This window comes from Conger conger, chromosome 3, assembly GCF_963514075.1.
Source record: "Conger conger chromosome 3, fConCon1.1, whole genome shotgun sequence".
Taxonomy (NCBI): domain Eukaryota; kingdom Metazoa; phylum Chordata; class Actinopteri; order Anguilliformes; family Congridae; genus Conger; species Conger conger.
The window spans coordinates 13,671,581-13,743,669 of record NC_083762.1 but is presented as its reverse complement, the minus strand read 5'-3'; the positions used below and the strand labels follow the sequence as shown (position 1 = coordinate 13,743,669).

The 72,089-nt window shown below is 42.6% G+C and overlaps 2 protein-coding genes across 2 annotated transcripts in view; one reads left to right on the top strand and one right to left on the bottom strand.

The window, feature by feature from the left end:
* Nucleotides 1–21,179: 21,179 nt before the first annotated feature.
* LOC133124982 (transmembrane protein 47-like) lies at nt 21,180–34,694 on the bottom strand. The gene is made up of 3 exons (XM_061236622.1): nt 34,287–34,694; nt 30,434–30,574; nt 21,180–22,169 (listed from the first exon to the last, which is right to left on the bottom strand). Exons 1-3 carry the CDS (start codon nt 34,480–34,482, stop codon nt 21,988–21,990), a joined length of 519 nt encoding a protein of 172 aa, XP_061092606.1. The 5' UTR covers nt 34,483–34,694; the 3' UTR covers nt 21,180–21,987.
* Nucleotides 34,695–65,185: 30,491 nt separating this feature from the next.
* Nucleotides 65,186–72,089, top strand: part of LOC133125211 (neuronal migration protein doublecortin-like) — a 44,146-nt gene continuing 37,242 nt past the window's right edge. The window contains exons 1-2 of the mRNA XM_061236969.1: nt 65,186–65,622; nt 70,258–70,601. Of these exons, the coding sequence (XP_061092953.1) occupies nt 65,259–65,622; nt 70,258–70,601 (708 nt within the window). The 5' untranslated portion in view covers nt 65,186–65,258. The remainder of the gene's footprint in view (nt 65,623–70,257; nt 70,602–72,089) is intronic.

The following is a 72,089-nucleotide window of genomic DNA, read 5'->3' as shown; positions in this document are numbered from 1 at the left end:
ATGGTGATTCAAGAATGTTAAATGTTAAATGCATGCCATATGACTGACATTTGAATATTTTCAGTGAAAGGAACTGTCATCCTGCAAAAGTATCATAATGAAACAAAACAAGTGAACCGGATCTGTGTGATCATTTCTTGGCTGTTACTGGGCCAGGAAATGTATGTGTTTTTTTAATGTCACTCGGCAGTTATTATAACCATAAAGGAGTGTATAAACCTAGCTTTCTCTCTTCCTTTCTGGAATATTTTTCCTCCAAACCGGAATGTTCCTTCCTTCCTCCGTGATTTATCATCACTTCTGTATTTATTCTTTCTGTAAATAGAATTTATTAAGGGGTGTGCGAGAACCCATGGATACTGCCGCAACCTAGCGATCCGCGCGGGTCGTAAATAGAAGCGGGTTGCCATTCTCACGACGAACGTGGGAGATGAGGAATGTCCTCCGCTGTGAAGTACACAGCTCAGCAGCTGCAGCCTACACGTGAAGAGGCCAGCTTCGATCGCAGTATCGCAAAAACAAATCTGTGATTCCACGGCTAAAAGCCCATCAGCAACACCCCGGATCGAGCACCTTAGGCATTTTGGCATTACTATGTCCATGTGCAGAAAGTGTGTAAAAAAAAACATGAAACAAGAAACACATATGGAGTATACAGAATATATAAAACGCATATGCGTTATAGAACGGTCATATGCTGTATAATTCCTTCATGAATTCATTAGTTTCTTAACCTATGTATACGGCAGTTCACAATCCTTTCTGATATGTCACAATATACAGTAAAGGGGCTAGACTCGTGTAAAAATAAATACGTTTTGCTATACATTTCATTTAGCAAAACGTCCTAATCAACATTTATGACTTTTACAAACCTTTAGCATATGAGTGAGGCTGAAGGGAACTCCCACTGAAGGCTGCTGCAAATCAGGCTGTCTGTTTCACTTGGCCATAAACCTTTGAGATGTAGCAGTTACGAAGTGCACTTAACAACCTGCATTCCATACAACTTTCTCATACATATAGAATTTTCCCCTAGATATGACGTCAGCGGATATTCAGCAATGTTTTAATGTTTCATGATTCTAAATTATGGCGTTCATATATTTTTGGAGGTGGGGGGGGGGGGGGGGTTTGGCACATATTGTAGTAGTGCCTACAATCCCTACAGTGAGCAATCCCATAAACTCCTGAAACCTGGCAGAAAAGAAATATATTTTTGAATATATTATGCCAAGTCATTTGGATTACACAAACACGTTGCAGTGAAAATATTTTCAAGACTTTTCAGCAGTAGTAGAGTCTATGGTTTTTGAGATGAATACCAGAGATTCACATCCCCTACAGGGGACAAGAATGGAATAGGTCTTATCAAGTAGGATAGCCTTAGACCGTAATGGCACTTATGTATAGATATCGTTACTTGTATAGGTATTTTTGTTTTTATTGGCTGTTGTATTCTAGCTGCCAACAGTGGTATGCTAGTTTGAATGTTGATTGTACTCTTCAAGGGTTCTGAATTTCTGTATGTTTACACTAGGACTCGGAACTGTATCGTCCTCTCAGGTCTACTTTTGCACTTGTTCTTGTGATTGATTTGCACTTTGTTGTACGTCGCTCTGGATAAGAGCGTCTGCTAAATGCCACGTAATGTAATGTAATATCGGGCAATGCCACTGGACACCAGCACTTTGTTTGGGTAAAAACATGGCCAAGTAGAACCATCCCTTCCAGGTGTGTGGCTGTGAAATGGGAATGGAATGTTTGAGCACTCCATCCTATCTATACTTTCAGGGATTTCCAGGGAGTTTCCTCTGTTACTAAAGCCATATTTATCAGCTTTTTCTGTTTGCTATTCTGCCTAATTGCTCTCAATCTACTGACACAGAGACATATAGTGATTACATTTAGTAAGGGGATGGATTAGTTAAAATAAGATAATCATTGCAAGGACATTGTTCATGTTACTTTTGATGCGTGTATAATTGTATGGTATTACTTTTTTATGTTGTCTCTCTGATGCTGAAATGAGCTGTAACTCCATAATCCACATTGTGTCTGCCACCCATGCTTTTTACAAAAACTAGTGCTATGAATAGCCTACATGGTAATGTGCTGATACTTGCAGAAGTACCATATATATTCTGGAAGTTAAGCTGAAATTTGACTATGTGAAGTAATTACAGCTGTTTTGGCTTTAAATCCACACCAGGGTGTTCAGTATAGGATAATATCATCATTCTTCCATCATTCACAATGTGTCAAAAGTCTCCTCCAACCTTGCTAAATGTTTCAACAAACATTTCACATGTAGCCTCATTAATATTGAATTCTGCAAAGGTATTTTCTATGTTAGCGGTTGCGCTGTGGTTTTGGAGTGTTGGCCTTGTTTTTGCTCCCTACTCTCTTAAAAGGACACACATATTGATTAAACATCCTTTCCTATCTCCTAACCTGGGCATATACGTAGGCTATGCCTCTACCAAGGACACTGAATTGAAAGAAAACGAACAGGCAGGAGCTCATCTTTTGATAGAGCTGGATATATATCGGCTCTTCGTCATCGGGGAAGCATACATAGTTCTGATTTGTTAAATTCAATGCGTTATGGTATCTTGCTGGATGCAAGTTCTGACCTCAATTCTGCTCCCTAGTTCCAGCCAGTCCCCTGCCTGCATTATATCTGAAGGCTATAATTCTTCCTGTCCATTCTGTCCTCTGATAGGACGTTTTTTTTCCCTGGACCGCTAGAACGAGATTGATAGGATGAGTTTTGTCTGGATGAGGTATAGTGTAAATCGGTATTTGCATCATAAATTCAGATTAATAGTGATATTTTTCTATTCAGAGATGTAATGGGGTTTAGTCAAGCCTCCAGAAAGCTGACATAAATGTGTGTGAGACTTAAAAAGTGAGCAATTGAAATTCTACATCCCTGTAGGGTCTTTCAGCGCACTTGTCCCTGGTGGTGGGTATGCATTTTGCATTTTGTTGTACATCGCTCTGGATAAGAGAGTCTGCCAAATACCAATAATATAATGTATACGACAGTGCTAAATGTGCTTTTGAGTCTTTTGGGATGATACACTGTTTGGGTCAGTCTGCATTTTGCCTGTGCCAGGATGTACAGTCAATTCAATTCAATTCAATTTTATTTGTGTAGCGCTTTTCACAGCAGACTGTTCCAAAGACGCTTTACAGAGTAACAGAGGGGAAGAAAAAAGGGGAAATACCGGCCCTAAGTCCACAAATAGTGTACGAGGTAAACAACTCCCGAGTGGGAGAGAAACCCTCACACAGTGGCGAGGAAAAACTCTCCAATGGGATGAAATCTGGAGAGGAACCCGGGTATCGGGGGATGTCCGTTCTCCGTTGGCCTATAGATTGAGACGATAGCAGTCAATGTCGATGACTGACCGCATACATAAGAAGACACAGACATGCTTACATGTTCAGATTCCACTTATAGTGCCAGCCACTAGATATTGACCAGGACTTACTGTACAGACGGTCAGAAAGAAATTACTTGACTGCCAGTCAATTACGGTAAGCTGGGATATAAAAACTGTTGCCTGAACAGAAGGACAATCCGCAGCAATGATCCATGCCCTGACCATGAATGTAGCCCTGGTTTTAATCACTGCAGATGTCGGCTGAAAGCATTGCTCGGCTCAATATTTGTGACCAAATGAAGCATAACCTCACACATACAGCCCTGGGTCTCATGACGTGTGAGGGAATGCAACTAGTTAATGAAATATAAGCATACAGTCGTAGTATACTATAATACTATAATACAATATATATATAATATACTGTCCATAATAATAATAATAATAATGAAGAAGAAGAAGAAGAAGGAGAAGAAGAAGAAGAAGAAGAAGAAGAAGAAGAAGAAGAAGAAGAAGAAGAAGATGTTAATTTTCTATGTAAGGCTTCCAAATGCCATTTGTCATCTTTAGGAATTGAAAATATGCCAGAAATCATGTGTTTATTCGATGTTTCATCCACTGGTGCTACTAGTGCTTCTTCTATTTCTGACCTGCCGAGATGATTGGTCATGCTTTAACAAAAGAATAATGGGTTCTCTCGAGTCCTTATGGCATTGCACTTATCTGAAGGGCATTTACTCAAGAGCTGAGGAACAATGGCCACATCCTATTGCTGACAAGGTATAGACAAACAACAGCTGCTATTCAGCAACGAACAGACAGGAAACCTGCTCCCAGGGTTGTCTGGTTCGCCGTGAACATGACGTGCATATGAAAATCTTGTCTACAGCCTGCACAGCAAACAACAGTTTAATTATTATTTTGTTCTTTCTTTTAAATCAGAACGAATGTGGAAAAGATTATAGTATAATGCACATTTTGCATAAAGATGTTGTCACTTTGATTGCGGTTGTTTCATAAGTATCTCATTTTTTATTTATAGCAACCCAGACTATTTACTGCTTTTTTCCTTTGCCTTTTGCGTGGTAAGAATAAGGATAGCCAATATGGCTATGTTTATGCTGTATCGAAAAGTGGTCTTTCCTTGATTTCCCCTTATTCTTCTCCTATTCAGAACATTTGTAATCACACAAATGCAATAGTTAAATGTACTGTGTGTCCTAATCTCTGGCAGAAATTCAGCCAACATTTGTCCTAAATTATAAGTTACAAGTACATTTTAATGTACCTAATTTTCAGTGTAAAACTTTTTTTGGCAACTGGTGAATGCAACAAAGAATTAAGTGATTACAAAGTGACGGGTACTAATCCTACAGAAGCGCAGGGGTTCAAACAGTCTCTCTTTATTGAAACCCACAAGTGGAAAATGCCCTTAGTGCAGAAGCAATGTAATGTAAGATTGAACAGGAATTAGGCTTACGATGCCAACTAAACCGCAGACACAGAGCTTAACTGTCTGCTCAGCCAAATAGTAGACCACATTTGACTTAAAAGCCGTCTAGTTGGAAAACGCGTGGGACAGTTAAAGGGTTAAGCAGATATTAAGCACTTTGGGAAGGGAAATTGTAATCTCATTGTGATGTGAAAATCTTGTGCCTTACAGTACCTGACCATATGGAAAAGCTCTGTTTTTGGAAGTGAGTATGTGATTTGTTTTAATCAATGAGAACAAGACATCCTCACTCCCCTTTCCTGATGTAGAAAATTACTTTGTGCTAAAACAAATACAACCCCCGGAATCACCCTTCCTCTTTTTAAATTGTCGCAAATCAGTTCTGCATATTGTGTTTTTAATCTTTGAAAGCAGTTCTTAATCGCATAAACATATATATATATGTTTATATATATACATACAGTCTTTAGCGAAGTTGTATATATAGCTACTGTCCAGGCCTAATGTGAGGAAGTTTAATTGATGTTTCTTTGTTGTTATGGAAATGTGTTTGCCACATGCTATCAGGAAGAAATGGGCCAAACAAGCATTACAGACTGGAGGTAGTCAGAAAACCACAGATCTGAAATAAAACAACCTTTTATCTTCTTGGGGTAGTTTCAAGGGGGAACAAACAATCGTCGTGGGGTAGTTTCAAGGGGGGAAACCATGTTACTATACTATGGGGAATACATGACAAAGAATAAAATAACATCCAAGTCTGTCAGGTTTGTGTCACCTACTTTCATGCTGTTGCAGAGATAGTTAGATGGTGGTAGTTAGGTCAATATACAACATTTACTATATTTATGCGCTAAATAATTCAATCCTTACTGTAGACATCAGAGCATCACTTTCATTACTCAAAAATATAAACATAACCAAATAACAATACATGCCTAGAATAATAATGTATTTTCAATTGCAAATGTATTAATCCATATTGGTACTTTGGTTTGCGCATTAAACATATAAGTATTGTCACAGTCATTAAGATCTGTTTTTCTCTGACTAGAACTGAAGACAAATAGCTGCCATTTCGATGGCAGTCACAGTCACAGGCCTGACTATGAATAAAATAAGCTCTTTTGGGATCATCTGCCGTACTCTACTCCCTCGAGACGACACGCAAACCCCTTTAAAAGCTGTGGGGCTGCCCGTTTAGTCTTCTCAACAGAACAATCCAAACTGCCATCGTTGGGAAATTTTAAAGAGGAAATGTTCGGTTCAGCGTCATTTACTGTTTTAAGTCTTTTCACATTTTTATATTTATGCACAAAATTGCTTTTGCTCATTTTTTCGAAATAAAGTTACAGCATCTGCACGTATGATAAGAAAATGTACGCGCAATAACAAAGAATATAACAGTAAATCAAGCAAAATAATCTTGCAAGGTAATATAACTAATCGCTTAACTTCAAAGTGTTATTGTCTCATGTTTATTAAGGATTTGTATATTTTATTTGCAGTGTGGGTGTGGAGTGGCGGTATTGGAAGCTGTGCCTGGTATCAGACAGGATGTAAATGCACAAGCCTTTCAGCATGGGAAGGAGAACACCACCACGCAGTTCCCATGACACAGTGCTCCTCTCATGTGGTGAGTACTTCTGACGACCTGCGGAACACAGCGATCCATGCCAGCTTGGTCCTGGCTGCAGGACTGGCAGACATGGAACAGATTAACAGAAAAACCGTACTGCCTGGATGTCATTCATATTCAGTGATGATCAAACGGCCGGGGTGGGGGTTTACGTAATCAAACTCTGCTTGGCAGGAACAATGGCTGCTTGTGTTCAGCGCTGTTTCTAATGCCGGCTTGAGTTGCGGAGCCCTCGTTGACACAGAATAAATTTTTTTCATGACATAATCAGCTTAGAGCTGGAGCCACTGAATTAAGCGCAAGCCTGAAAGTAAAACGCATGTAATATTCCCCCTGAAGGGACAGATGAGCGGGTGTCTGCTCCAGATATATTCAGCTCCTTCAGAGAGTCATTGCTCAGACTTTACAGTAAGGTTCATGAATCTGCATTAACTAACATGAATTAATGATGGACAAAGGTAGATACTTATAGGAATATGGCCTGTTTGTGTCATTATGTTTTCATGAGACTGCACCTCAACATGAAAGAAGTTATAAACATAATCCTGATGTAACACTGTTAGGTATTTTTATTTTCATTTGATCACTGAGTATTCCTGATACTTAATAAATAACACGGAGAACATAATTTTGCCACTCAGCACTATGTGTGGATTTTTAATGTTCAGTGTTGTTCATTGGGAACAGATGGCTGCCAGCCCTTAATGGGTTTCCTTCAGAACCCAAGATTGGGTTCTCCCACATGGCAGTCCTCTGAAACGTTTTTTTCCTCTGGGGGTGAGCGCTTTCATCGCACTCCAGACGGGCAGAAGCATTAACAGGCCTGCAACACTGCTTCATAACGTGCTGGGGGACACGGTGGTATTAGGGTTGCCAGATTTTCAATTTGTCAAAACTGGACACTTGAGGCTTGATCACAGAAATAAAAAGGCGGGGGGGGGGGGGAGAGTGTTGGGTAAGGAGGAAAAAAAGATGGAATGCAGTGCAGATGGAATTTAATTACAGAGCAGTCAGATTTCAGTGAGTTATTCATATTGCTCAGTTGGGACCACAAACCAGACCAGTACAAATAATTTCAAAACCTTCCAAAACCATTTCAAAACATTCCAAAACCAGGCATCCGGTAACCCTAAGTAAGACCACAAACCAGGCCTTTACAAATAATTTCAAAACCATTTCAAGACATTCCAGTACAAGACCAGGGATCTGGTATAAGTGGCATAAAGTGGTATAGTGGTATACAAGTGGTATATAAGTGGTATAGACCTGGCTGTGAACATAGAGTCTGGGCAGAGGTGCTCATGCATGCTGGGTTCTGGCACGAGTGTCCCTGGCTGGGTCACGATGTGTGAGAGCGACATAGTTAAATTCTCAGAGCTGGGACCTCCATGTACTTTGCGTCATATTGATTCCTTTGGGTTGAAACAGTCCAGACCAAGACATCGAAGAGACGTGCAGTTCCTCCCCTCAAACTGTGGCCATTTACCCACTTCTCAGGACATACTTCACTTTAATATATTAATTTCCATGTTTTCAAAATGGTCGGAATGTGATGCGCCTCGTGGAATTCCATGGAATTGCAGTCAGTTTGGTTATCTTGGTTAGAAAGGTTATCTTAATGTGTCTGGCAATATGAAGATAAAGCTCTCACAGGGAAAATGAGTATAGCAATTAATGGTTTTCTGAGAACTTGTGCACAATTCATTGTGACATTTTCAGTTAAGGCACAGTGCATTCTTAAATGTACCTACTTATAAGCACATGTATTAACAGCAATCATGTCGATGCTTTATGGAACAAATTAAACAGCAATTATCATTTGAAATCACTCTGCTACTGTGCCCATAAGCATAGTATTGATCCTTCATGGGCATGCAATGCAATCTATTTGAGTTGTGTATAATGCACACAGTCACTCTTGATTTAACACAAACATACAGCGCTTTGCATGCTTTATGAGCAGAAATTAAATTAAAAGAAATATTCAAGATATTTGAAAAGACATGAAAATGAAAGTGTAAGGATTTCAAACAATCCTGCGCATACCAGCAGCACTCTTTAATCTTACATATTTTTGTGCTGAAGCTAGTCAGGATCTACAGCTCCTGTAGATCACACACAGTGGCTTTACATGGCAAGATGAAGAAAAACAAGTTCAAGGCAGCAGAAAAAAAAGTCTGCCATCTTCAGGCAGAAGCGAGACCAGTGAAGTTTTGAACATGATTTGCGCATCAAAATGCCTGACTTCACAGAACAGTTTCTTGAGTGTCTTCTCATATGTGGGTGCTAAGGAGACTGTGTCGATGAAATAAACACCTGCCTCTTTTCTGAGAGCATAACTGAAAGGCTTTGCTCAGTGCTTATTGCCGACCCCACAGCTTCAAAAAGAATATCAATTATTGGAAACTACAGAAATTCCTTTTCATCCTGCTCAAATTCCCCATTCACTTCATCAAATTTCAAAGGAGGAATTCTCTCTCTCCCTCCCTCCAGTTCCCTACAGCCTCTGACGGGCTTTCGCTAAAGGTATTGATGTTTAGGAATGACCCTAGTCCAGTTGGGAGACTGTCCAGACAGTATAATAACCTTCTGCTTTAAATTTATTAAAGTGGGAGTCACAGCTGTTGATAAGATTTGCTGTTCTCGTAAAGCAGGAATTGACAGCGCAGTCCACATTTCAGTTTTATGAACTGGAATATGACAGTTGAGCTGTGGGTACAGTTTGTTCTCACGAAACTCCAGTGGTGTCGGGATGTCGTTTTCCCAACGACTGGAAGGGCCGCTTCCATCTCCCCTGACTCCACTCATTCTGACTCATCATTATTTTTGTATTGAGCATATCGTGGTACAGTATGCAAATATTAAACACTCACTATTTCTCACACGCTGCATTTGAATGGCCGCGTGCCGTGTTGTAGTTAAAAATACAATTCATGATGTTCAACTCCCCACTCCAGCTTGATGCCTGGACTGTGGTGGGATATTGTGCCAGCAAACAACACCACCCGCACATGCACACACACACACACACACACACACACAAACGCTCTTACATATGCACTCTGTCAATCATCGATCTCTCACTTTGCTAACATACTTCACCTGATTGTTACCTCAGCCTATTGCAGTAATTGGATTGTTTTTGCAGTTCTAAGACAATGCCTTCCCATCTCCCCGATCTCATTCTTCTCCAGTGCCCACGAAAGGGGCCTTTGTGCAGAAGTTGATTCCGTGTCCTTCAGGTCTTGAACACAAAGGAGACAGGAGTATGAGAGATGCAGCCGGCTGGCAAAGACGTCTCACCGAACAACAAGTCTTCAACTGTCTCCAAATGACTAAATGTAAATGTAACTTGTCCTTCAACACAAAGGACAAGGCATATTTGCCTAGCACCCTGACATGCCTGTGTGTTACAGTATTGACTGTGGCCATTCTGACCAAGCAGAGTAATAGAATGTAAATATCAGTTTACGGATTCATGTACAAACACTCCCTGAGACGAGCAGGATTGTAAACCTCTGTGTGCTTACTGCCTGCTCGCCAGCTCGCAATAAAACCTGCCCAAGGACTGCATTCCTGATCTGCTGGGGGTTTTCCCCTGAAAGTCTCTCCCCTGGTTCCTCCCAGCACTCAGCTCCCACCATGCACCTGCTCATAGTTCAGGCCAGTGGTCTTAAACTCAGTGACCCATGGAGGGCCATTGACATTTTGCATTTAGCAGACACTTTTAATCCAAAGCCACTTACACGTGCATAAATTCCTCAACAAGTGAAAAGCATCAAATCCATACAGGAAATAGCAAAACAGTCAAATAAATAAAAACAATATTGCAGATTTTGTTTTCTTGGGTATAGAAGAGAGATACTGGGTACAGCATACACACCACGGTCTAAGGACTTTATTTCAGCCTCAGACCTTCATTATATAATTAGGTAAATTATTTGCTGAATGATGGTACATAATGCATGCAAAGTGAAATGTGTTATTTGTGTTGTTTTAATAATAACTGTTATTTATAATCTCTGCTTTAATGCAGTTGAGTGCATATGGCTGAATGAGTAATTGGAATGAATTAAGGCAGAATGAGTTGGTTGGAATGAAAATCTACAAGCACACAGCCCTCCATGACAACAAGTTTGAGACCACTAGCAATGCTCAGCAGTTAAAGGTACATGGGGGAGACAAAAGCAACCATTACATTTATTTTTCTGACACTTTTATCTAAAGTGACTTACAGTTGATTAGACTAAGCAGGGGAGAATCCCCCTGGAGCAATGTTGCATTAAGGGCCCAACAGCTGATCTTATCGTAGTTACACTGGGGCTTGAACCACCAACCTACCAGTTCCCAGTCATGTACCTTAGCCACTAGGCTACACGCTGCCCCAGTCATGTATTTTAGCCACTAGGCTACATGCTGCCCCAGTCATGTACTTTAGCCACTAGGCTACACACTGCCCCAGTCATGTACTTTAGCCACTAGGCTACATGCTGCCCCAGTCATGTACTTTAGCCACTAGGCTACAGGCTGCCCTAGTCATGTACCTTAGCCACTAGGCTACATGCTGCCCCAGTCATGTACTTTAGCCACTAGGCTACAGGCTGGCCCAGTCATGTACCTTAGCCACTAAACTACAGGCCGCCCCAGTCATGTGCTTCAGCCACTAGGCTACAGGCTGGCCCAGTTATGTACCTTAGCCACTTGGCTACATGCTGCACCAAACATTAGCCTCCCTCTCTCTGCAGATCCACTGGCTCCTGCTGCTGGTGATGTTGTAGCTCACTCACCGTCAGTCTGCCCAGGAACAGCCAGCATAGCTGAGCTGGCCCTCTGTCAGCACGCCATGCTGCTGCACATTCCACCCATGCCTGGAGACACGGATCCAGTGCGAAGTGTGCAGATAAGTGCAGTCTCTACAAGCCATTGTATAAGAGAAGAGTGCAGATCTGTGCAGCTTGTACAGGGGATTGTATAAGGGAAGTGTGCATATCTGTGCAGTAGACGAAATCAGCAGAAAAATGTGCATTCTCCATGCATATGTACATTTTCCTAAACAAAGCAGCTCTTCAGATTTCTGAATTCAGTCATGGGCTGGTAATTTTAAGTGGTAAATTGAGTGGAAATTCCAGATGTCACGTAGAAGGGCGTATATTTTGAAACAGGTTTCTTCATGGGACTGAAACCTCTACCACTCCATGCACTAATGAATGGAAAGGCCTCAAACCCCCTGAAATCTAAATCTAGTCATAAATTGTTTAAATTGCTAAAATTGCTTTGACATTTTTTTGATAAACACAAAATTTGAGATACAACTCTGTATAACACATCCACACACAGTTACTTTAAGTTGACTCTGACTCTATGACTATCGAAGAGCAAGGTTTATGTAAAGACTGTATAGAATAGATCTGGGCAGACATGGGCAGATTACTTTAAACTGCAATAAGGGAACAGGATGGCTCTGAGTGTCAAAAAAACTTAATACACAAATTAAAAGGAAAATTAATAGGTCTTCTTATTTTATTGGGATTATTAGAGTGGATAATCATTCCTTAAAAGTACAGAAGCATTACACACTATGGAAGCATTTTCAAATTGCAGTGAAATTATTTGGCGGTAAATGCACTGTAGTATTAGGACACATTGATGTACAGCAGGGGTCGGCAGCCCTGGTCTGGAGAGCCGCAGGGTGTGCTGGCTTTCGTCTCCACCTTAAAATAAGCAACCGATTCAGACCCAAGAAACCAGGTGAGGTGAGTTAACTGTGCAATCAACGGCTTTCATTGATCAATTAATGCCAAGTAACAACGAAAGCCAGCACACCCTGCGGCTCTCCAGGACCAGGGTTGCCGACCCCTGATGTACAGTATGCAGTAGCCTACTAAGACTCACAGTGTAAGGACAGACCTCCTGGTACCTCCAGTCCGGCCTGCTCAAACCCGGCCATTGGGATGTGCTGTGTGCGTCTGTCAATCTATCCAAAAATACAATGACCTACTCTTCGGGAACACTGCCAAGGCCCAACGATGCACATGTGTGCGGCTTGTTTGTTCAAGCACTTGATAATCAAGTTAAACGTCAACAGGTAATTTAATGCGGCTTGCACTGCGCCTGCTCTTTTATAACAAATATTTGGCTGATTGCTTGGCAGCGGAAAAAAAGTTGAAACTTAAGTTGAAGGTATTTTCATGACCTTTTATTTATGACCACTTAGATTTATTATTTGTATAAATGATGGGGACTAATGCAAGTCCCAGATGCCATAACACACATGTAGGGAGGTATTTAGAAATGGCTAGTTTGAGTTGTTTGACTTGCAGAACAGCTCTGAGTACTGCATGAATTAACCTTAACTTTTTGGAGGAGAATGGTGTCTAAGTTTAGAACATTCTTGTAAAATTCTACTTTTATTTTCTAAAGTGGCATGGAGTAGCAGAAATAGATGCCGATTTTTTAATTATTTAATTATTTTAATATAAAGAGAACAGTTGTTCCTGGGAAAACTTGAGAATGTGGGCACAGCATCTTTCATAAAATATAAACAATGTTCATGTAATAAATTATTTGTATCATTAACATTAACATTAACATTGTAATCAATTATCAAGCACAGTAAAACTGTATATAGTTCAATCATTAGGACCAGATCAAGTTCAAAATGCTGTAACATATCCGTAACAACACTGGCAATTTGCAAGGGTCCAGCCATTCCTGTCAGGGAGAAATAAAAAGGCAAATCTATAAATTGAGTTATGGTAAATAGAAACATATTTTCAATATTTACAGAATTGTGAATGAAGCCTGGAATATCTTGGCATGAAGCTATAACTTAATGTTCTTTTTGTTACTCTTGCAATGTTAAAGAAGGTCAGATGCACGTCAAAGTTATTCTTATAGCCGATGGGAAGGAGATTAAAGAACGGGGCGAAGGCTGTCTGTCTGCACACTGTGAGTTAATATCACATCTACAGGGAAAAGAAAAGAAAAATGTGCACATACTACTGCACATACGATGGCTGATTGGTTAATTTCTCTGTAACCTTTTATGCCGTGTACATGCACGGCCCAGAATTCATAGAGAAGAACAGAGATACAAACAGCCTTGAACTCGCTGCTCTGCCCAGTGAGCAAACATGAAGTCCAATCAAATGGCTTTAATGTTTTCCTTTGCTTAATTCCGGGTCTTTTTTTTCGATTCTCCATTGCTTTCCATTCTGTTGGGTACATAACACACACCACAGAACAGAGGACAGAACGTCAGTATAGTTTATCATTATAATTTGATATACAATAATTTGTAATTCACCTGAAGCTTTTATCCAAAATGACTTGATTACACTATGCATGGGGATAATCCCCCCTGGAGCAATGCAGGGTTAAGGCTGGAATCACAAACCTGGCCCCAGTCATGTACCTTAGCCACTCGGCTACAGGCTACAGCACTTTCAAACCTATGTTTGAATCAGTATTATTCAAATCACTAACACTGAGAACTGGATGAAAATTAATGACATGGGCTCAACCAAGATTAGTGAAAAATGTGATCAAAAAATATGAGAAAAAAATCAGTCTGCACTTTAATCCTCCACCAGGGATAGGTAGATATAATTTAATCTACTGTTAATCCATTACTGATGTGACAAAATGTGGGATACCTTGTCCATATAGGGCTTGTTTGTAAGGGCATTGTTTTTAAATGGTTTCCTTGCCTCTCAGTTAAAATGGTCTATTATTCACGATAATTAGGGCCACCAGTGTGTTCCTGCTTGTTTTCTCTGCTGTGTGGCAACAAGGGGTCAAAAACCTCTGTGTCCAGCAATTATCCTAGCAGGAAGGTGCTAATGGTCTCTGCTAATAAAGTAATTACAGCTAATAATGCACAGATAGGCGGCACGGATGGTGCAGAGGGCAGCACTGCCGCCTCACAGCAAGGAGGTCCTGGGTTTGAATCCCCAACGGCCGGGGCCTCTCTGTGCAGAGTTTGCATGTTCTCCCCGTGTCTGCGTGGGTTTCCTCCGGGTACTCCGGTTTCCTCCCGCAGTCCAAAGACATGCAGGTTAGGCAGATTGGAGAGTCTAAATTGCCCGTAGGTATGAGTGTGTGAGTGAATGGTGTGTGTGCCCTGCGATGGACTGGCAACCTGACCAGGGTGTATTCCTGCCTTTCGCCCAATGTATGCTGGGATAGGCTCCAGCCCCCCTGCGACCCTGATCAGGATAAGCGGGTTAAGATAATGGATGGATGGAATACACAGATATACAACATTTAACTTAACAATTAAATAAATTGTATTCTTGTGTGCCTATGAAAATGTTTACAACTTGGTCCGTGGATTTTCTGCCATTGATTGTCATCTTTCTGCATAAGCACAGCTTAAAATGGACATGTATTGTTTTTCCTTTCAAGGAAAATGAGAAAATATTTATTTGTCTCTGTCCCAGAATTCCCCCAGTGACATTGCGGTGCTGTTTTCAGCTTTCATTTGTTAATTACCCAGCTAGTATCTATGACTTTCATCAAAAATCCTGACAACCTAATCAAGGAAATGTTTAAGCTGCCTGAATGTGGCATTTCTCAGTTGTTATGTTTGTGCTACTTCTGCGACTGAACCATTCAAAGCAGTAAGGTTCTAAATCAGTGATGATTTTTCTTTGAAGAGTAAATAAAATAAAAATGTGAAATGAAAAAAAGAAGTCTGTCCCATCTGTTGATCTGTCCATGACTAGAAACAATTTTATGCAAAGCAGCGACGTGCTACACATTTTTCTGTCAGAGCTGTCGAGCTGCCATTTATTACACGCTTCAATTACGGGCACTGCTGAAACATGCACACGGCTATTCCCTTTTCCTGCGGAATATGCGCCCCTAAGAATTCATCTGTTAAATCTTGAATGACATCCAGCCCCTGCTCTAGGCTGTTCTTTCTCTGTTGACAGATGATCCGCCTCCATGTTTATCTCAGTCTCTAACTGTTAGAAATCCAATATGTCTGCATGCGGCCGACTGGGAGGTTACTGTGCCACCTGTCCGCTGAAGAACAAACTTATCGCAATGTGTGGACTTCATCTGTTATCCATAGCCACTCGCCGGTCACATAATTATATTTCTAAATGTTACATCACCCACTCAAGTGTATAATCACCCTGGTAACCATGCCATTTGAGTGACTACGGGGACCCCTGGAGGATTACAAGCAAAATACAAGTTCAAATCCCTGTGGGTCACATGACCAAGGCAAAAACGCTGGATCTAATTTTAATGTGTTTATATCAATGAACGACACTTAATGCAATTTTACATATTGACCTTATCGTTGATGGGGCTGAAGCGATTTTGAGTTACCGCAGTTGTTCAGGCTGAATTCCCAGCAAACCTCTGGGATTGAAATGAATTGGCCATGAACAGTAAGAAGACATCTTCAGACGTACCCTTCAGCTCTTCTCCTCTAATTACAGTGGTTCTTGCAGACCCTGGGGAGGTCATCAGAGCAGTTCTGACAGACTGGCTGTCTGGCTCCGGCTTGTGAAGAACTGTTTCAACAACGCTTTGTTCAACAGGCATCGCAAATCCATGTGTAAAGGGTTAGGAAAAATACATACAAGAAACAGATGGCGTATACAGAAAATATTAAATACATCTTAAGTCTTAGGCTTGGTCTTTGTTTTAGCATATACATTTGAAGTTTTATGCATTAGTGTGTTTGTAGAGAAGAGCAAATTTGAGATTTTCCAACGCTCATTTTCCAAATAATTTTTTTTTTGTATTTCATAAAATAGAGTAACATATTAAGTAATAGTCCACGTCTCAAAAAAAAATCAAGGCTGACTGTGATTACCTGGAGAGCCAGAAGCACTGAGACAGCCAAAGTCTGCAGAAGAACTGTGGTAAGTTCGCCAATATGTTCACCCATCAGCTAAAAACTGCAGAACACTTTTCCACAGTGCTATATGTGTTATACAACTGGAGTATATTACATTACATTTTTGGCATTTGGCAGATGCTCTCATCCAGAGTGACATACAGTTGAGTAGACTAAGCATGAGACAACCCCCCCCTGGAGCAATGCAGGGTTAAGGGCCTTGCTCAAGGGCCCAATGGCTGTGCGGATCTTATGGTGGCTACACTGCGATTAGAACCACCGACCTTGCGTGTCCCAGTCATTTACCTTAACCACTACGCTACAGGCCGCCCCTATACAATTCTTACATAGCATTCACTCCAGTGTAAGGCACTTCAGAAAAATGTATAATATGTCACTACGTATATTAAAGGGGCCACAATCATGTAAACATAAATATGTTTTCTGTACATTTCATTTGGTAAAACATACATTGACATACAGTATACCATTTTTAGAAACCTTTTGCATATGGGAACTGTTGGATGGGAAATAAGTACAGCTCTACTGATTACAGTTAATAAGCACCACACTTCTACACAAAGGAGCAATTTTGTCCAGGGTTATTAGCTTATTGCTCAAAGCAGCCCAAGACTCATACAATATGGATAAGATGCCCTTGTTGAGCTCAGGCTCAATGGCTAATGCCCAGGGGCTCATCTAAGTCATTCTCTGGTGGGGTAGCTCAGTCACGCTGACTACCCTAAATATGCATTAGCATTACTGCCTCTTCTGTTCTGGTGCCTGTAGTTACCCATGTTATTTGCTTTTTGGGCTGTTTGCCATTAATGCGCCTGTTTACTCTTTTGTTTGAAAAGCTGGCCCGGCTCCTCGGAGGGTGAGGGGGGATTATTTAACTTGTGAGGGCTTAACAATGTTTCATTTCAGCTAGGGACTTCAACAATTTGGAAGAAAAATACAACGCCTCGTTAAAATGCATTGTTGAAACAACATTTTATGCACTGAAAGGGACTACAATTTGCCCAGAGTTGCATAACATAAGGGTAAGGTTTTGTACACCATGTTGTAATTTAGCTGTTAGATTTTCCTCCGTGAGGAAAATCTAATAGCTAAATTACATCCAAGGGAGACACAATTTATCTGTAATTCTCTGTAAACTCGGGAGACTGTTGTATGTGAAAATCCCAGGAGATCAGCAGTTTCTTAGATACTGAAACCACCCTGTCTGGCACCAACCATCATTCCAGGGTCATAGTCACTTAGAGTCACATTTCTTTCCCATTCAATTGTTTGGTCTGAACAGCAACTGAACCTATTAGCCACGTCTGCTGGCGTTTATGCACTGCCTTGCTGCCATATGATTGGCTGATTAGATATTTGCTTGAACACGCTGGTGTACAGGTCTACCTAATAAAGTGATCGCTGAGTGTTTTGGGCCTCCACTCACTCAAAAGGTTTAGTTTTTCATGTAAGAGGAAGAATGCCTTTTGGGCAGATTTTGAACAGATGGCAGAGAGGAAAAGAGTGTAAAAATCTCCCAGTAGAGTAAATTCAGACTAAGAGGTGCTATTGCTGCTAAAGACGCATTCAGATGCATCTAGGATAACAGCAAGTCTAACACAAGCACGTTTGGTGACGAAATCCCTGAATAACATAATATTTAAAATATTACAATATGATTTAAATGAAGTTTTAAAAATGCGTTTTTTGACGCATTTTTATTGTATGCTCGTTAAAAAAAAAAAGGGAAAAAAAGATTCTTACCATGTTTGTCCACTAGAGGGAGGAAGAAATTCATTTTTTATCCAGCTTGGTGAGCTTTCTCTAAACCACAGTTCAATGGGAGACAGTTGTATTAGCACACACATTGTGCAATGCGAGCGCGCGCACACACACACACACACACACACACACACACACACACACACACACACACAAAACACAATCCGAAATGGATTCTTACAGGAACAGTCAGATGGACCAACCTACCTGTCTTCCAAGACAACAATACTGTATGTACAGGAAAGAAAACTTCATTCAAACAGCAGCTACTGGGTCACATATGGATAATGGAGACCTACACTCCACTTTTCAGTTTCACCCTAAAATAATGGCCTTCCTTGCTAATGGCCTAGCTGTTAGAGCTACCATTAAGATGATGAGGAATCCCAGGGTGCACTCTGTCTGCCACCTGGAAGTGATCCTTTTCCAGTCTTGATTAAGCAGGCAATCCCGACACATTAATCTAACAAACACTAGTTATCCTGAAGGTAAAACACTACATAGCCCCTGTGTGAGTAGACCTAATTGTGTTCTAGGGATGGCATGTCAGTGTTATATTGTCAGTGTCATTTCGTGATCAGTACCGTTACAGCATACTGTTAGTATATCACAGCTGTCATGTCACTGGCCGTTCAGCAATACTAATTCACATTTTGTCACATGCAGTCACATCGTGTGAATACAACTTCCTGACTGGGACGTTAATGCACTTCTATTACCCCGAGGGCCTACAAGGCTTGTGTTGAGGAGAATATTGATTTTCCGTGTGGACAGGGTATATTGTGTAACTCCCTACGTGTGTGGTCTTTGGTTTGTTGCCTTTTTGTATTCCAGGGTAATTCTTCATAGACTTCATTAACTGTCGAGCTGTCTGGTTGCATATAGGCTTAGTTTTCATTTCACATGATTGAAACAGAAGCCGAGGTTATACTTGAACACGTTTCTCTGTAAACAACACACAGTCATCGCCCCCAAAGGCCAGAGAAAGTAGTGGGTATTTCAATAGGAATCAGGATGTAAGTACTGCTTTTCTATCATTGAAAAATACAGGAAAAATACATAGCATGCATGTTAAAAAAAAATTGTATACATATACAGAAGCCATTTGTTGACTAAATATGCATATACACTCACCGAGCACTATTAGGTATTTATTAGACTTATTTTTTAGACTTCTACTGCTGTAGCCTATCCACTTATAGTTCTGATGTGTTGTGTATTCAGAGATGCTCTTCTGTATACCACTATTGTAATGTGTGGTTATTCGCATTACTGTTACCTTCTTGTCAACTTTGACCGGTCTGTGTTTTGCACCATTCTTTTCAAACTCTAGGTACTAGTGTGTGTGAAAATCCCAGGAGATCAGCAGTTCCTCAGATACTCAAACCACCCTGTCTGCCACCAACAATCATTCCACGGTCAAAGTCACTTAAATCTCATTTTTTCCCCATTCTGATGGTTGATGTGAACATTAACTGAAGCTCCTGACCCATATCTACATGATTGTATGCATTGCACTGCTGTCACAAAATGTTCCTAGTAAAGTGCTTGAGTGTACATAGATAGCTCTGTTCCCAAGTTTATAGTTTGGGGGCTTCGGGCTGATATTTCTCAGTTCCCTTCTGTTTACTATGTAAAGCGTCTTTGTGAGTCTAGTGTGAAAAGTGCTATACAAATAAAATTGTATATTGTGTTGCATGAACCAGGGGTCTGTTCCACAGAGCAGGATTACTGAGTTAGCCAGGTAACAGCCTTGAGTAAAACCCAGACCATGCAAAAATCTGGAATATGGACTGAAGTAAAAAGAGCTGTTCCAGGTTTGAGTTTGTGCACCTATCCAGCTAACTCAATAATCCAGCTTTGTGGAACAGGGCCCAGGTCGTCTTGCTTAGCTAAATGGCCTGGGTGGTTAATCCGGATCTTTTTTTTGCCAAGTTGAACCATGTCACCTTGGCCTGCTAGCATTATTTGAGCTGGCCAACATACAAGTGGAAGGAGTTGGGGAACAGTGTATGTCTTCCTACTGCCTCAAAACCCGATAAACTGAAAATAGACACAGACAGATCAAAGGGTTGCGCTGCTAGCATTGACCATGCCAAACAAGAACCTGAACCCTGCACTTCAGGCAGACACCAGGGGGTATTTCTCAAAGCAGGGTTACAGAGTTAGCTGGATAACTGCACTGAGCAAAACCCAGAACCCTGGAACATGGACTGAATTAAAAAGAGCTGGTCCGGGTTTTACTCAGTAAAGTTATCCATCTAAGTCAGTAATCCTGCTTTGTGAAATACCTCCCTGTGAGTTTCAGCCCTGAAAATACAACAGAAAAACCAGTCAATCTGTACCAGACCAGTCAAACTGAGCTTTGGCTTATACTAGCCCCACTGAGGAATGGGGCTGACCAGGGGATGTGATGAATATGAGGAATAAACAGCAGTTTCTGTCTGTGCTACTGTCCCTGTGCAGTCCAAATACCCCCATCCCCCACCCCCCGAAAATACAGAACATCACATTCCAGCTCAGAATGCCATTCTCCCTCTCCCTCCTGAAACACAAGCCGGGAGCGGTCCCAGTGTTTTTGTTGCAGTATTTCCTGGTGGTTTTCAGAGGCCCCTGGGGTTGGGGGTCCTGACAGATGGCCAGCAGGGGGGTACTGCATGTTGGGCTCCCAGCAGTGGCACGTCCTCGGTCAGGAGCCCACACTTACACTCCTGTTGCTATTCAGCAATGCTTTATGACTGTAGTCATTTATGAGGCTTAATGCGGCTATATCCCCTTTCGTCACCGCAGGCAAAAAGCCAGGCTGAAAAGATTCAAAACACGTTGGTACTTTCAGCGCCTCTCAGACACCACCAGGCTTAGAGAGAAAGAATGGCTTTTCACTTTCCAGCCACTCTCGTGATCAATCTCCTGTACCACATCTGTTGTACCAGACTGAGTAAAAAGGTCACAGATACCATTATAATGTTAACCATTTTTCAGGCAGATTAACAACATTCGCCAAGACACCAACTATAGAGCGTAGCAAAATTGAGAGGAATGAATTTGTACAGATCAAGGCAGAAAGAACACTGTTTAATTCACAATAGAATGTTACTGTAAATATATGATACACATGTATTTTTATGGGAAATTATTAATAATACTCCAGCATCGTTGCTCACAGTTTTCATAACTTCAGAAGCACAAAGGTGGCAGTCATACATTTTACAGATTAGAATCATTCCTTTTATTTTTCACTTCCAAAGTATGGTAAGCCAAAGAGACCAGTGTTATTCATTTATATGCATTGTGAGGACTGAGGAGGTTCTCCTACTCCTGAAATTTTACCAACTGTCTCCATCGTGTCGAGGAAGCAGCAATGGTGCAAGCATTAATGAAAAACATGAATGCTATCAAATCTGAGTGGGTGAGGGAGGTGATTCAAAACACATTTTAAATAAAATAAAATTAAAAAATGCAGTTTCAAAACAAATAAGAATATATACAAAATTTGCCAAAGCCTTTGCTCAAAAGGAATTCTGAAGCACAGACACAGAACCTGTAAGCTAAGCATTGGCTATCTCTATTTTTCTTCTTGCACTGAATGGGTGGAAATCAGTAGGAGGCTGTATAGAAGCAGGATAAGAGCCTACATTTCTGTGCATGAACATAACCTCCAGTTTTGTGGAGGTGTGGGGTGGGGGGGGGGGGGGGGGGCACAGGGGTGGGGTGTCAGGGGTACATGCAGGTAATAAAAGGTCTCTCCATACAGCCGATCCTCATGCTTCACATCTCCTGCTGGCCAGCGGACGGACTTGGCCGAAAACAGAGCCGTCCGCCGCTGCCCAATGTCTATTAGCGGTTAGCGGTTAGCGTGGCCTCAGTACAAGCCGTCCTCGTGCATGTCTGTCCGGAGACAGAAGAGGATTCCTCCCCCCAGCATGAAGATGGTGGCCCCCCAGCCCAGACCGTAGCCCCAGTTGAACTCGTGGTAGGTCTGCAGGACCGTGCCGTCAATGAACTTGATGGGGTACAGGACCAGCGCGCAAGCCTGAAGGACCACTGTGGACAAGAAGCAAAGGCCACCTTCAGTCATTCTGCCTGGCTCATCACGGCCGAGCAGAGGGCTGAAGAATATTTCTCAAAGAATAATAATCATTTGTGTTTTTTTATACCAATGACTCACAGTTGATTTAACTATGCAGGGGAAATTGCTCCCACTGGAACAATGCAAGGTTAAGAGCCCAACAGCTGTGCAGATCTTATTGTGGCTACACCAGAGCTTGAACCACCAACCTTCCAGGTCCCAGTCTTAACCACTAGAATACAGGCTTCCCAGACTGGTGGAAAACTGAGAGTTAATGGAAATAGGAGGCTTCTAACAGCCTTCATATATGAAACATTTCTCAGAAAAATACAACTTATTGGAGGAAAGATTGTGCACCTGACAGACGGCAGCTAAAATAAGTGAATAAGACTAATTTGTGAATAATTTCCATTCATTAGTTTCTAATAGTGGCCATTGTAAATGACTGACTGATTTTTAACACCCCATGTGTACACACGCTCTGCGTCCGGGACACTATGAGAGGGCTTGACCAGGCATACAGCTACTTCATGCGTAAAACACCCTGTGAAATGTATGCAGCCACCACACACAGGACCACGGCCTGTGGCCATGTGACTGTAGCGGGAGCCTGGCAGCAGAATTGAGATGTATGATTTGAATTACAGGGTAAGAGAGGCAGCGTGAAAGAAAGGTGTCGCCACTATATTGCTTTTCCAGGGTGGTATCTGAACCGAAAATGTGCACCTTGCTTTATTGTTTTTCTAGACTATGCTTATACTGTATACATTTTGCCAAAATCGCTTTTTCCAGTTGAATAGATGAGCTCAGCTTACCCACAGCTTTAAAAAGGTTTTCAGAAAATAGGAGAATCATAAAATATAAATGTCTTCATATGTCATTCATGAACTGTTTTATTTAATTAAAATGGTCTACACTAAAAAGTTCTACACAGGAAACAGAAGCGAGTTCAGAAATTGTAATTTTTGAAATTTGATTTCAGTTGTTAGTTCATAGTGATCATGAACACCTGTACCTGTACTTTTCCTACCCCTAAGTGTACCGACTGCCAAAATTGCCGAAAAGCTAAATAGAATCTAATACCATATCAAGCCTGGTCTTGAAAATCCCCAGTCATCAACCAGAATAATCCCCTATACTTCACTTTGTTAATCACTTTAATGAATTTAAAAGCCTCAATCAAATCCCTAAACTTAAAGAGATTAAGTCTATCCTTGTAACTCTTATCTTTTATACATGGAATCAATCTGGTTGCCCTTCTCTGAACCTTTTCTAGTGCCTCCATGTCCTTCTTATAGTGCGGTCCCCAGAACTACCCACAGTACTCCAAGTGTGGTCTAACAAGAGTATTGTATAAGGTGAGTATAACTTCCTTGGACTTATAATCAATACTCCTGGCTATGTATCCTAATATTCTATTGTCCTTCTTCACTGCTACCGCACATTGACTAGAACCCGAAAGGCTTTGGTCAACCATGACCCCCAGTTTGTACCCCCCATGAAGTAATCCTGCCTTATATTTTTATTTCCCACATGTAGAACTTTACATTTAGTTGTATTGAATTTCATTTGCCAGGTTCCTGCCCATTTCTGGATTCTGTTTAAGTCTTCCTGGATTACTTTAGTAGAGTCTATACCAGAGGTCGGCAACCCTGGTCCTGGAGAGCCGCAGGGTGTGCTGGTTTTGTTGTTACTCAGCACTTAATTGATCAATTAAAGCAGTCGATTACTCAGTTAACTGGCATCACCTGGTTTTTTGGGTATGAATCAGTTGCTGGTGTTAAGGCGAAAACAAAAACCAGCACACCCTGCGGCTCTCCAGGACCAGGGTAGCCAACCCCTGGTCTATACTGTTAGCTAAACCTCCCAGTTCGGTATCATCTGCTAATTTAATTAAATTACTTTCAATGCCCATGTCTAGGTCATTTATATAAATGAGGAAGAGCAGTGGCCCCAGCACCGATCCCTGTGGGAAATGGCTCCTACAATTCCTACCGTCTTCATTTTGATAATGAGTTTGTCATACCCTTCCGAAAACCATGCTGGCTATCCCTTAGAATGTTATTATTTTCAAGAAATAATTCCAGTTTGTCCCTAATTATAGATTCCAGTATTTTACATGTGATACAAGTTTTATCACATTTTTTACCTAGATCGGTACAGCTCCCTTTCTTACATATCGGTATCATATCACCTTGTTCCCAGTCATCCGGCATTTATCCAGTTTCTAAAGACTGTCTAAAAATACTTGCCAGTGGTTTAAATATGATCTCACTTAACTCTTTGAGTACCCTTGGGAATATGCCATCTGGGCCTGCTGCCTTATTTGTCTTAAGTTTATGTAATTTATATTGGCTAAGACATTGTTAGTATTGAGTATGTCTTCCGGCCTACTAGTAACCTCCTCCCTGGTAAGTAGCCATTTAAGGCCTCAGCAATATCGTTATTCTCATACAGCAGTTCTCCTTTCTTATTCTTAATGCACTTGACCTCCTCTTTAATTCTCCTTTTCCTACTGCAGTATTGAAAGAAGCATTTGGGATTGCATTTAGCATCATCTGCGATTTCATCCACTGTGGAGATTATTTTCCCAATTTACATTTCTGTACCTTAGAAATTAATTTACACTGTGAATCAAGTATAACCCTTTTGAACCTGCTCCACTTTTCATTCACAGTCCTGCAATCAAAAACTTGCTCCAAGTCTACATTACTTCAATTTGATCGCATCTTTTTAAAGTTGGCCCGCCTAAAATAAAAAATTCTGGACTTGGAGGAGCCCCTCTTAATTTGCCAAAATACATCAAAACTTATTGTCGAATGATCACTTGTCCCAAGTGGTTCCATTACCTCTATCCAGAAAATTCTGACTGAATCATTACATATCACCAGATCTAAAATCGAATGCCCTCAATTATAACATGCAAAAATTCCTCCTCACTTTTTCCCTGCCCAGTCACCAAATTCCAGTTAATATTTGGGTATTAATGATAATAGTCTTGCCTCCCTGGCAAGCTTGTTTTATTTTTTTAAAGAACATTGTATTTACACTACTATCTGAAGCTGGCGGTCGATAATACACTCCAAATTAAGCTCTTCATCTTCCTCCCCAATAAGGTTAATCCGAATATCCTCACTAGGCCTGTGTTGGTCAATTTCTGGATACTCTTGCACACTAAGATTTTCTGTTACATAAACAGCAACACCCTCACCTCTCACTAGATCTGTCCTTCCTAATATGTTTATACCCCTCTATATTATATTCATCCCCAAGCCATGTCTCTGTAATCCCTACAATGCCATAGCCCCCACTAATAATAACTGCCTCAACTGCCTTATTTTTTATGCTTGGAGCATTTAAACAAAGACATTTCAGTTTGTTGCTTCTACACATTCTTTCCTGTTCCCCCACTCCCTGCTGTCCCAAACCACCATTACATTTTGTTATTGCTCTCACCATTACATGTAGCATTTGCCGTTTCCGTCTGGGCAGTCTGCACCTCCCTGCCCATTACCCTCTCTATCCTCCCTGCCCCCCAAATTTGTCCTGCAGAACCTAAAACCTGCCCTATGTCATTGGTCCCAACGTAGACCATGACAACTGGATCCCTACCTGGGCACCAGGCAGGCAACACACTGTACGAGACTCCTTTTCGCGAGCACAGACTATGCCGTCTATACCTCTAATAATTGAGTGCCCCACCATCACTAACTCCCTTCTCCTGGAGGATGTGGCCATTAGGGTGCCCTCAGGCTCATCAATCCTCCCACCCTCAGAGACAGGGGCCGGGTCCAACTTGTCTATAAATATTAAGTATTTATAGACACGTTTATACACTTTAAAGCATTTTTTATCATGAACAAACTGGTTTAAGCAGGTGGTTTTAATGTTGCGGCTGATCGGTGTATAGCTCATATATACATAAGCAAAACATGCAGACACAACACAGACACAACACAGACACAGAGACACAGACACACACACCTCTGAAAATGAATGAGAGTAGAACAGGTCACAGGAGATTACAACTATTTGCAAATAACCTGGCACGTTAAGCAGGGCCAAACATCCATACTTGGCTAAGAAGATTAAAAAACGTATTCCTCTGCCGCGGGTGGCACATCGATAGCTGAGCTCCGAGCGCAGTAATCAATAGCTGGTCTACAGCAGGCCAGTGCAATAGCATGACTTGCATTTTGGATCTCGCACATGGATCACTGTTGTTCTTCAGTAACACAAAGACAGGTGCTTAGGTCAAGGTTGGGACATGGCGCATTCCAGGTCAGAGATGAAAAAATCCATAAATATCTTTCAGTGATGCCCTCCTGTCAGAACTGTCAATTTGGTGTTGCTGTATGGTTGGTGGAAAGCCCAGAGACACGTACAAACGTATGTGTCGCTGAGGAGCAGATATGTTTCTATTGATAATTTATGCATTTGGACTACATGGAGGGGGACAACATTGGCTCAGGCGGTAAGAGCAGTCGTTTGGCAGTCGGAGGGTTGCCGGTTCGATCCCACCCTGGATGTGTCGAAGTGTCCCTGGATGTGTCGAACTCCCAATTGCTCCTGACGAGCTGGTTGGTGCCTTTCATGGCAGCCAATCACCATTGTGTGAGTGTGTGTGAATGGGTGAATGAGAACCATCAATTGTACAGCGCTTTTTAGCATTTACATGCTCAATTAGCCAGAAATTCATCAGCTAGATGAAGTAGACTGATGTACTTGGACATCAGTTGGACGTGTGTTTGTGGGTTCCCACATGAGTATGGAAAACAGATGGAGCAACCCCTATTAAAATCTGAGGTGAAAAGCTTAGCAAACTTGGTGGGAAAAGTCTCTGAAGAGTTCAGTAGTTAAAGGCCTCCTATAATGGAAACGGAGCTTTGGCAGGATGAGACAAGCCGCAGAGCGGGGTCCGCTGCTAGCTGTGTTAGTCTGGGACTTTCAGCCTGCATTGCTGTCTGTAATAGTTATCACCTAACTATTAATTTACCTTGCTATCTCACTAGCTAATGTTCATTTGAAAAGGGAAGGAACAGCCAACAGAGCATGGAAGTACCATTCGACGAATATTTAAATAAAATACAAAAATATATTCTTTGGAAATGTACATTAACAAAGGAACATACAAATATGTACTGCACACTGCACTCTATCTGTCATTAGTCTCTGTCCATACAGTTGAAACTCCAACAAAGTTAGTGCTGTCAGTGAAGACAGCTAAACAGAATGTGCCACGTACAGGTACACATTTTATTTTTTCTATTTTTATTTTTTTTTATTCATGAACATTTTTCACGGCAAGCAAAATGTAAGAGACAAGAAACAAAAAAGCAAACCAATATGAGGTCATGGGATGATCAGTAAATCAAGTCAAATTTGCATCAAATGTTAAAAATAATTTAGAATGCCAAGGAGTAATGTAATGTAATGTATCATATTACAAGATAAGGTAGATATTGCAATGTAATTAGGGCTGCTTTGGTAATGGAAAATGATAAACCTTGCCCTCTCTGAGAAAAATAATTACATTTCACAGTTTATCATCTTTAAAATATCCAGTATTAGTCTAGAATTGGATACGGTAAATGTGTTTACACTGACAATGTGTTTGTGATTTCACAATTAGCATTTGACAGTGTGTGTGCGTGTGTGTGTATTTGTTCATATTTTTTTAAGACATACTTAAATAGTTTAAGCATAAAAAGCACATTAAACAGTCAACACTGTTATTGGAGACCTTTGATCTGAGCTACTGTGGCATAATTCTCTTGACAAAGACTAACCTGAAAAGGATTGTTCAAATCCAGTCCAGTCCATGCACTCATGAATCATCTGAATATACAGTACTGGCTAGAGAACAATCCCTTAAATGGTTACTTCATTCCATCTTCACAAGAAAAGAGGGGACATTCATCAAACAGTGAATGAAGGGTGCCAAGATAAAGCTAAGACACTTCTCTCTGGTGACATTCAGCAAAAAAAACTAGTAGCCTTTTACATCTGTGAATTGCAGAGGGTGAAAGCCCCGTGAAATTAACAAACTTTCCGTTTAACACGCTCTCACCGTTCTTAAGCCACAGCCTCAGCTGGAGAACTGTTTACAATCTGGCGCAAAGCACGAGAAAGCCACGGAGACGGAGATTTTTCTTTGGGGCACAAGTCGGAGTGGGTCCGGCTGCCTACGCTTGAAAGACTGCATTGTAAAAACACACGAGCGCAGAGTGGGCCTCCTAAAAAAAACAAAAAACCTGTTTTGGGAGGTGATGCAATGCAAACATAGAGGGAGTCCAGAGGGGAACATTCTGGAGTGAAGCAAACACCACCCATTTCCTTCCTGTTGGATTTGGGAACGCGAAATGGAGGCGCCGTGGATAATTGCATCACTGTTAGCACGGTGTATGTGGACAGACAGTCACACCTTAGTCTCAGTACAGCACCATTCCCCCTGAAGCTATTTTAAAATGGCTCCATTTAAAGCTATAATTGCCAATGTCAGGGGGTTGGCTGAACAATCTGAACTATTATAAGCCGTCCTTGTATTTTCGCAGAATTGGCCAAAGTAAAGCAAAGTTTTTGCAAAGGAATGAAAGTTTTGCAAAGCACATGTGTTTAGCTAATACACTCTATTTGTTCAAAACATTTTTGAACAAATAGAGCATATTACAAACAAATATAGTGTATTAGAATTCAATTATTATATTATATACCATTGAAAACATTTTTTGACATTTCAAATCGAATGAAGCTAATGTGATTTGTAGCCACATCATTTTCATAACCTACTCATCAGAACAGACACTAGGTACCAGAAGTTGACATTTAGTCTGTATCCGTTCAATTAGCATATTTTTAATTTTGCCAAATAAATACCAAGGAGCTTACAGTATTTCAAGCCTTGAGGTTGATTAGATCCTGTGTACATTCAGCAATGAAATTCATGGCAAAAAGAGACACACAAGAACAGCAATGCGATGTAGTCTCCCGGTTCGGTGGGGAAAACAGAGTTGTTTTGTTAGCAATAGTTCTCATGAGTCTACACATTCTTTGCTTCATTTGTAACAGTATGACTACCTGTTTCATGCATCGAGCCAATCCCATGATTCAGAAACGCATTTGTAAAAGCAGTTCTGGGCACACATCTTCTTTAGCAATACGCAATAACCACGTACAAGTCCTTCCCATTCAGAAGGTAGTCATGGTATGAAAAGGGCTCTTTTATATGGTGAGATTTGCCATGTTTTTTTAATCGACTTTTTCACAGTCTGTGAAAAGGGCCTCTGGCACACGACGCTCAATAAACGGAGGTCTACCCTTTTCCATATCAGACATCAGAATAAAGCCCATGTTTTGGTGACAGAAGTACTCTCTCGTGAAATAGGGTGTGCTTCGAGATCATTTTTTCTTAAAAAAATAGTTATTACAGTTATCCCAGAATTTATTCAGTGTTGGGAATGAATGTTTCTCTGCCCAGGCCCTGGGAGGCACACTTGTAACCGTGTTCACGTTTAGTCAGCTGACCACTCTTTGACCCAGAGGGAGGTGAGTGTATTGGCCAGGCACGTGTGTCAGACTATGGTCTGCAGTGGAAACTATAAACGCCTCTTTAGACACCTGCGTGGCAGTGAAGTTCAGACAAAGTTTATCTAACGCTGTTTGTGTAAGATGAGACCCAGAAGTAGCACTGTTCTGTCTGGGATCAGAAGAATGGGGTCTGTGTGGCTGCTGGCGGGGCCGGGAGGATGTAGGTTTGTGTGGGTGCTGGTCAGTGGGTGGACGAGAGAGTGCATGTCTGTGGTTGTTGGTCAGTGGGTGGTCAGTATGTAGACGAGAGGGAGCAGATTTGTGTGGGCAGTGGTCTGTGTGTGGTCAGTGTGTGAATGGGAGGGTGCATGTTTGTGGTCGGTGGTCAGTGCGTGGTCAGCGGGCGGATGGGGGGGGGGGTGTGTGTTTGTGTGGGCAGTGGTCAGTGGGTGGTCAGTGCGTGGTCAGTGGGGTGCATGTTGGTGGTCGGTGGTCCATGTGTGGTCAGTGGATGGACGGGGGTGCATGTTTGTGGTCGGTGGTCAGTGTGTGGTCAGTGTGTGGTCAGTGGGTGGACAGGGGGTGCATGTTTGTGGTCGGTGGTCAGTGTGTGGTCAGTGTGTGGTCAGTGGGTGGACGGGGGTGCATGTTTGTGGTCGGTGGTCAGTGTGTGGTCAGTGTGTGGTCAGTGGGTGGACGGGGGAGTTCTTGCCTGCGGTGAGGAGGAAAATGGCCACGGTTCGGTAGTGCTTGCGGTGAGTCCCGCTGCACATGGAGATGAGGGCGATGAGGAAGGCCACCAGAGTCACCACTGCTCCAGCCAACAGGAGCACCAGGGTGGCCACCTGCCAATCTGAAGGACAAAACAAACGGGGGGGGTTACAGGCTAATTCTCACAGCTCTCACACATTCAGTGAACACAACAGCAATTGAGCTCTGTGGGCATAAACATTCAGCCATCAGACATGTCTGGGTTCCTTAATCACAGACTTATCTTGTTCTCTGTGTCTCTGTGTGTCTGAGTATCTGTGTCTCTGAGTCTCTGTGTCTCTGTGTCTCTCTGTTCTCTGTATCTCTGTGTTTCTGTGCACCTGAGTCTGTGTGTCTGTGTCTGAGTCTCTGTGTCTCTCAGTCTCTGTGTCTCTGTGTCTGAGTCTCTGTGTCTCTCAGTCTCTGTGTCTCTGTGTCTCTGAGTCTCTGAGTCGGTGTCTCTGTCTCTCTGAGTCCCTCAGTCCCTCTGTCTCTGTGTTTTTGTGTCTTTGAGCCTCTGAGTCTGTGTCTCTGTCTCTGTCTCTGTCTCTCTGAGTCTCTGAGTCCCTCTGTCTCTGTGTCTTTGTGTCTCTGAGCCTCTGAGTTTGTGTCTGTGTCTCTGTCTCTATCTCTGTCTCTGAGCCTCTGTTCTCAGTGTCTGCGTTCAGTGAACAGTGTCAACGGACAGAAGACCTTCAACGCCAGACCTGGTGCTATTGACCCAACCAAGAGGACCAGAAGGCCGAGTGGTTTGCACTCTTTTAGAGCAATTACACAGCTTCCAACACGACAGACACAAGCTCAGTGAAGCGAAACCAAAACAATGACGTATTTGCCGCAGGTCTGGTGAACTCTCGCACAGTGAAGGATTCCTCCGTGCAGGCAGCACACGGTTCCCTGCAGCTTCTGTTTCTAAAGGCAGGACCTCTTTCTATTGTCCCGGCCCAAGCATTGTGCTGCCCCTACACGTTGCCACGGTAACCCCTCCAAGCTTCCCATCAAAGCGTGCATCTGTCTGTTGTCCCACAAAGGAATATCCCCATGCCCCACTGCCCACATGCCTGCCCCAGCAGCCCGACATGCCCCAGAGAAAAGGCCTGAAACTTCTCCTGTGAGGTTAATAAACAGCCAGTCCTGCACCCTGTCTTCTGATCGCCTTTCCCACAATGCACCGAGTGAGGCGTAACAACCCGGTCCCGCCCACCACACAAGGGGGAGTTGTTTAGAGAGCCCAATTTGGCCTTGATTTGTCGTCGAAGGCGTGATTCTGGAAGCTGTGACATTGAGGGAGCGAATCCACGTTGTTTCCCTGTTCTCCGAAACCCTTTCCGACCCTGTTTCAGCCCAGCAGAGGCTCACTCTGTTCCTAGCTTTCAGGCCCCTTCAGCATTCTCAACGAACAGAGCAACATTCCCAACGAACGGAAGGCTGTCAGTCAGCTTGTTACACAAGCAAACAGAAAGTTAAAAGCCATCAGAAGGATGAGAGTGGGGGCGCCACTGTACACGTTTGAGCGACAGGATCGACCCGTTCTGGAGGGGAATATAAAGGAACCACGGCCATCCAGAGCCTGGGGACAGGGGGAGTTTTATGCTTGATGCCTGTGGTTAAAGCAACCGTGTTGCTTTTTTGAGCATCAGAGATTCACACATAGAGAACAGCGCATCTTCACAGGGGCTGGGGGAGGGGGAAGGGGAGGGGGAGAGGCACGGGGAGCGGGTTTGGGGGTAAAACAGAGCATGAAAGTGTGGCATCAATGGAGCCGGGGAGAATGTGCTTCTGCCGCTGTGCTCCACACACACACAGACTGGGGGAGGTGCGCAGTGTTCACACACACACACACACAGACTGGGGGAGGTGTGCAGTGTACACCCCACACACACACACACACACAGACTGGGGGAGGCGTGTAGTGTTCACACACACACACACAGACTGGGGGAGGCATGTTGTGTTCACACACACACACACATACACAGACTGGGGGAGGCGTGTAGTGTTCACACACACACACACACACAGACTGGGGGAGGTGTGTAGTGTTCACACACACACACACACACACACACACAGACTGGGGGAGGCGTGTAGTGTACACCCCACACACACAGACTGGGGGAGGTATGTAGTGTTCATACACACACACACACACACAGACTGGGGGAGGCGTGAAGTGTTCACCCCACACACACACACACACACACACACAGATTGGGGAAGGTGTGTAGTGTTCACCCCACACACACACAGACTGGGGAAGGCGTGTAGTGTTCATTCATGCACAGTGGATGCTCCGTGCTGGAGAGTTGGGTGTGTGTATGTGTGGGGGCAGGTGGGGACCCATGTTGCAGATCCCATGGGCGAACCTGTGTTGCAGATTTTTCAAAACGCAGACCCCATCTGCTACCTGGCTGCGCTCCCCCCCCCCCCCCACTACAATGGCAGGCACCCTGACAGTGTTAATGCCATGTGGCATGATGGGGAGAAATCAGCCACACACTCCCTGCAGTCTGGGAACACGGCATAAACTCTGCATACGCACCTGGGGCACACTGATCAGCATTCCATATCAAACAGGCAGACAGTCTCTGGACCATTGGGCCAGCAGTGCTCCATCAGTCTCTATTCTCTTCTACACTGTATAGCTATAGCAGAAATATGTGCGATTTTTGCTGCATAAATAATATATAAATTGCAAGTATGGATGTCTGTGTGCATTACACAGTCATATGCAAATGCCTATTTTACATTACATTATAGGCATTGGGCATTATAGGTATATTACAGGCATAATATTGCGATCAGCGCCACTCTGTAGGATACGTATTTCTTCCCTCATTAGTGGAGAACTGTGGGGTTGTAGTATAAATGCTATATATATATATATATATATATATATATATATATATATATATATATATATATATATATATATATATTCTCAGTGAATTGGATATATATATATATATTTCTTACAAATGCTCTGGTGTTTAATATAAAATATGCATAGGTCTCTGGTCAACTGGACCTAATGAGTGCTTGGAAGCCCATCTGCGGGACTGTGACGAGGCATAAACAATGGCCCACACCACGGTCCACAGAATGGTACAGCCCCTTCCCACAGAACAGAACCCCCGCTGCTATGAGTCCGTAGATGCCACTGACGCAACACGCCCACACCACAGTGGAAAAGGGGTTAAATGGAGCACCCAGATGGCATGTCACTCTGACTTAATCGTCCATTAACACGACCCCCTACCGAAAACACCCATGATTCACGTCCGGAACAACATCACACGCTACAGATGTGGAAACAGGAGAAAACTTCGAGCGCAACAAATGGTCGGCTGTATGTGCAACAGACAACCTGGGAATATTAGTTTAAATGTACATTTACATCTGAGAGGCAATGCACATATTTGTGAATAATGTACCCGGCATGCCACGATATAATCGCAGATAACGGCAAGTTGCTAAAATAATTAGTTAACCAATTTATACGCCAATTGCGGAATACCGTTACTCAAGTAAGATACAATATTCGCAAACGTTTGCGCTGCTCTTTAATTATATGGGAACAAATCGGCGATGCCTTGTACAGAGGTTTCCATAAACAACCAATTCAGTATTACGTTTCTAAATCACTGGCTTTTCTAAATCATCTATCCAGCTCGTCAAGAATGTAGCCCTGAGGCTGCGACAAGGTATTGCCACAATTTACAGCAACACGAAGGGTGCTTGCCAACATAGCTAGATTTCACATTTAACACATCTGTGTTATAGGCTAGTTTAGAAATTAAAACTTAGCAACTTACCAGTCCTTAGAGTCGAAGTGCACTGCAAGACAGCTCCGACTTTCCTGCAAGATTCCCATAGCGACAGAGAGTAGCGATCCGCAGTAACCCAAGCGGGGCTCAGCAATGCCACAACATCCAAACCCAGGGCAAGAAACACACAAAGTAAGGAGATCAGTTTAAAAGGTCGGAATACGTATGTTTCGTTTACAGACATCTTCTCACACTACATTGACCTGGGATTCCCTGTGTAGATTTTCTTAAAATATGTACGGGGGGAAAAAAAAACTTTTTAGATATACTGTAGCGTTCCACCACTCTGAAAATATAGCTCCACTTAAAGCATGGGAGAGACAGAAAGCAGCCCCCTAGTTTCCGTGGGTGTGCGTACAGGTTTCCGTGCGACGCCAGCTGGTGAATAGACAGAGGAGGGAACGTAGCCCCCAACCCCGCCTTAACTCACTGAATGGGCTGTGCTATGAAGCGCCAAATGTGTCAAAAGTCTGACGTAACAGAAAGTATTTAAAAAAAAAAAAAAGATTTTTTACTGACGAAGCCCAAATGAGTTCGATGCTCAGAACGAAGACACATGACTTTTTAACTCACATGAATGACCTCTTTATGCACGGTTGGTCTGGTCTGGGTATACTCTCTGCATATTTACACTTACCAGGTTGGCCGCTGTTCCAAAATACTGTAGAAAGCATATCATCATGACAGTAGAGCTTAGCAGTGCAGTGATATTATATCATTGCCAAAATGCCGGGCACCTGACTTTAACGCTCTTGTAGGCAATGTTGCCTTTCCAAACGGGCATTATTGCTACAGTACAGAAAATAATATTGTGTGCCTGATTGATGAGGGCTTCCAGATGGTTTCCTGGGATAATGAGAGGTGGTCACTTGCATGGTAGTGTTGATCCAAGATGTTTTGCCTTTACACCCTGTGGAAAAGGAAAGTATAAGGAACTGCTAACAGTGAAACAAAAGCAAACAAACAAAAATGGTGTACCCCACAGCAATGTTTTTACCAGGCCTGGACTAGATTAAAATGCACAAGTTCACCACTGCCAACTATTGTTCTTGGGGGGCAATTTTGCTCCCCTTGACCAGACTGAATTCTTTGAAAATGTGTCATCTAATGAGCTGTCTGTTAAGGATGGACTCATTGGCTTGGTATGTAGCTAGCCATTCTTCACAGTCCTTTGTTAACATATTAACCAATTCATATTGCCTGCCATGGTCTATTGGCAAGAGGTTTCTTTTCACGTTAGAAAATGTAACAAAATCCGGACAAAGACAAAACCTCCCCCTATACACTTTGCACCATGCGCATCCTCAATGTTAAAATACTATGATCCAGAAGCATAAGCAGATAAGGTCTATTGCATTTGCAAGCCAGGAGGTCTTTTTTTAATTTATTTTTTTATTGCCATGTAGTTCATCAATTATTCAGGCTGCACTTTAAATTTAAAGAAAAATTCACAACTATACTCTAACCAATTTGCAACACAACTCAAACTCCATTTCAAATACAAATAACTGTTGTTGTGTTTTTTGTCTGGTAAAAAAAAAAATCTATAAATAATACATTTAAAGAATAGATTACAAAAAAGGCTGGTTTTGTGGAGACTGAGAAGAATCCTGAATGGTGAACAGAAGAAGAAGAATAGAGTCCAGGGTAGCTTCAGCGCCGCCATGATGCAGTCAGAGTGAACGGAGATGGAAATTCCACAAAGATGAAGATGTTGCTTCTCAGCATCTGTTACAGAACTGCCACATAGTCTGCAGACACTGCCAGGCCTGTCAGTATGTTGACAATGACACAATTTTAAAGGGCTGTAATTCATACACAGCTGGCTCAGTGGATGTACATCCCCTCAAATCACAGCTGACAGGACAGTCTGCAGTCTACTATTTACGTCCATATGGAGTGAATTACGCGGGAATGACAGCCCTTTAAAATTGTGCCACTGTCCAAACACTTACGGACCTCCTTTCAATCGGCAGCCAATTTAGGCCTTGACCACAAGGAGTATGGATTATTTAGCTGATCAAGATCTTAAACGAATCACTGGTTCAAAACCGCACAGAACAGCCCTTAACCTTTGTTCAACCATCTGATGACAGTAAAATTCCCGAACAATGACACAATGACTTTGCAAACGGAAGACCGTGACTAAGGGAATATTGCCTTCATTCAAGCCATTTGGATGGTTGGTCAAAGCCATTCAGCCACCCTAATTTCTAAGCCTTCACTGATTGCACATGGAGGGAAGCGCATCAACTATTGGGCTAGGTGGTTGGCTATCACGAGAGGCATCCGAAAAAAATAGATATACTTAAAAGAATACACAAGTACGTCATGCTAGCTTTATAGTCTCTTATCCCAGAAGATGGCTGCCTTTCTTTTCCACCTGCTTTGCTTGTAATTCTTTGTGCAGAGACCCGCTGCGACTAAAATATCTTGCGCTTCGGTAGAGCCGTTCCCCGGAGACACACCTCTGACACGCAGTCTCGAGCCCCGTGTGAGATCTGACGGGAAGGCAGTCTATCAAACACTGCGCAATGTGCAAAGCAATGCAATCTGGCCTTCCGCAGACTGCAGAATAGGCTGGATGCACTGATTGCACGCCCGCGACAGCTGCCGCTGCTTTTACACTGTTGCTGATGAGAGCGAGAAACAGACCGAGCAGTTTAACCTTATTTATGTCTTCCGTTTCACCGAATGCTGGATTTACAAATTGATTTTGAAATAAATGCTTTGGCATTGTCTAGGCTATGCAATCATTTACTTAAAACAAACGACAAGCGCACATATGACTATGAAACTGTCTTATAATGGTGTGGCAATGGTAAGCGAACTAGGCTGGCTACTCGAGGTTTGATTCTCAGATGGGGTGTTGCCCTTGTACACTTGAGTAAGGTGCATTACTTCAGTAAATATCTATCTGTATAAATATATGTAAAAATCCGTGTGAATTTCTCTGTCAAAGTGCATCTTCCAAATGCCTGAGAGGTGAATGCAAATTAATGTGTTCTGGACAGATATAAAGCAGATCAGAATAAGTCCTCTTTGGGGAATCTCTTTGGGGAGCTATATGGTGGTTACTACAGAACTTGCATACAAGACATTCAGTTGTTGGCATGTATCTCAGCAACAGCTGAAGGCAAAACCTTTTCTTTTTAAACTAGATTGTACATGACTGAGACCAAAGTAATAGAATGAAAAAAAAAAAAAACATTTAAGTGCAGTCGTTGTTCTCTTTATCGTCAGCCTATTGTGAGAAAGCTTAAATCAGGAAATCAAAAGAAAACGGATCAAAAGCTGTAAAATTACAGAGAATAGAGTCCCGCTCAGATTCATTCTGCAATAGATGATGTGGCTGTGTATTGAACAAAGAGCTATCTTGGATTGTGAAAAAAATGTATCTGAGATCGGTCACGTGAACAACAGCCTTTTTTGTTGCCCAATGTTCCTGTTTACCAGCACTGAATGGGCTACAATGGGATCCGATTATCTTTGTCCCTGTGGCCAAATGCCCCCGTGAGTAAACACAACGCGACCCTCCCACGTGTACGGACAGCTCTGCTTTGACATCACTGTTTGCCAGGCTGTTCCTGGGTGTGCATTATTAGTGTCGGTGTTACTGACGCGCGAGCCCTGAAATGAGAGTCACCGGCTTGCGGGCGCGACTGAGTGAGGGTGAAATCGAACGTGTGAGAGAGAGTGCGAGAAAAGTTAGCGCTGAACGCTAAAGTACATCGATCTGGCCCCGTCCTTCGTGTGCACCCCATGACGGTGGAGCCGACAGCAGGCTGTGAAAAGAACGCACTGATGCCGCTGAAACTGCTGAACAAAGACCCAGAGCTTTCCAGGGGAGCCTGTCCCTTTCTCTTTGGGAGCCCCGGGTCAACTCTCGCACGGAGGACATGCTATGTGCCTGCATTGTTGCCCCTGATGGCTGCCCTTTCAAACGCTACCATCAGCGCAGCTGTCAGTCAGTGCACCTGATGACACAGGCGTACCCCATTCAGACACATTGCCTTGAGGCTGCACCCACACTCGCTATTAAAATAATGATATGAGAACAATGCAAGCAGAGCTGAAATATCGTTTTAGTCGTTCACTTGAGGCAGAGTGGCATTCATTTTCGGTCTGTTGCTATGTTACTGTACAGCCAATACTGTCAATGAAGGTCATAATTCTTTTTTACATTAGGTTTTGCAGCATTTTCCTCTACTTAAACTAAACACTTTAAAAAAGAAACACTTATTTTCTTATCGATAGAGTGCATTTCCATCGAAGACTTCCCTGCTGAAGCCTCTCATTGAAGAGATTTGTCATCCTCTTTCCTGTCAGGATTTACCAGCTCCCAACATTTAGTCTCGTCATGACTGCTATAACGCTTGGTCACCACAGGGGGGCAGCAATACAGAATCCAAATCTTGAGGCTGAGACATTCAGAGGATAACAGGAGACGCAAAAGGGTTTTTCAGCCATTTTACTAAAAACACTGCATGTATACCTGCCTATAATTCATTTTGTAGCTTTATTGGTATCCTTAAAAAAAGGTGCAGAGCCATAAATAACAGTAGTTATAATTCCACAACCTCATTCTGCCAAACTGATATAATGTCAGCCAGTAAAGTCCTCATAGGAGCAGAAATATTCATGATAAATTTTTTTTAAAATAGTTCTACATGTTTGAAAATCATGTTTCTTTCTGTACTCCTGCATGTTGGTGATGCCGGAATTGAAATACAAATAACATAGAAAGGAGAGTATAAGAGGAAAAGATCAGTAGGTGTGACTTGTATGTTTGATTAAAAACGTCAAAAAATGCATGCAAGCAAACCCTTCAGATAAGTAATCACTAATTTGCAAAACAAACCCTGTATTTTGACAATACATTACTCTCATTATTTTGACAAACTCTTCATTTACTAACACTTGAAGCTAAAAAGGGGTGACATGGCTCAGGCAGTAAGAGCAGTCGTCTGGCAGTTGGAGGGTTGCCGGTTCGATCCCCTGCCCGGGCTGTGTCGAAGGGTCCCTGAGCAAGACACCTAACCCCCAAATGCTCCTGACGAGCTGGTCGGGGCCTTGCATGGCAGACAATCGCCGTCGGTGTGTGAGTGTGTGTATGAATGGGTGAATGGAGAAGCATCAATTGTACAGCACTTTGGATAAAGGTGCTATATAAATTCCAACCATTTACCATAAAATGTAAAGGTGCCCTGTGTAACTCTGAGATGTCTGATAGGATTGGAGTCATGTGTGTTTCAGTGATTTTTAGTCAGTAGTTTGTGATGATAGATTAACAGTCAATACATTTCAGTGGCTCTTCACCAGCTAGTACTCCTGTACCAGGTAGATTATGATTTACAGTCTTATATACTTTTCAGCAGGCTTACAGGCAGTGGTTTATGACACCCCTTAGAAAATCAGTTAAAACATCTTACAGTCTGGTATTTTTAGTGGTGGCCTTAAAATCAGTACTTAAGTCAAGGTTTTCCTCTAATGGTGTTGCTCCTCTACCCCATTGTTTCCCCACACTGAGTTCATCCTCCCGCTGAAACAAAGAAACACTGTTATTTTTACCTGGACTGGAGATGACTCTGGTTTCTATCTCCATTTAAATACATGAACCCCAATCAAACATCCTGTTTAGACCCTGCAATTGATGTTGGTCTCCCATAGAGGACATGAGTATCCAGTCTTTATCTCGAGAGTCTGATATTCGAAATTAGAAGGGATATTCAACAAATATAAACTATAATTCTGAAAAGATGTAACGTGTTTTTGTCACCCAAGACACTTATATCAAATTGTATAAAAAAAAGAAAGAACATGTACTTTGTTTTCAGCTGGGCCTCATGAGGATATGAAGGGGCCAGGGTATAATTTAATCTATTTTTTATTTTACAGAATTTACTTTGACTGATTGAATTGGAAAAATTGACTGATTGACTGAGAAAAACCAATTGCACCAATATACTGTATGCTAAAGCTTGTTGCCTGAGCAAGGCCATTTAGTAAGTCATTGCCTGTTGAATTATGCTATTATGTTCAAACAGGGTCAATTGATAATTTGTCAGAGGAACAAGGACAAAGTCTACAAAAAGATATGACACCCAAAACTTACTGGATCTATTCACTGGCCATTTTACCATGGCAACGGGACATTGATAAATTATGCATGAGGAGAAACAGAAAAGAGAAATACTCCAGATTGAAGGGCTGTTTAATTTATTGTAGAAAAATGATGTATCTTTGAGGGCCTATGAAGGGCTTTCAAGATGGAGGTTAGATACGTTCATCTGAAAGGCCCAGGAGTACTTATTGTTGGTCACCTCATCTCATACTGTTCTCTCTGACACAGGTCCTGCACTGCCACCCACCTTCTATCCATGTGTGCCTTTCACTCCGTGGGTCTGACATTTGACATACAGGAACTTCCAAAAAATGGTGGATGTCACAATTTTAAAAGAGAATATGAATTTTGACCAAAATATTACAAGATTATTTCCATACTAATTATTTCCATACAATATTCAAAGAGAGTAACACAACCATAAAAGGTTGTCAGAATACACACACATCACATTAAAGTTCACAATAGAAATATAAAGTCATTCTTAGTTGGCAAGAAATGTCTTCTAAAGCTAGCTAACTGTTCCAATGGCACATGCTATGCAAGATACTTGTATTGCCTTCAACAAAGGCTTTATTCTACAAATATCTGTGACAATTTCAAATTGTCTGTCTGACTATCTGTGAGTAGCAGTGTGCTTTTTATTCATTCTTGTCTGACTAATCCCAGAGGGCTGGCACAGATGTCCATTGGGAATGTAAATATTGCATGTGATTTAAGTGTCTGCTGCATTTAGCACATCATCAAATGATTTCATGCATAAAGAGAGACTGCCTTCGCATCTGTGGCTGGGTCCATAAGTGCTTGTGACTATATTTTGAAATTTAATGGATGGGTAAAAATCTGTTGGAATACAAATGGGTTTAAAATGCTGGCCCAAAATATTGCCAGTGTAAGCTATAAGAATAACAGAATTTACATGGAAGTAGCTAATATGCAGACGCTACTATGCGCCATTATTTTCACATCATATTGAAAATGAAATAAAAATCACATCAGTTAGGAATCAAGCTTCAGTTGTGCCTTAAGGAAATGCTAAAATAAGTTCGTTTCACAGCCCTTTTCATTTATACCGTGTGAATCATTGTGTCCTGTTTCTAATGTGTAAACCGAAAGGCAATCAATATCTGGGAGAAATGAACAGCGAGGAACTCACCATATTTCATGCCAGGGGAGGTGATAATATTTCTTGGCAGAGAATTGATTATGCCTTTCAGGAGGAGACCTTGAAAAGGATACAGACGTCACCACGGGAAAAAGAAAGCAAAAAAATAAAACCTGCAGCGCAGAATTGACCGTGACCTTGACTTTTGTGCAAATACAGAAGTATCTAGGCTCTATGTGGCTAAATATAACAATGACTGCCAGGGAATGAAAAGGAGGATGGAGAAAATTATGCACCTCCTGGAATACATTTCCGTCTCCCAGCACTGCAGTAAGGTTGGGTGTGGTTGGTGTGAACACAGAATTGTGACATGTGAGGTGATGAGAGTATGATGTCGTCAGTGACATATGCACCCCGAGTGCTGGAGAGAATGACCTCAGCCAGCCAAATCCTTTCTGTGTGGAGTTTGCATGTTCTCCCCGTGTCTGTGTGGAGTTTGCATGTTCTCCCCGTGTCTGTGTGGAGTTTGTATGTTCTCCCCGTGTCTGTGTGGAGTTTGTATGTTCGCCCCGTGTCTGTGTGGAGTTTGCATGTTCTCCCCGTGTCTGTGTGGAGTTTGTATGTTCGCCCCGTGTCTGTGTGGAGTTTGCATGTTCTCCCCGTGTCTGTGTGGAGTTTGCATGTTCTCCCTGTGTCTGTGTGGAGTTTGCATGTTCTCCCCGTGTCTGTGTGGAGTTTGCATGTTCTCCCTGTGTCTGTGTGGAGTTTGCATGTTCTACCCGTGTCTGTGTGGAGTTTGCATGTTCTCCCCGTGTCTGTGTGGAGTTTGCATGTTCTCCCCGTGTCTGTGTGGAGTTTGCATGTTCTCCCCATGTCTCTGTGGAGTTTGCATGTTCTCCCCGTGTCTGTGTGGAGTTTGCATGTTCTCCCCGTGTCTGTGTGGAGTTTGTATGTTCGCCCCGTGTCTGTGTGGAGTTTGCATGTTCACCCCGTGTCTGTGTGGAGTTTGCATGTTCTCCCCGTGTCTGTGTGGAGTTTGCATGTTCACCCCGTGTCTGTGTGGAGTTTGCATGTTCTCCCCGTGTCTGTGTGGAGTTTGTATGTTCTCCCCGTGTCTGTGTGGAGTTTGTATGTTCGCCCCGTGTCTGTGTGGAGTTTGCATGTTCTCCCCGTGTCTGTGTGGAGTTTGTATGTTCGCCCCGTGTCTGTGTGGAGTTTGCATGTTCTCCCCGTGTCTGTGTGGAGTTTGCATGTTCTCCCTGTGTCTGTGTGGAGTTTGCATGTTCTCCCCGTGTCTGTGTGGAGTTTGCATGTTCTCCCTGTGTCTGTGTGGAGTTTGCATGTTCTACCCGTGTCTGTGTGGAGTTTGCATGTTCTCCCCGTGTCTGTGTGGAGTTTGCATGTTCTCCCCGTGTCTGTGTGGAGTTTGCATGTTCTCCCCATGTCTCTGTGGAGTTTGCATGTTCTCCCCGTGTCTGTGTGGAGTTTGCATGTTCTCCCCGTGTCTGTGTGGAGTTTGTATGTTCGCCCCGTGTCTGTGTGGAGTTTGCATGTTCACCCCGTGTCTGTGTGGAGTTTGCATGTTCTCCCCGTGTCTGTGTGGAGTTTGCATGTTCACCCCGTGTCTGTGTGGAGTTTGCATGTTCTCCCCGTGTCTCTGTGGAGTTTGCATGTTCTCCCTGTGTCTGCGTGGGTTTCCTCCGGGTACTCCGGTTTCCTCCCACAGTCCAAAGACATGCATGTTAGGCTGATTGGAGAGTCTAAATTGCCCGTAGGTATGAGTGTGTGAGTGAATGGTGTGTGTGCCCTGTGATGGACTGGCGACCTGTCCAGGGTGTATTCCTGCCTTTCGCCCAATGTATGCTGGGATAGGCTCCAGCCCCCCTGCAACCCTGTTCAGGATAAGCGGGTTCAGAAAATGGATGGATGGATGGACTCCGGTTTCCTCCCACACTCAACTTGAGTTGGTCCCTGGGTGCTGCACTGTGGCTGCCTACTGTTCCTAAGTAACTAGGATGGGTGAAATGCAGAGGACAAATTCCCATGGGGTTCAATAAAGTATACTCACTGAGCACTTTATTAGGAACATTTTTACTTTATTACACCTACTTATTCATGTGATTATCTAATCAGCCAATTGTGTGGCAGTGATGCAATGCATACAATCATGGAGATAGGGGCCAGGAACCATATGTGATCTAAGTGACTTTGACTGTGGAATGATCATTGGTGGCAGACAGGGTGGTTTGAATATCTCAGATCGCAACTGATGATCTCCTGGGACTTTCACGCACACTAGTCTCTAGAGTTTGCAAAGAATGGTGTAAAAAAAACTCATGCAGTGGGCAGCAGTTCTGCAGACAGAAACGTCAGAAGAGAATGGCCAGTCTGGTCAGAGCTGACAGGAACGTGACAGTAACAGAAATAAACACACATTACAACAGTGGTATGCAGAAGAGCATCTCTGAACACACAACGCATCAGACCTCTAAGTGGATAGGATACAGGACTAGAAGTTTAAAAAAAATAAGTCTAATAAAGTCAAATAAATACCTAATTAAGTGCTCCCTCTTGTAGTATGTCATATTTTAGTATGCAATCAGACCTGCACGCGCGCGCACACACACACACACACACACACTCTCCACCCCTGATTTTACCTGGCAGTCCTTCATGACTAATTAAAAACTAATGAATAAATAATTACAAGACAAATGGAAATTATTTGCTATGCAGCACAAACAGTGAAATTATTATTGGTCACGGTCAGTACTGGAATGGTTAGTGCTCTAAATGGATGCACCACCTGGCAAAGTGATCTGGAAAAGGTAATTTTATTGTATTAGTTATGAGTTATTATTTTTAACGGTATTTGTTTATTTTTCATTTATTAAAATACTATTTTTTCGTTTTTTTTCCATTATTCATGTAGGTAACGTCGTCTTTTGTAGTAATAATACATAAATTAACCAATTATGTAACCATTAATTGGAATGAAATTGAGTTCATCTGGGAGGAACAGAGGTCGTAGAACGATAGCCTAAATGCAAACAAACAAAAGAAAATCATCAGACACTCTCGGCATTCCTTCACCCACGTTCGCTGTTCATCCAAGGTATGAACAACCATGGAATCTAAGGTCATTCGGATTTTTTTCCCGATGAGTTAAACCTTTTTTGAGCTTATATGAAGAGTAGTCCACCATACGGCAATGTTTATTTCATCAAATGCCATTGGCAAATCGGTTGCGATATGTTGTGAAACAGCACACCGCATATCTGTAAGGGAGAAGGATCGGTTATTTTTTTTTCCATTTGTATAATCCATTGTTGTACCACGACGCCACGGTGGCGTTAAATCTAGTGTCTCAGTGATCTGTGTTCTTTGAGGTGTTTTGTATTTCCGTCACGAAACGACTATCAATGTGCCCGTGGAGTGTAAGTAGATTGCCAATGAAGAAATCCGTTGAGGTGCGCTGACATAAGGAAGGCTGACAAGAAGCTCGTGCAGTAGCCTACAGACGAGACGATACTCGGGTTTTGTGGGTTCTTCAACGGAATCAAGGACATTTTCAAGACGTTTTTCTGATAATATCAAGAAAAGTTAAAAGGATTTTTTTTAACAATAAAGTTGGTTGGTGTATCGATTATGTACGGACATGGAATATGGCGGTATATCCTACCGCGGAGATATACAACCTAGGAATACAACAAGCATTCAGTACTGGTTACAGTTTTCTCGTAGCCATTGGCTGCCGCCAAAGAAGCCCAATCACCACCTTGCCTGATGATCATCATGCTGGACAATAATATCATCTGGAGGAACTTTGTTACCCCAGCACCCAATGTGCATTCCGTCCTGCCGATCAACACTACCGACGACTATATTTTGACAACTTTCGCAACAATGGGACGTCCGGACATTAAAATGCCTAGTTTCTCCACCTACCTAGGAATTTTTATTTGCTCGCTGTTGTTTTTGCTTGCCTTGCTTATAGTAATGCTTTATCGAATGAAGCATGTTATTGCCCCTTTGCCACCAGACGCGGAAAGCGCAAATGAGAATCAAGTGTTTACCGAGGTGGAACTTTGTACTCTATGATTAGCCTATGAACACTTCGATTTGTAGTTGATAGATCTACAATGAGGAAAAAAAACCTAATCGTTATTGATAAGAATGGTAAAACAAACGAAAAACCAATGTAAAGCATTAAATCTGATGTATTGTGTAACAAAACTCTTCTGTCCTGTATGACGTTTTTGCAGAGTTTGCTAGACAAATATTTTAAGAAAAAGTAAATGTCAAATAGAAGGCGTTTAAAGGCCACAGTCGTCTTTTTACTTAATGTTGTTGGGCTGTTTGAGGCAACACGTAACTTTGCTTAACTTACACGTGGTTTTGTCGTGCAAGTCATTTGGCTACATTGTGCAAAAGCCTTACTTCCTGGGTGATGATATTAGTTTCATTCGCCATTCATCTTCATCATAACATTTGCGTCCACAAAGGAAAGGTAACGGCACGTTTTTAGCAAGATGACGTATTGACTCACAAGTAGGTAGATCTAGAGACCTAAACAAAGAATTAAATCAAGCAACACATTAAAATGTGAATACCACCACCATTTAAAAGAGAGTGTTTAGTGAGAAGCTAGTAGCAATGATGTGGTGTCAGAAAATATTAACATAAAAAAATACTTAATCCACAATTTTAGGACGTGTACATAAGCTCCTGATAATTTTTTTCAGAGCATTGATAAATAGTACTATATGCCCAATGGAATAAAATATACTTTTAATGAAATGCTTAATTAAAGACGAGGCCACTCGTCTGCATTAACATATGCTCAGGCACTTATTGAACCGCACTTAAATGAGTGTTAATGTGAAAGAAGCGGATACTCGCTAATGGATTTCCCCTCTGATTTCAAGCACATGAAAGCTATTTGGAGAAGACTGTGCCACTGGGAAGACTGCTGCTGTCTTGTGAAAGATTCTGAAGCAGCACAACAGACAGCTGCTCGTCGCGAGCCAGCTCATCGCAGTCCATTGCTATCGCACAATGTTAAATGGGGAGAGAGCCGGATCAGAAGATCTATATTTGAACTGTGGTGCTAGAGAAACCTGCCACGAGGCAGCAACAGTGAACTGAAATAGAACTTTTCTCAGTTATTATACTTTGTCATATTATTGTCTAGTTTCACAGGCGCCAATTAAGCCTAGTCCCAGACTAAATTCTAGGATTGTCCATGTACTCCAGTTATTGCAGTACTATGATTAGTCAATGTCTGTGAAACCAGCAAAAGTGAAATACCTGCCCTGTTTAGCATCAGATCTTATGCATTATTCTCAGTCTAGTTAAAGTACAAAGTAATAAGAGAAAGTAAATGGTAAAAACCTGATTTGCTGACAAATTTAAGGAAGATGATCCAATCAGAAAAATGTGGAAGTTATTTTTCTGGGCTATTTTCTTGTGATGTTTTTGTCTCAGATGCTCCATGAAGTGAACATCAGAAAGTCTTGGTCTGAAACCCAAGTCAATACAATTAATACAGTTCTGTTATTTAGACCAGTTTGAATATCTGATTAATATTTTTGTGCTTTGTGTTTTTTCCACATTTAGATTTCAGATTCAAGTGTCAGTTAGAACCTTAAAAGGGTCAGTGAGATGTACTGTCAGTGTGAAAGTGCTGCAAAGAATGAAAACAACATAAAAGCAGTCTTCTTCCAAAAAATAGTGTTCTATTGAATGGATGGAGTCATGGATGGATGTTCCACCAAGGGGAGTTATTCTCTTCAAACTGCTCAGGAAAATATATGTTTTTTAAAGTACAACGTGTACCGTTTGTCCTTAACAAGTGCAAACGGCTTTTTAAAAGAACATTTATGTTGACCATGGCAGTCATCCTCTCTGACTCATTCAAGTGGAGATTTATTTCAGGAAGTGGAAATTTAGTCCAACTGTATCTTCCCACAGGTAGTCAGAGGGTCATGCAAAGTTTAGGGTTTATTTTCTCTGCGAATGCTGCCTCTACGTACGGTGATGTAGCGTGACTTTTATACGGAATGTATTTTTAAACTGACAGGAAAAGGCACTTGCATTTTTTAAAATCTCTCTTCCTCTGGAGCGTGTATTTCCAATTCATGCCATATGCTGAGCTTTTTTTGTGTTTCATTTGAAGGACGTCGTGTTTGGAGTTAGAAGTTGGCAAGTTAGGCATTGTTATAATGGCCAAGTGTAAATAAGTGCTCAGCTCCCTCGATAGACTTTTCACACTGCTTAGAAAATGATACATACCTGGGCTTGTGTTAGATGTCTGTAGCTGGCAGATGTATCTGAGACAGAAGGTACAGGAGAAGAAGAAGTTATAAAGATCCAAATAAAGCCAGACAGTCAAGCTGAAATGCTTTCTTCCAAAAGAAGATTAGTGAAAAACAAGATAGACAGTATTTGTTCATCAAAATAAATAAATATCTGATAATGGCTTTTGAGATGAGTGCTAAGTCATGCTTTCACACTATGCTGCATTGTGCCATCCACCGTTCTCTCAGCTCACAGAAATAGCACCTTTTGGTGTTCTATTTCACATAACACAAATTCCTAAGGGCTTGTTGGAATACTTCCACTATCATTAACCCCAAGCCTCTCGACCCAGTGCCCACCGGAGGCTGTTACAGGTGCCCATAGCTCCCTCTAATCAGGCCACATGCCATAGGGAGGTTATGGAGACCTACGAGATGTCACTGGATTACATGTTTTTCGATTATTATGCTGTAATAATTGCACGTCCCACAAGATGGCACACCAGCCATTGCAATAATTAACTGCTCCCCCTTCCACTGCGTGAGTACTTCAGTACCGCTTTGCAGTGAGAGGGGAAATCTTTGGTAGCCAAAATCTCTTCCTGCAAGAAGTTAATGCAACAAATTATTGTCTTGCTGGAAGACTGAATGGTCACTGGCAAGTTGTTCAAGGACAGACATCAGCCATAGTCTTATCCTGCTGTTGTGGCACGCTATGTGCTACAGAGACATAGAATGGAAAGATATTGGTGTTACCTGGTTGAAGAGACAAGCACAGTGTGTTAATCTCCAGCAATCTTCGCCTGACATCCTTCATGAACTCTACTTTTCAGGCTCACAATCTTACAGCTATTAGCCAGCAGCCATACCACCATGCTCCTAGCTCCTACTAAATGGTTAAAGGTAGGCAGGTGATGGGGACACTGTGCTGTAGGAGATGCCGTCTTTCAGATGGGACATTAAATCAAGGTCCTGACTCACTGTGGTCATTAAAGATCCCATGACGCTCTTCACAATGAGTAGGGGGTTCCCCGGTGTCCTGGCTAAATTCCCAACCCTGGCTTTTTCAGCTTGCCACCTAATCATTCTCTGATTCAATTGGCTAAAACATTGTTTTCTCCCTCTCCAGCTGGTGTGTGGTGAGCGTTCGGGCGCAAAATAGTTGCTATTGCATCACCCAGGTGGGTGTTACACATTGGTGGTGGCTGAGGTAAGTTTCCCCCTCATCTCTGCGAGTGCTTTGAGTGTCTAGTGTTATATAAGTGTAATGATCTATCTATCTATCTATCTATCCATCTATTTATCTATCTATCTTGCAGTACTGTGGGTCTGAATAGGTTGACACTGATGTGAGATACAGTACTGTGTATCCACCAAACTTTTTATGTCTGTGCTTTGCTAGTTTGCTTGTTGTCTGTTGCGTTTTCTGATTAATCATGTTATCTATCTGGGACTCCATTTGGAGATGGAGATTAAAGCAAGTTCAACCTCTGAAGTCTGACCTATTACATAATGCTGCCGGCTAGAACTTGCTAGAACAAATCAGACGGTGGCAATCTGCCAGTCTGGCAAACCAAGCCTCCCCCTCTCCAATGCTCTGCGTCTACAGCCAGATCTGCCCTCAGATTCACATGCATTGTGTAATATTCTAACATATTTTAACACATTTGCTGGCTGTTAATGTGCAGTAACACCTGCACATTTCCAATGTACTGCAAATAAATAAATAAATAAATAAACAAATAAATAAATAACAGACTTTGATGTAGTAAAGTTTATTGGGACCTGGGTATGTCCATTTATGTTGCCGCAGGCTAGATTCATACATATTTCATCATAAATTTGACACCACATATGGCACATGCAGCACATTCAGACATTTTTACAGCTCTAATTTAATTACAATAATCGTTACTGCAAATAGCTTGTCAGACTTTTTATAAGGAGGCTCTTTAGTGCCGGTGTAATCTGGCCTCACAGAGTCTCAGCAACTGTCTTTTTACACCAGTGGACCCTTCATAAAAATAGCATGGCAAAGTTGAGGCAGACCAGCAAGAGTGATTAAGAGTTTTATGGGCCTTGCTACTAAACCATGTGTCGAAGGATCTGCTGTATGAGAATAAAAATTCCCAGCGTCCTTTCGACTGACCCTGCCGATATTAATGGTCTGTTTGGTTTAACTGTCCACCATCACACGCTCATTAATTTTAAGGGCTCTCACCTGGCACATTTCAGTCTTTTACAGCTTCTTGCTAATGGGCCAAATGCCCACCGACGAGCAGTAGAGGAACTGCCCAAATGCTGTGTATGTCTGTGGAGGAATGCTGCCCCCTGCTGGAGACTGAGAGTACTGGCATCTTCTCAATACACCCAGTACCGATGATAACGGTAGGCTGATGCAGCACACAGTTAAATAAAGCAGAATTATGCAAACGATCTTGTACCGTTGCTGTTTTTCATCATCTCTTAATGCTGTGAAATTAAATTTTAATTCAGGTTATCTACAGCTTTTTAATTCCAGGAATAAATGTCATCCTTAATGAAACATTGGCTTGGGTTCAAATAACATTTGCCAAAAAAAAAAAATCACTTAAAAGCAATTAAAAGCAAGTTTTTTTTTAAATCTCCATAAACATGCCTCAGGCGAGTTCATTACCAGCGTTTCGGGAGGAGGGCAATCTGACAGACTGATTTCACAGTCCCACCTTACGTCTCAGTACATGACTCTTTTTCATAGAATCTAATTTAGCAAACATGACACGGAGGAGATAATTAATTTATGAACAATGAACATGCCAAAGTGTCTTTGTGTAGAAAATCTAACACATATTTAATTTTCAGCCAAAGTAAAGGGCAAGTTCTTATTGTGTTCTGGGCTACTGAGTCCTATATGCAGTATTTGGTTCACACAATAGACTTAGAGAGGATTCCACCATGTGGCTGATTTGCTTGTTGTTTTATATGGTGTCATGGTTATCTTTGCTAGTAAACTGTGTAGAACTGTGGCACTGCTCGACTGCATTGAATAACAGTCTCTGTGTGGACGTCAGCCTCTTCGCACACTGGCTGACCACGGCGTTCCAGTCAACGCCCAAACGCTTGTTCTCTTTCATACTGCCCTGTGTGCAAGACACACACCCCGTCATCCATCTTTAGAGGGCTTCATTAGAAATCCGCACGGCGCACAGAGCTAAGGGTACAATGCAGAAAATGTGGTGCTGGTAACCATAGTGACAGGACTGCAAAGATAAATAAAAATACAGGTTATTATCTATTCTCCGTTTTCCTTCTGCGTGTTTTCACCATGGATATTCTGTCGACTCAACGCCTGCACGGAGTCACTGCTTTGCTCTAATTATTGTTATCAAAATGGCCACCCTCTGCTCCCACCCAGATCCTCTGGGTAATCTTAATAGAACGAATTAAAGGGACAAAATCTCTACAGACCCCACAGATCTGACCTGAGAGTCCTCGTAATGAAACAAGCTGGCACAGATCACGCCGTGCCTGCTGTCATTTCCCAAGCAGAATGCAGCGCTTGCGATCACTTATGGAATAAAAGGACGGAAAAAAAGGTGCCAGCCAATGGGTGAGACAGCTATTTCAGTCCACGCTGTAAGACCTGCGAGGGATCAAAGAAGCCGTTAGCGATCTGTTAGCGAGCTGTTTGTGGGAACACTGGTTCCGTTCTTCAAAAGACGTCTTCTTGGGAGGTAATTAGAGCCGGCGAGTGGGGCAAGGAGACAGATGTTTGGAGTGGAACTGAGGGAGGGAGAAGATTTTGAGCATTAATTGGGGGGTGGGTTGAGGCAGGGGATAAGGGAGCTCCCCCCGACTCCCAGTGAAGTGGCACACTGTGCCAGGGAACCCCTTATGAACTCTGCTTCCTCCAGAGACGACATGCCCCACACTGTACCACACCCACCTCCTGCTGCATGCTGTGCCCCAGACATGGTGCTGCTGCACAGGATAGCTTTCATGGGTGGGGGTGGGGGGGCAAGGGGGCAGGGGGTGAGGGGGGGATGGCAACCTGCCAACACAACTCCACAGTGCCACCTTACATCTTGCATGACACAGTGTAGAAGTGAGAAATATTAAGCACAGTAAATAATAAGTGATCATGGTAAAATGGTCCTTTTACTTACACAAAAATGAGGAAGTGAGTGAACCAAGAACAGAGCTACTTGGGTTTCTAGACAATTTTCGTTCCTTCTTTCTGATACTTCAAAGACTAAAGTGAACCATTTTTTGATATGTTTAAATAAAAACAATAAACATTCCATAAAAGCACAGATGGATTTCTTCAGCTTCCCCTTATCAATGACCTTTTTTTTTTTTTTTTACATTCATACACACACTCACACTCACACCGATGGCGATTCATTCACCCATTCATACACACACTCACACACCGACGGCGACTGGCCGCCACGCAAGGCGCCGACCAGCTCGTCAGGAGCATTTGGGGGTTAGGTGTCTTGCTCAGGGACACTTCGACACAGCCCGGGCGGGGGATCGAACCGGCAACCCTGCCAGAATCAATTACCTTTTATGGATGGAGGTAGCCGGCCATTACGCGGTTCAGTAAGTCATCACAAGAAACCTCACCCCTCTATTTACCCACGATGGCCAAGCGTTCGCCTTCAGACCGGAGAGGTCACTGTTGTTTCAGAGCAGGCCACTGGGCAGGACACTGAGCTGATTGCACTGCCCATTAGTTAAAGGAGCCTGTGGTTAATGACGCGAGTGTCTCCCACCCGCCTGCGCTTCCCGTCTCCACGCGGTGAAGCGTGTTGTCATAGCTCTGACTCATACAGGCCACTGTTGAGCCCTGCACAAACACCCCGCAAAGTCTATCGAAATAATTTAATGTAAATACCATTTCATTTACTTTGAAAAGGCCACCAAATATTTGACGGCATTAATTACTAAAAACCCAATTAATGCGGACGGAAAATGGGTGGTGCTTATTAAAAATTCATATAAAGTTTATCCAGTGGTGTAAAAATGAAATAAAAGCATCTCCATGACAAATGTCGATTAAAAGCACAGAAACCACAAATGATAATATAAAAGTAATGACAGAAAGATGAGTTTGAAACGTTATTGGATTAAACGTGATCGCACAGACCATGCATTGATTATCATCAATGATTATCGTCCTACCTCTCCTTTCTCATTTCCTCAACGGAGAGCAAAGGGAATTCATATCTTTACTGACATGTATGAGCGAAATGGCCTCTGTGCGTTCGCAATACAGCCTGCCTGGTACATCATTTCACTTTTACCTACGTTTAGATCTGGCAATGAAAGGTTCCGGGGTCCCCTGAGGAACAGAGCTTCCCACATATGCAATGCATGCCATGCTGGATAGGAGAAATGGAACCAGCGTTTTAATCTGGGCCAATCTTTCATGTGTAGTAGAATAGGCTACGTGCCAGCTAGCTAACTAACATGCTAGATATAACTTTGAAGAGATTTGTTTACTTAGCTGATTCGCAAGGAAATGTTTTGTTGCGTTGCTTGTTACTACTAGCGAGACAGTCATTAGACAGCCTATTTAGGAAGCAAACGCATTTTCATAACTAGATCACCGCAATGTTTGAATACGACATGTAACGTTATTACATATTACATTATCAGCAAGCGAATGAGGTGATTCTTGCCTGTATATCCTACTCCACTGGGACTTCTTTGTGCTACTAATGTTATCGCAAATTCATGCCGTTAAAACCTCTGTAATAAACCTATATTACCTGGATAAGCATAGGCTAGATAAACAGAATACTATTTTACTCATTGCTACATGTAACCGAATACTGATCCTCTTTCGGATAGGCTGCACATCCCTACACTGGCTTTAACCTTGTCCAATATTGTTAACAGAGATGTTATATGCTCTCCCAGAGTAGCTACTAATTTTGAATGACAATTCGAAACTTGATTTATCTCCACTTCAAAAATGCGTAGGGTTGGCTGGCCTCACTGCAACTAAAAAGATGCTTGCACAAAGGTGGAAGCCACCACACTCCCTGTCCTGGGCTCATTGGGTAAATAGCTTGCTCCAAATTATTTACATGGAAACGTCAATTCATGAATTTAATTACACAAAATTAGATGCCTGGCATTCAGCAGCAGCTGCTGTTTTAAGGGAAAAAGGGTTGAATGTTCTGTGTGTATCAAGAGTGTGTATTATCCTGCATACACCTCGGAAAGTAACAGTGATTTATCTAAAGGTACAATAGGTAAGATCTTTGTGTTAAAACACATGTGTTAAGACCATTGCAAATCCTTTCATATCATTGCTAATGGGCCACTGAGTCACTGACATGTTGACTCACCCTCTGCCTGTGATTATAGGGTTTCAAAATATGCAGTTGATGGACTGACACTCTGTACCAAAACATTGTATAGCTATACAATGATTCAAGCTCATTGGTTGAAAATTGGTTCTAATTGCCACAGCCAAAGGGATAAATAGTGTTGCGGGTTGTAGGTGTTTGGTGCTGCAATTTCCCTCATGACCATTAGAAGTCTGAAATTACCTATTGTACCTTTAATATTACAATAGAAAAGAAACTTGAAATTGTTAGGGACTAACATGGAAAGCCAGTAAAACTAAAAGGAAATCTCTACTAGTATTTTAGTCTTAGATTGAGACTCATAATCTTATATCTTTTATAATCTTTTGAATCTTTTTAAGATTTGCCAATGGTGTAAAAACATTTCACTTGTCAACAAACAGTATCTTAAAACAAGTCATTTATATGCTCCAGGGTACCCACACTGAAAGAGTAGAACAAAAGTAGGAATTTGGCTGGATGGAAGATTGTCCTTTAGGATCCATGTAGAACATCAGTCATAAAGTAAAAGCTTTGTTGTATATGCTCTATGCCCTTCCATTCTAAAGCCTTTTGCTGCAGAGTAGCACAGGGGATGCATTTCTTACTCGATTCTGTTTATCTACAAGGCCCTACAAATTTATCTTCAAGCAGATCTCAGGATTTTTTAACCTTAGATACACATGTAAAGTACTTTTTACTTTTACTTTTACTTTTTTGTAAAGTAGGTTTTAAGTACTCTGCCCCTCACAGATGGAATAAAACATAAATAAAATTATTATCCATTTAGTATTATCAATGTATTTTCTTAATGTTGCATGTATTTGCTTTCTTTAATCATTGCAGACTTTCATATATTGTTGTAGGTTTGATGGTTGAATGTTAACACGTGATTGAATTGTACTTGTACGTTTAAAGTTTAAAACAAAGAATGAATAAATAAAACATTGATCAGGATAAACAAAATGTTTCTGAAAGTGTTTTGGAGTAAACATGGATGTACATGATAACTGAACTTGTGTGAAAACCCCATGAGACACCCCTTTTCTCTGTCCAACAGGTGCACAGCTTAACTAAAAGCATCTAGACTCCAAACGGTCGGCTTTGAATTAAGTAGCTTTCTCTTTTAAACAGAGCGTGGATCATTTTACTCTCCAATGTGTTCAAACTTCCAGGAAGCTGAACATGGCCCAAGCACGAACCAAACCAATAAATAATAAATCAGAAAGCCTGTTGATATTAGGTGGCTCTTCAGTACAGCTGCCAACAAGCCTGTGGCCTCTATCTGCCCAGTACAGTCTGTGCGGCTGATCAAATGTTATCAAGAAGGACACGGGAGATTTGAAAGTGTAGCCCTATTTAACAGGACTGGCTTTAGATGGAGCTTGCAGAACACATGATGGGACAAGAGGTCCACATCGCTGCTCAACACACATTCTCCGCCTCCTAATGGGGTGACATTAGCTCAGTAGGTAAGAGCAGTTGCCTGGCAGTTGGAGGGTTGCCAGTTCGATCCTGCCCTGGATGTGTCAAAGTATCTTTGAGCAAGATACCTAACCCCCAAATGCTCCTTACGAGCTGGTTGGTGCCTTGCATGGCGGCCAATCATCGTTGGTGTGTGTGTGAATGGGTGAATGAGAAGCATCAATTGTACAGCGCTATATAAATGCCAACCATTTCCCCCCCCCGGTGCATGCTGGGAGGTCTGGAGGTGTGTGAGGGGGTGTGCAACAAAAGAAGGCTAAAATATCAAACATTCCTGCGCATACCCCCCCTCCTAACACACTCATGCACCAAAGCAGTCATAGACACTGTAGCTAAATGCAATGATTCATATGGAATATGGGCTAGTCTTCCTCTCTATTCTGATGTGCAGGTACTGTGACTGACATTACCCAACTAAGCTGCAAAATTTATACACATGGCATGTGAAGTGGGATCAATAATCTCCATTTTGCATAATTCCCAGGACCTGCTTGTAATACCTTCCTAATGTGCCAATGCATAATAGTGTGTGTGTATGCGTCTGTGTGTGTATATGTGATTGTGTGTGTGTGTATATGTGATTGTGTGTGTGTGTGTGTGTGTGTGTGTGTGTGTGTCTGTGTGTGTTTTGGTTGGGGAGCTGATGTTACCTATTGTTGAAAGAGAAAACCGGAAGTCATCAGCCCTCCAGTTCAAGTATCAGAGCACGTTTAGTATCAGTAGTAGTTGATGTTGATGAAGTCATATTATGTTTCTGTTTGGTTCTGATACCTGCACAGTCAAAGCCGTTCATCTTGAAATCGCATTTTATGACTGGTTTATTGTGTTTTCCATACCTATACCATATGTGTTTTTCCAAAATACTTTTTATCAGGTCAGAAAATGTATGGATTATCCAGTCATTTATACATATTCAGCTCACCTTCCAGCCTGATCACTATAAGCAATGATTTGAAATATCACACTGAGATGCCATCATCACTTTGTTGGGTGGTTTTGACAGGCAGGCTTTAGGACCCAGCGGACGCCTCCCGTGGGCAGGCAGAGCCGGCTGCCGGAGCCGCAGACAAAGGCAATGAGAGAGATCGTCTCGCTCTCCTGCAGCAACGCCACACACCCTCTCCGAGACGCAGGGACGCCGGTGAGTACGCCAGGCACATTGCATTACAGCGAAAGGCAGGTAGTTCAGGTATTAACCGCAGCGCTTAGGCGGTTCAACGACTTTCCGAAATGAAATTATGTTCCCTGTGTCCTTTTATGGGGTCATTCAAAGCTGAAAGGAGAAAGTGTCTTAAGAAGGATGAATGAGCAGGTGGTTAGAGATGTGATTGTTTCTTCTCACCCCCTTATCTTCGCTTCCCTTTTCATAGCACCTCAGTATTGGCTATAATTGTGAGTCTGCTCACTGACATGTGTCATCTTCCTTATTCAGAAGCACTGGTTTCAAACTTTTCATTTTATTTTATTCAAAAGGCTTTAACGATTGATAAGGGTCAGACAGGCATGTTAAATCAGCATCTGCTAAAAGCTCAAGTTGGTTAATTGCTTGGGAGAGACCGAGATTGTCCGGGGCTGTCTGCGAGATAGGTGTGGGTCTCCATTGTGTGATGAGGGAGGGAGAGAGAGAGAGAGAGCTGTCCTGCATCCTGCCTCAGAATGATGTAACGACTTTAAGGGTTAGGGGGTGATTCAAAAGATCACGCTACCCCGGTTTGGCATGCGTTCGGTGTGTTGGGACTGTGTGCGGTGCGCAGCGTTAGCGAGGCTTCCCGGCGTAGCGTGTAGCGTGTCAGGCGCAGACAGTGGGGCTGGTTGCACAGAGATGGGAGTGGTCGTGCAGCAGTGGCTGCACGTTGAGCTCAGACAATGGGACTGCAGGCAGTGCCCTGGCCTGGGGGGTCAGCGTGCCGTACCGCTGTCCGGAGGAGCAGATGGCGCTGCGTCTGTCCGTCAGGGCTTGCCCCCCGGTCCCCCCGGCCCTGCTGTCTGCAGTAACCCCGCCATCTCAGTGCCTGGAGCCTCCTGTGGGCGGGGTAGCAGTCAGCACCACCTTCTGCGCCGTCCTTTTCACTGAAGGTCTGCAGAGCTGGCCCAGGGATGAGCAGACTCAAGAAAAGACATACATTTTAGATTATCAATGAATAAATGTAAATTGTAGATTTGGTCAATTTATATATCAACCTTTGCTGTGTACCCTTATCAGGTGTCCGAGCTAGGTGACAAACCGGAAACATTTTTTAGGCACAACCCTAGTTCCTAAGCTAGTGAGCAGGATCAAGAGGCTTGTTATTTTGAAAATGACCGGTTTTGGTCATGTCGCCCCTACCATTGCTGGTGAACCAAATGTTATTAATCTCTTTTTCATTTTTTTGCTTTTTTTGCTGGCTGTCTTTGTCATTCATCTAAGCGCAAAGTTGGCATTCATTGCTGGGTTACAGTGGGCTATAGCCAACCATCACAACGTCTAAGATTGCCTGTTTGTTTGAGTGGATAGGAATGAGTAGTTCAGTGTGAAGGGTGAGGATTCCTGCTGATCCTTGGGTCTTTTGTGGAGACGCTGCTACAACTTCCCTGCCTGTAAGCCTTAGACTTCCTCACCTGCTGTAGTCAAGAGGTTTATAAGTGGCAGCAGCTACATGCTTTAAAGATGAGCAAGTGGAACCCGATTGCATGGAAGGAACATTTAATTAAGACAGTTCTTAAGAGCATGGGAAAACCTAACCATTCCAGCCAAACAAAGATGCACCTGCATACCATTTAAGTACAGCTTTGTGCCCTTGCAACCTTGTGAAAATGACAGAAACCGAAGCGTGCACGTTTAGACTGTACTACTACAGGTAGACATTTTGCACTCACATTTCATTTGCTTAAATTGATGCCAGATGGGACGCTGAAAAATGTTTTACTTTAGATTGAGGATTGGAGCCATCTGGTTAATTAAACTGACAGGGACAACCTAACACCCAGGAATCCAATAATTGTGGTCTAAATATAGATCAAAAGCCTTGTGCGCTGTTAAAAATAGATCTTAAGTGATACCACCACATGAGGTAGTATATAAGGGGACAACATAGACCTGACCTAGACTCACCTAATTTAGCAGTTACGTCATTGTCCCTGGAAAGATTTTTATTATGAGATCCAAGTTTATGTATTAAGTTCGTACCACATATGCTTTCACTGTAGAGTGACACAAAGCTCCCATATGGAATAGCTGTGGAAAAAAGTGACCTATATCTGACAATCATTTGATGATTGCAGATGACAGGGACTCCAAATTCATGTCTTCATAAAAAAAGAAGATTTTTGAAAGAGGATTTCTTGGCTGAGACAGAAGAGGTCTTTCCACCACCAGGGAAACGAAAAAGATGACTTGAACGATGACTCAGTGCTGATATGGGTTTTACAAGACTGAACCACACGACCAATTGATTGCTTTCAAACCAATACCTGTAACTGCTTACTGCCTGTTCATTACCATGAGAGGTTGCGTAACATTCACTTAGCAGATCCTCTAATCCAGAGAGAATTCATAAGAACATGCTGTACAGTAAGAACATAAGAACGAATAATGACTGCAATAGGCCATTCAGCCCAACTCTGCTCCTTGTTAATATTATTTTTAACACACATTTTTAACACACATTGTTCCCTGCTTAAGAGATTTCGACATCACCCTACACCGTCTTACCCGAAAAGGGCCAGTGTGGGTGCAGGTTACATCAACAAGCGCTGAGACACCTGGTTCTACTCATAAAGGTCTTGATTAAATGGTTAATGGTTGGCATTTATATAGCAGCGTTATCCAAAGCGCTGTACAATTGATGCTTCTCACTCACGTCCATTCATTCACCCCCATTCACACACTCACCAACAGTGATTGGCTGCCATGCAAGGCATCAACCAGCTCGTCAGGAGACATTGGGGGTTAGGTGTCTTGCTCAGGGACTGCTCGAACCAGCAACCCTCCGACTGCCAGACGACTACCCATACTGCCTGAGCCAATGTCGCCCTTTTAAATCGTTAAATCAGGTGTTGTATTGCTGATCTGAAACAAAAACCTGCACCCACACCAGCCCTTGCATAGGACTGGACACCCCTGGTGCAGGGCATATAGATGCTGTTTAAACAAAGCACAAAGTGGCCTGTTTCCCCTCGGGGCCAGAAGATTGGAGTGGGACAGAGGGTGGGCCAGTAAACTGGAGGAGGAACTGTAAGTGCGCCATTGATCCAGACCGGAGGTGCAAATTGATCGGGGATGGGACAATGCCCTGGCCAGGAAGTGTGAAGCGAGTTGATCCAAGATGGCGCTTTATTGATGCGGACACAGCGAGGGACTGGTCAGAAATGGGCCACATGCAACATCCAAATCAATAACTGAGGACATATTGATGGATCAGGAGTAATCCAGAGACATTTTGTTAATCTGAAATAGGTTTGGTGGTGTAGGGATACGGCGGACATTTTAGTTACCTTTCTGGGAGTTATTGGCCATGTGGTGCTTTGACACATAGAGGCGGGGGAAGTGAAGACTTATGCACGCAAACACTCTTAATAGCCATTTCATGTGAGGTAGATAGAGCCATAGATAACATACAATAAATTCTGCAATTCATTTATCACATTGCTGAGTGGATGCCAGCATTCAAGGCAGTGATGCTGCAGTATGTTGTGTCTTGAATATCTCCTGTGGCTATTTAGTGAATTATAAATAAACTTTTAACACCATGCGATTCAAGTAACCAGCTAATTATTACCCTCAAAAATGTTGGAAAGACTCTTCTTTTATATATATTATTTCTCGCTTTTAGTGTTGTTTGCATGCAAATCCACTTATAGTACAAGCACTTTTGTGAGTGGCTTTGGCTGAGGGCAATCCATAATCTAATTGGTTAAAACAATTAGTTACATTAAAATGGTATGTAATGCTTCAGTTCTTTCATATTATTTCAATGTTTCATCTTATGTATCATTCAGACACCGTTGGAGGCAAAGGTGATCATTTGGAGTTTCACACCCCTAAAGGGATTGCAGATTGAGGGACTCTCAGCTACAGTGGAGAAAAGTAGTTTCTCCTGCATGGTGCTGGGGCTAAGCTTTGTGTTTAACCCCAGTCCTCCACGCCCTGATAGTGAAATACAAAAGACTCAAAAGTCTGTAGCCATGAAGACACTCAAGTGAAAAAGGGTTTTAGCGTATTTGAGACATCCTTTGATTATTCAAACTGTAGACCTACAGTACAGTCAGACCTGGGTGATGGACAGTGCTTTGGCAGGCATGCTAGTTATCCTGGCACATTTCAAGATGCGAAAAGACCCGTTTTTTTTTTTTTTTTCTTTAGAATGATTAGATGTTCGGGGAGAGAGTTTGGCATTGACTGGACTTTTTTGCCGTGCTTGGCATCCAATTAAATGCTTTACTCACTGGTGAAAAGCCCTAATGCCTGCTGCAAACAGAATACATTAAGGGTAATTGCCAATCAAGCGTTACTTGTCTTACCCTACTGTACTTTTTGAAGAAGCATGGTCTGCATTCATACTGTAATTGGATATGTAGCATTGCATGTATCAAAACCCTCCATCCATGTTTGAGAGATACATACATATATACATACAAACACACCCTCACCAAGCACTTTATTAGGTAGACCTGTACACCAGCTTGTTAATGCGAATATTTAATCAGCCAATCATGTGGCAGCAACTAAATGCATAAAAGCATACAACCATGGTCAAGAGGTTCAGCTGTTTTTCAGACCTAATGTCAATAATGGGGAAGAAATGTCATCTAAGTGACTTTGACCGTGGAATGATTATTGGTGCCAGACAGGGTTCTTTGAGTATTTCAGAAACTGCTTATCTCCTGGGATTTTAATGCACCCTAGTCTCTAGAGTTTCCAAAGAATGGTGCAAAAAACAAAAATCCAGTGAGCAGCAGTTCTGCAGACAGAAATCCCTTGTTAATGAGAGACGTCAGAGGAGAATGGCCAGACTGGTCAAAGCTGACAGGAAGGTGACAATAATGCAAATAACAGCACATTACAACATAGAAGAGCATCTCTGAACACACAACGCATCATAACTCATATACATACATAACATATGAATTCACCCTAGCCATACACACTGAAGGGACTCATGATATACTTTGCATCTTGTAATCAGAGCCCACAAAAAAAAGAAAAAAGAAAAAAGGGAAGCCAACCCTTATTGTCACCGACATTTGAACAAGGCATACAGGGAACATCATCAACAGGAGGAGGAGCCTCAATCCTCCCGTTATAATAATTTGTTATTTAGCTGATGCTTTTGTCTATAGTGACTTACAGTTGACTATACAAAGCAGGGGACAATCCCCCTTGCTCAAGGGCCCAACAGCCTTGTGGATCTTATAGTGGATGTAGGCTACGATAGATTTAAATATTTAGCACAGGACATGACCGATCCATCACTGCACCACATCCTATCACTAACTTTGGATGGTAACGCAGTGTTGCTCTGACAAATTAGTCACCTGTACCTCTCAATTACAAGCACTCCTGTTAAAAGTATATCACCTAGGTGACCAGGTCCTGCATGTTCTTTGGATGGCAACATGAGATGCAGCATTCCATGTCTCACCGCCTATTCTTCCCAACCGGATACCCTTCCCAGCTTGAGGGCACAGCCATCCTCTGGTCCTGCAGGGAATGCTGCTGCTCTCTGTCTCACCCATGCCACCACCTCGCTTTCTCAGCGTGGCCTACTGCTGCTCTCTGTCTTAACCATGCCACCACCTCGCTTTCTCGGCATGGCTTACTGCTGCTCTCTGTCTTACCCATGCCACCACCTCGCTTTCTCTGCGTGGCCTACTGCTGCTCTCTGTCTTACCCATGCCACCAGGTTGCTTTCTCAGCGTGGCCTACTGCTGCTCTCTGTCTTACCCATGCGAACACCTCGCTTTCTCTGCGTGGCCTACTGCTGCTCTCTGTCTTACCCATGCCACCACCTCGCTTTCTCTGCGTGGCCTACTGCTGCTCTCTGTCTCACCCATGCCACTACCTTGCTTTCACTGGTTCTACACTCTGCTGTTCAGCCTTACTGTATCAAGTCTTTCTCCTCTCCCTCTCAAAGTCTTGAAGGGCCACATCCTGCACTGCAAAAACCCAAATATTGCCAGTGAAGTGAGATGATTTTGATTTGCCAATGGGCAAAAAAAAAAAAAAAAGAGATTTTAAGTCTCATTACAAGATTTTGACATGTTTTTTTGTAGTGCTTCTTTCCCTTACTTTAATAATTTCCTTTGTGCAAAATTCAGTCTTTCCGCCAATCATAATCTCATTATGTCATTATCTAGCAGTTCCTCTTTGGCCACACATTCAGAACATATTTTATCAAACTTAGAATGAGCTATATGGCTGTCATAACTTGAATAGCTTGCCTTTATGGTACAAAGCACAAGTGTTTAAACGGGTTGGCCACTCCTTTATCCCTTGAGAGATAGCTGATATTGGTGTTACAGATTGTTTGTAGGCAACATGAGCATGAAACATGGTAATGGTATGTTATTGGATTGGATTGTTACGTGCCAATTTAGAAACACTAAAGCAAGGTTTCTATTATAGAGATAATGATCTATTATAGGTAGATCTATTATATCTATTATAGATAATTAAGATGTTGATGCGCTGTGCTCAGGGATAATTATTTGTCAGTATGGCTGTGCTAAAATTATAACTGCTTGATAATAATAATAATAAAAATAATAATAATAATAATAATAATAATAGCAAAAACATTTGTCATTTGTACTGGACACATGCTTTAAAATGAATGGAATTAATTGATTAGTCACCTTGAAAATAACATGGTCCTTTAGCTTTAAATTGAACATAATTGCAATAATTATACCGCATAGACATAGCGTAATTAATGCAAATTCTATGTACTTTCAAATCGAAATAAAAAGACACCCATAACACCATGGAAACACACACAGATGCTGTCTTGTTTCTTGCTGCAGTATTTCATATTGTACAAGTGGTTTTCCCCATTAGTAAGTTGTGTGTGATTGAACAATATTAAGAGTATTGCAGATTGCTGGAAAAAATAGATCCCTCTCAGACCACAATATGTCCAAAGTTACACACTCTGAATATTAGTCAGACAATGACAGACTGTGTACTGAAGCACTGAAGAGGAAAAACTGATCGATACATAGTCTACACGGAACGTGAAATAATGCAGGCTTGCATGCAGGTCATTAACAACCAGAGGTGAAAAAAAAAACGAATAAAAAGACTGGGTTTCCTTTTTTAAAATGAATCTAGCTGGTCTGTGTGTGCACTTGCAGTGTTATACATCCACACAGCTCTGCTGTGCGGAACTCTCGCTCACCTGGCGTGTAGGTGATAAAATGTTAATGTGCCCTGTTCTGCTGGGAGCACTCCAATCAGGGTTCGGTTTCCTCGCTCTCCTGTTACAGCAGATCTCGCTTATGTTCTGTTATTTATTTATTTGTTCAGACTTCTCTCACTGAGTGGTGTGTGTGTGTGTGTGTGGGACGGACTCAGTCGATATGAACGGTTCTCCTAATTGAAGGCTTTGCCTTCGGCCCAATTCATAGAGGAAAACCAACCCGTCCGGTGGGACAGAGAGAGGGATACTTGAGCCAGGCTACTGCACCGCCCGTGAAAACCGGCAAGGGCTTGAGCCGGACTGGTGGTGGAAAACAGTTATGAGAAGGGATAGAAATACAAATTGTGTGCACATCTTGTGATATATTATAGATTATAAATGTGCAGATGTGGTCAAGGACCTGAACAGTTCAATAATTTGAAAAAAAAGAAAAAAAATACTTGGGTTGTATCTGTACTTGAATGCTGTCCCTGCTGAAACATACAACTCAGGCTAGGTTTTGAGCTAGTAGCTGGTTGACCAGTTCAGACCAGCTCCATACTCTACATGGTTTGACCAACTCAAGCTGTGTTTTGAAACAGCTGGAAGCTGAATTTTACACCAGGGGTAGTTGAGAATGGTTTGTAACAGTGCTATATTAAGGATGTTTGTTTGTCTGTGATCCCTCAACAGGTCCTTGTAATATTCATTTATAGATTCTTAATGAATCCAACATTTTATAAAATTCAATAACTCACTGATTTTGTGACGTGCTATTTGTGTTGTGTCTGTAAAAAAATTAATTACCTGTTCATTAATGCTTACCCTAATCCCCACTGAGCAACGCATTACTCCACTGTTACTCCCCTGTTGATCCCCTGTTTCTCCACAGGGACATACATTTTCAAACCAAAGGATGAACTGATAATTAGTCAACCATGAACTATTTTCCACTCCAATATGACTAATGTACTAATGTACTTCTAATATGAAATCATGATGTTTAAATACAGTACATAAACAAAGCTGTCCAGATTTCATTCTCAGTCGTAGTTAACAACAACTACATTTGCTCATGCCAATTCATGTAACCTTATTGCAATGTGTTACCCAACCTTACAACATCTGATGTCTTCTCTGTCAGGTTTCTCCAGCACACCAAAGCTCACTACACAGGGTCGCCCCCCCACCCCATTACTGTTACCGCCGCCCTCCCCCAGTCACGGTCGCTATGGATCAGGACTTTGGCCACTTCGACGAGCGGGACAAGTTATCCCGGACCACCCGGAACGCGCGCGCGAACGGGCTGCCCAGCCCCACCCACAGCGCCCACTGCAGCTTCTACCGCACGCGCACTCTGCAGGCGCTGACCAACGAGAAGAAGGCCAAGAAGGTGCGCTTCTACCGCAACGGCGACCGCTACTTCAAGGGCATCGTGTACGCCGTGGCCACCGACCGCTTCCGCACCTTTGACGCGCTGCTGGCCGACCTGACGCGCTCGCTCTCCGACCACATCAACCTGCCGCAGGGCGTGCGCTTCATCTTCACCATCGACGGCGGGAGGAAGATCACCTGCATGCAGGAGCTGGAGGAAGGTGAGCACCGCGGTGTGTGTGTGTGTGTGTTTGTGTTTACTCACTGTGGACCTTGGTCAGATCTGCCATTGCTCTGGATTCAAATGCTGTTCTGTGCTCCATTGATCTGGCCTGGTGTGTTTGAGCCATCCAAGAGGACCACAAGTTTTTTTGTGAGTAGCCTATTTCATAGGTTCACTAGGCTGAGTATAGATGAGTATTTGAATCCAAAACAGTTATATACATTCAGTGAGCACTTTATTGGGTAGACCTGTACATCAAGTTGTTAATGCAATGCAGACCAAATGTCAGAATGGGGAAGAAATGTGATCTAAGTGACCGTGGAATGATTGTTGGTGTCGGATAAGGTGGTTTGAGCATCTCAGAAACTGCTGATCTGGGATTTTCACACACAATAGATGCAGAAAATGGTGCAAAAAGGCAAAAAACATCTAATGAGTAGCAGTTCTGTAGGCAAAAACACCTTGTTAATGAGAGAGGTCAGAGGAGAAAGGCCAGACTGGTCAAAGCTGACAGGAAGGTGACAGTACTGCGAATAACCGCATATTACAACAGTGGTATGCAGAAGAGCATCTCTGAACACACATTGCTTCAAACCTCTAAGTTGATACGCTACAGCAGCAGAAGACCAAGACTTTCAGAGTCTAAAAGTCTAATAAATACCTAATAAAGTGCTCCCTGATTGTGTACGACCCAGGTCTGACTCACTGTATAAAAATAACAGAGATGCTCTGAAGCCAATTCCTCGCCCAGTTAATTACCCGGTGTCTATCTCCTGTGCGCATTGCATTTTTTTCAAATGCAATTACTCATCAGGCCTTATGAATACAAGCAGCTTCATCCTTTCTGTACGATGATGTTCCACTGCGCTGTCCTCTGTATGGCCCCCCTGCCTCGGGTTGGGCCAGTCTGACAGTACGTGTGTGTGTGTGTGTGTGTGTGTGTGTGTGTGTGTGAATGTGCTGTCTAAGCTCCTGTATTAACAAGTGTTTTAGTCTTGTAATGGAAATAACAATCTTATTTCTATTACTTCTTTGCTAAAAAGTGACAAGAGTAGATGCAGAGTGCTCATTTTAAATGACAATTCAAAACTTGTACCTCAAAGCCGGCCTCACTGCAGCTAAAAATAGCACTGCGCTCTTTCTCCTGGTCTCATGGGGTGAATAGCTTCCTTCAAATCACATGGAAACACCAATTGCTTGGTCATGAAGCTAGTCATTGATTTAAGGTATTTCCCTATCTTTACTGTGTTCCATAACCCAGATGGTGGGGCGGGAGACGGACTGTTAAAGTGTTAAAGTGCATCTGATCCAGAGGTCGAAGGACTCTTTTACAGTAAATGCTTTACTGGCTAATTAACTTGTCACAGCACAGATTGTAATCCAATTATACCCTAAAATACCCTAGAAAATGGCTTTATACATCCATTAATTACAATACAAACCGGGTTGTAATGGGATTAGTTTTGGTGAGTTTTGACCTCTCTGTGCCTCCCCTGGTTCAGTGAGCTGAGATTGGTGGTGTTGCATGAGTCAATCACTTCATGTGAGACACAATGAGCACTTCAAACACAGCAGTGTGAAGTACGTCAGAGGAAGACATCATGGTGGCTTGGGCCCTTTATATCCTCAGAAACCCCTGAACATAATTTAATGATTTCTGTTCCACTCAACTGCTTTGTAGTTGACAGGAAACCTCATCCAAAACGATGTATCATAATACATAAACTGAACCACTATCTGTTTTCGTGGGGATTTTTTGTCATTCGAGTGAATCACTTCATGTATGTGGAAGGTTCTTATTGATTATGTATGAAATGAATAATGAATGTCACTTTATATCACAGTTAGGTTCAGAAACCCCATCACAGCTATGAGCCAGATAATTACCTGGCGCAGGTGATTTTAGATGGATCATCTCTCCTATTTGTAATATTCAGCCGTGTAATGAGGGGATAATTTCAATTAGAAGATAATCAGGGAGAATTATAATTGGTTGTTCTATCCATTGGCTGTAGATGATATATGGTGTATTTGTCTCTGATCAGAAATGAGTCTTTCTTTCTCAGTAATAACTGTAATGTAAGACACCAGGGTAAATTCTGCCACTTTGTAAACTCTTTGGAGAGCTGTTACTGAGAGCTCTGTCAGTAGCGTTTATTTAAGACAACCCTTATTCACAGCCACCAGGGAGGAGACATACGAACTGAGCAGTCTCTTTCAACCAGCGGGACGACGGATCTGCTTTTCAGGATCTGATGGCGTGAAACGCTACACCTGTTCTGTTAGGCTTACATGTTAGGCACGTCACCTCGAGCATTAACTATACCTCTCTTACTTAAAGGCAGACTAGGCAGTTCACATCTCATTCTCAACCCCGCCTCTCCATTTGAGGACGACCATGTGCATAGCTAAGGAAGATAGCTAAGATAGCAATGAGCTAAGAAATATGATTCGTAAAACATCATCTTTGGTAGTTGCTTTCCACACAGGCCATTTACCTGACATGTGTTTGTATTTAGTTAGCGTTAGCTAGTGGTAATCCTAGCCACCAATGGAATTTAATAACAGTATTGTATTCTGTGTCACTGCACAGGAGAAAGGCACAGCCCCAGTTTTTACAATCAGAGGCCAATAGTTTTACTGTTTCAAAATAGACTTAAAAATAGGTATTTTAAATCTGATTCTTCTGCCTATCAAGGTGCATACAAAACCTGAGCTTTTATATTACATATACTCTCGGCACAATTTTTGAAAGGCGTGCGTTGTGATTTTGGGAGAGTAGGTCTTTTTCAGTTATTTTCAGACTGTGTTCCTTATTTGTGATTCTCATTGAAGGGAGGTGGCAGGAACGTTAGTGCCAGAGCCTGTACTTTTTGCACAGTAAAGAGTGCCAGATCTTTCAAACAGAACCTAAAGTATGCAGTGTGAAGGGAAGATCCTGCATGGAGGAAGACACACATCTCCAGTATGTGCAGGAATAGATGTGGGGAGAGCTTGTGAAAGATATTTTCTGACATGCACTCTCAGAAATGAAGTGACAGTGGAGGTACATTTTAGTTTTTCAAGGATCAAATTTCCCGAATGTACCCTGAAAGTATAGAAATGTTCTCTCTGGGTATAAAAGGGTATGTTTTCCAATAAAAATTGGTACATATTAATTATATATTGCTGGATAGCAGTACAATTTTATGCACCTATAGGGTACCGCCCAGGTGACAAGCATACTGCAAAATGTTTTCCAGATGGAACGATAACATCTAGATATAACACAAGCAAGCCATATGTGGATGGCCAGGGTAAGGCATTTGGTACTTCCTCTTTACTTCATGATTGATCAGCTATCAGCTCAGACAAGCGACCAGCACTAGCTGGTTGACCAGCTCATACCCAGCTGGACCAGTTTATGACCAGCTTGGCCATGCTGGTTAATCAGCTCATACCCAGCTAGACCAGATTATGACCACTCAATCTGGCATAGCTGGATTTTCCAACAGAGCATGAAGCATAATGGACCACATACAGCCCTGATCAGAGAGTATTGAGTTGTATATTGAGGGTGTCTGAACATGTGTGCACATTAGGTTTGACTGCAGCTTAACTGCATCAGAAGGAGATGTCCATTTTCTCTATTTTCTCTTTTTTCGCAAAAGAAGCTGGAGGACTGTAGGGGGTTGGGGTGTCTCTTCCTCTTCTGTGGGATAATTGATCCCTCTCCTCTCAAGTGGCTTTTTGGTCAGTGTGCATACTGTAGGCTGCAGTTAGAGAGAGTGACAAGACAAGACCCGAGGATGGAAAGTCTCTGTCATCCCATACAGATTCATATTTAAAAGGACTAGCTTTCCGATGACAGATCGTGTCCTGGCATTTATTTTTCTGGATTCTCTCATCGTCCCCTAATGGAAGTCCGATGATGACAGTTGAGCGGTAACAGTCCCATGACATCACATTATTGACTGAAAGGGCAGAACGCATTGGCCGATAATTATGTAGCGCAGACTTTAGTGCTGTCGTTAGTTGCTGCCTATATGACCAGCGCAATACGCACTGGCGGTCCAGGCATACGCATAACTGATGGTTTGTATTATAGAGCTCTAGCATGTGGAAACCTTCAGTTGCAGTGAATACCTATACTTTATCCCACCAAACTGTCCCTATGCAGTATCTGTTAATTGATTCATATCCAAATTGATTCATATCCAAAGATGCTGAAGCAGATTCAGGCACATCTTGATAATGAGATGAAAGAGACTGTGCTGACCATTTTAAATGCAAAGTACGTACACCTATTTTTTATATTAAAGAGAGGGTGATAAAACCAGGGGTTTACGAATCAGGTGTGATAAACCGTGGCCTACCTACTGTGTTCATGTGTATATGAGATGTGAATTCATTTCCATATGTGTTGTGAGGTGACCACTAAAAACAACAAAATAAATCTTGAATCTTATTCAAAGAACAGAGGTTCTCAATGGCCGTGCTCCCATGGTGAGAAATCTGATGAGCTCTGTCCCATTGGGTATTTAAACCTGCAACCCTTCCAGGTGCTTCATTGTGCTATTTAAGAGAAAAGCATGCGCTGTGTACTGCAGGGGCCCGTTCTCCTCACTGTCCCTCTGCCCCCCTCGCCTCGCAGGAGAGAGCTACGTCTGCGCGTCGGAGAACTCCTACAAGAAGGTCGACTACACCAAGAACGTCAACCCCAACTGGTCCGTCAACGTCAAGGCGTCGGCCAACCAGAAGGGGCTGCAGTCGCTGGCCAGCGGCAAGGGCGGCGGCGAGGCCAAGGAGAGCAAGGACTTTGTGCGGCCCAAGCTGCTGACGGTGATGCGCAGCGGGTCCAAGCCGCGCAAGGTGGTGCGCGTGCTGCTCAACAAGAAGACGGCGCACTCCTTCGAGCAGGTGCTGACCGACATCACCGAGGCCATCAAACTGGAGAGCGGCGCGGTCAAGAGGATCTACACTCTCGACGGGAAGCAGGTACCGCACGCGCCTGTAGCGCTACGTCCCGCTATGCTGCATCACCCCGCTGTGCGGTGCCAGCCAGGGCATGGCTAGCGGCAGACCTGGGTCAATTACTTTGGATTCAAATACTTTTCCATGCTTTACTGAGCTTGTCTGGTTGGAGCCTATGAAACACTCACATTGGCTCAGGCGGTCTGGCAGTCGGAGGGTTGCCGGTTTGATCCCACCCTGGGTCTGTCGAAGTGTCCCAGAGCAAGACACCTAACCCCCAATTGCCCCTGACAAGCTGGTGCCTTGCATGGCAGCCAATCGCCGTTGGTGTATGAGTGTGTGTGTGAATGGGTGAATGAGAAGCTGTCAATTGTAAGCACATTGGATAAACACGCTATATAAATGCCAACCATTTACCATTCGCAAAAAGTGCCAAGACCCAGCCTTCTGGTCTTCTTCGTTGCAGTCAATTGCGCTGGGTAAGATCAATCGAAAAGTATTTGAATAAAAAACAATTACGTAATTACTTTGGATTCAAATACTTTTCTGCACTTCACTGAGCTTGTCTAGTGTATTGGAGCCCATGAAATACTCACAGTCGAGCACAGAAAATTAGTTTTTGAATACAAAGCAATTACGTATTTGACCCAGGTCCGGCTAGCAATTCTCCAAATATTGACAGGACCCACTGAGTGATTGGTTCCAGGATGCCATCAGGATTAGTCCTGGGACTAAATAGTGTCTGAGAAATGTCTGTACACATCTATCAAAGTGTCAGTGATGTGTGTTGTACCGATACTTACTTACTTCCTTTAATTAGGGGAACTCCATTATGGTATTGTTTTTGGTCCAGGCTTGTGGTTTCTATTGAGGGATAAATGGGATATTATATTCCTCAACGTTCTTAACAAATAAGACGAGACACAGGTGTTTAGACAAAGCACGGTGTTGTGGGGCACGCATTTAGGATTATTCAAAGTATTCCTTTGAGAGTGCCGTAGCCACAGGCTTCATATTGTATATTATTCATCACTGAAATCTGATGTTTGCCGAAACTTGAGAGGACAACAATAACCATCAAGCTGACATTCGATGCAGCGATTGGCAGCATCCCGCTCGGATTGTTGGCCCACAAAAGAACGTTGTTGCTTTTTCATCTTTTTTTTTCTCTTTCTTCTTTACGATGCATCCAAAGGCAAGGCGATGCCTTTGGCGAGCTGTAAGTGATCCAGCGTCTAAAAATGGGCCTTCTGTAACCCGAGGTGCCCAATGGAGCCACAGGAACAGCTCAGCGTACACCACAAGATACGCCTGAGCACCTCCACTTCCTCCTGTTAACTTTAAGTACCACACTGAAACACTAGCCCCTCTCAGCCGCAAGGAACATCTGACTCTTAACAAAGCAGGACTTTATGGAGGCTGCGAGTGTCCTTGAGGTGTATGTGTGGCTGCATTCCAGACAGCTCCTCTGCTCCTTGACCATCCCTGACAAGTGCCTGAAATGTCTGGTGA

Coding starts and splice junctions, on each gene's coding strand:
- LOC133124982 (XM_061236622.1), bottom strand. CDS start 34,482: ATGTCTGTAAACGAAACATACGTATTCCGACCTTTTAAACTGATCTCC. Junction 30,575..34,286: donor CACTTCGACTCTAAGGACTG/GTAAGTTGCTAA, acceptor TTTGTCCTTCAG/ATTGGCAGGTGGCCACCCTG. Junction 22,170..30,433: donor CATTTTCCTCCTCACCGCAG/GCAAGAACTCCC, acceptor TCTTGTCCACAG/TGGTCCTTCAGGCTTGCGCG.